Source organism: Capsicum annuum, chromosome 9 (assembly GCF_002878395.1).
Source record: "Capsicum annuum cultivar UCD-10X-F1 chromosome 9, UCD10Xv1.1, whole genome shotgun sequence".
NCBI classification, from domain to species: domain Eukaryota; kingdom Viridiplantae; phylum Streptophyta; class Magnoliopsida; order Solanales; family Solanaceae; genus Capsicum; species Capsicum annuum.
Genome location: NC_061119.1, coordinates 214,639,879 through 214,711,967, shown reverse-complemented (window position 1 = coordinate 214,711,967; position 72,089 = coordinate 214,639,879). Strand labels below are relative to the sequence as shown.

At 35.1% G+C, this 72,089-nt stretch overlaps 1 protein-coding gene, 2 long non-coding RNA genes and 1 other non-coding gene across 4 annotated transcripts; 2 read left to right on the top strand and 2 right to left on the bottom strand.

The window, feature by feature from the left end:
* Positions 1-17,567: 17,567 nt before the first annotated feature.
* On the bottom strand, positions 17,568-20,023 carry LOC124887250. Its single transcript, XM_047396560.1, has 2 exons — positions 18,571-20,023; positions 17,568-17,782 (listed from the first exon to the last, which is right to left on the bottom strand). Exon 1 carries the CDS (start codon positions 19,314-19,316, stop codon positions 18,807-18,809), a length of 510 nt encoding a protein of 169 aa, XP_047252516.1. The 5' UTR covers positions 19,317-20,023; the 3' UTR covers positions 17,568-17,782; positions 18,571-18,806.
* Positions 20,024-34,281: 14,258 nt separating this feature from the next.
* On the top strand, positions 34,282-36,338 carry LOC124887249. The gene is made up of 2 exons (XR_007044622.1): positions 34,282-34,542; positions 36,025-36,338. It is a non-coding gene; the product is annotated as an uncharacterized LOC124887249 (long non-coding RNA).
* An 11,574-nt stretch (positions 36,339-47,912) lies between these two features.
* On the top strand, positions 47,913-51,555 carry LOC107841001. Its single transcript, XR_007044620.1, has 3 exons — positions 47,913-49,799; positions 49,912-49,943; positions 50,024-51,555. It is a non-coding gene; the product is annotated as an uncharacterized LOC107841001 (transcript).
* Positions 49,967-51,769, bottom strand: LOC124887248. Its single transcript, XR_007044621.1, has 2 exons — positions 51,418-51,769; positions 49,967-50,760 (listed from the first exon to the last, which is right to left on the bottom strand). It is a non-coding gene; the product is annotated as an uncharacterized LOC124887248 (long non-coding RNA).
* Between the last annotated feature and the right edge of the window lie 20,320 nt (positions 51,770-72,089).

The window sequence follows — 72,089 nt, the reverse complement described above, 5'->3', positions numbered from 1 at the left end:
GCAAAAATAGAAAAAAAAATCAAAGCATCCCCCTTCTCTAATCCCTATGTGCGAGTATATATATTTCTATGAGTGGGGTGTGGGACATGCAAGTGGGGTAAGGGGGTATTGGTGTGGTTTATTTTGATTGGGTAGGTTTTTAGGATAAAATAAAATTAGCTAAGGGTTGTTATTTTTGTCATTTGTGCAGGTGTAATCACATGGGTGAGGGTGTATGATAATGTGAGGTAAAAATGGATGAATTGGGTTTTAGGAGGGAAAAAATTAGGTGTCTACATCGCCCCTACAATTCTAAAATTACACGGGCTGTGTGGAATCCGCCTTTGACTCTATGAGGAATCCCCCAACCCGAGTGTGTCGCAAGGGTTAGAGTTTCTATTTCTGATACACCACACGACACTAGGCCAGCATAATATAATATACCCGGATAGACAAATCATGGTTTTGGGCAACGAGTTGTCTGAACTCATGCCTCCTTCGGGGAACCACCTAACGTCTCTTTATGCCCAGTTTTAACCACTTCTAAACATACATCATTCTAAATCTTAAAATCTGAAAGTGTGATTTCAAACATGCATTCTATTCTGTTCTGAATTATCATGGAATAATCGGAATTGGTGTCATCACACCAAGACTTGCAAGTCATAATTCTGAGCCATAGTATAATAAGCATAATCTTTCATTAAAACATAGTTCAGACCACCCAAACATGTAAATAGTATAAGAGATTTCATGTTCTGAAGCATAAATCAAAACTATGCAAGAATCCTTTAAACATATGGTGGTCATATGCTTTTGGCAAAATCATGCACTCTTTAATTATATGAATATGTTCAACATTTATCAACACAACTACCCTCTCTTTTGAAATCCAAATCTTAATCCAATCATAACACAATTCAACTCATTTTAAACCATGTTTTTTCAAGGATGCATTCAAAACATCTATAGCATATGATAAGTAAAGGAAAATCAAAACAAGAGAGGGATTTTACATAAGTCATGCTCTCAATTAAATCATCAACCTTAAAAAACAAGCATACATATATATACAATTTCGAATCAATGTGGGGGAAGGTCAAAAGACCAAAACAATACTGTCAAGATTTCTAAAACATAAATGTATTCATAAATCTGAAAACCCCTTTCTTAAAATCATGATTTCTATGCCCATGAGATTTTAGGAAAACCCCGCATACCTCTATTTAAGAAATAAAAGGATGCTCCTTGATTCCTATGGCTTAGGGATTCCAAATCTCCACTTTGTTTTGAAATTCCACTATTAAATCTTGAGTTATTTGGGATTTTTGTTTGAAACCCTAGGGAGAGTTCTTGATGGATTTTGGTGGGAGTAGGTGTATTTTGGTGTAATAGGGATTAAATCCCGTGTTCAAGATGTTAAGAGGCTGGAAAAATACCCCAAATACCATTAATGAGATGGGTATTAAATATAACTGGGAGTTCGATTTCATGGACTACCGTGACACACCACGATCGCACTGGCTCACTGGAAATTGACGAATGGGAATTTGACCTATTCCACGATGCGTCACCATTGCGGAGTCTCACTGGAAATTTACCATCGTCATTTAAACCCTCTCCGCGATGCGCCAAGGTCAGGAATGATGGTGTTTTTCGACTAGGACTTAAATAAACCATAACTCCTTCACCGAGTGACCGTTTTGCATAAATCTTATGTCGACTGAAATTTATTCGATCATCTACATAATAAAAAGTTGAAATCAAAGAAATTCTATAGGCAAATAAGTAATAATATTCTAGAAGCCAAGGCTTGATACTTTAGGGACAAAAATTTAGCTAGGAAAAACTTCAGAGCGTCACACATCAGCAGTCTATAACAGTATCAAATTGTTAAATCTATAGTTTCCCTTCTCATTATAGGTTAATCATCATGTTCTACGACATCAACATCAAAATCTTCATCATTATCTTCTTTTACAACATCAACATCTAAATCTTCATCATCATCATCTTCTGCAATATAAACTGAATCAAAATATTCTTCATCATCATCACCACCACTACCACCACCACCATCATCATCATCATTGCCTGGATACTTCATTTTTTTAGTCCAACCATAAATTATTCCAATTGAAAATAGTAATATGAATCCCCTCAAAAATGGATCTAATTGCACTTCACGCTCCAAATTTTTGATGATTCAATTTATCATTTTATCGTTCTTGGGAAAAACAGCAGATATCTGGATCGGGAAAGAGAACGGGGAAATACCATATGACCCAATATATCTAACAAGTCGCACGTCATTAAGATGCGATCGTACCACTGTATGATGTGAGTTGTGGAAATGAGAAATTTTGTGTAACCTTGATAAATATATACTTACCTTGATATATTTAATACAAAGTATTTCCCTTCTTGATATTTCAATTATTTCATAAAAGATTGAATCCAAGCAAACCTTATTTTCCTAGAATTTATACAATCGATACCTTAAAATTCATTTTCAATGACAATAAAGAGAGCAAACATCTACTCTTCATTTTCCATTTTATTGTTATTGTAATTTAATGGCATGGTTTGACATTAGCTCATTTGTTTGTTCAACCCATCTTAACCTGCCCAACTTCAGCCCAAACAACCCATTTGCCACCCATATGAGTAAAAATTAGACCAAATGTGCTCACATTTAGCAAGCTTAAACTAAAGTACCAAAATTGCTCAAAGATATATTTAAGGGGCCATTTTGAACTAGCCTCAAATATAAGGGATATTCTTGTTATTTTATCTTATATTTTAACGTACTGACCCTTTAGCTCATTTTCATAGTTATGCTTATCTGCACCATTTGAGCTTCTCTATAGATTCCTCAAGTCATTTATGACTTGTTGGGACTGACGACTCGGTTACCGGGCAGTTTGTTTGATTTTTAGAGCCAATTCCCTGTTTAGAAGTCTTCACTAGTTCCAAATGGCCACCGAGTGAAAACTTTAGCAAAACGATCTCGGATGCAAATTTTGACTATGCTAGTAGATCCAAAATATCGATTTTAGTCTAGGTAGACCTTTGATTTGGGTCCCAATGCACACAAGCTCATTTCGACCTATTGGTCGGAAAGTTGAAAATTTGAAAGAATGGGTGTGGGACCCACATTTGGTCAAAACGATCTCGGATTAAAAATATGACTTCGTCATCACATCCGAAATGTCAATTTTTGTCTAAGAAGACCCTTGGTTCAGGTCCCAGTGCTCCCGAACTTATTTCGGGCTATTGAGCGGAATTTATGAAAAACAAAAATATAGGTGTGGGCTCCACTTTTTTCCTAAATGATCTCGGATTAAAAGTTTGATGTTTCCAATGAATTTGAAATATGGTTTACACCCAAATTTCACTATTTGATCATATATTTTGGATTCCGAATGAGTTTTGAGGGTCAAAAATAAGTTTTTGACTTTGCTGGTGGCCCAGATAGCGACTGCGGCATCTCCAAAGCTGGTAGGGGTATTTAAGCACCCTATAGGCCGCGTTTTTCACCATTTTTGACTCATTTTTGAGAGTCTAAAACCCTAAATGGTTATGATAACTCAAAATTGAGTCTTGTGGGTGTCTAGGGAGCTTGGTAAACATCTTTTATCATGATTATCGTCTAGATTAAGGTAAGATTTTATCACTTTATTGGTGAATTTCTTAGTTCTTGACCAAAAATCCCAATTTAGCTTAGGGCTTGATTTAGCCCTTAATTTGTTTGTTTTCACCCATTCATTGAGGGTTATGATTCCTTGGTGAAGTATGAGAATTGGGTTGACCTCGAAAATGCAATTTCTGTACGTGGGACCCACTAGGGGTTTCTGGTGTCAGTTTTGGATTCGAAGCACAATAGTGCAATATGGGTATGGTTAGACTCGTATTAATGAGTAGATTATATTTTTGATAGTATGATGGCAGTTTGGGGATTGTGAAGTGAAGATGAGCATGTGGTAGTTGAAGTGTGATTTTGCGGTTTAGCCTCGAGGTAGGCTTTTGTCCACTTTCCTTCATAGAAGATGCATGATATGTATTGCGTGTGGATGTGAATGTTAGAATTGATTATGAGTAAGATAGCTTAGCCTTGATTATTGATGTTTTGGGAGATTAGATAATGGTCTTGGACCCGTAAGATAGTATGTTTATAACATTGTGGACTCCTATTGCCTTCTTTCTAGTTTAGATTGAATTATAGCATGGATTTGATTCATTGCTAGATTATGGATGTGGTTTTAGTGTTGGAAGCATGATCAGTATATTTGATCTTATTAGTCTAGTGTGGTATTCTTGGAATCGTAATTTGGATAGAATTGACTTAAATGCCCTTATTTCTTGTTGAAGTTCCTATCTTAGGCTTGTATGTGGCTTACTTGACATCTAGAAGTTGAACTATATATATTATCTTGATTTGGGGCAGTGTACCTAATTAAGGAAATTTAGGTTTAGATGTAGGATTGTCCGCCCCACTTAGGTCTAGACTTGTGTTAGTCATTATGGAATTAGCTACAGATGTTAGACATAATTGAGACTAGTCAACTTTAGTATAAGATTACTTTGTGACTCGGTATATTCTAATGATGTTCCTCGAATTGTGACTTATAAGTTATAGCTATGTTGTTTCTTAAAGAAATGATGTGATAAAATGGACCCTTAGAGATGTTATTTACTCTTAGACTTGATGCTTGACCCATAGAGATGTTATTTCCTCTTATGCTTGATACTTGGCCCATAGAGATGTTATTTCCTCTTAGATTTGATACTTGGCCCATGGAGATGTCATTTCCTCTTAGACTTGATATTTGGCCAATAGAGATGTTGTTTCCTCTTAGACATGACGTTGGGTCCTTAGAGATGATTTTCCTCTTAGATGTGATGTTGGGCCTATAGAGATTCTACCTCTCTTTAGATATGATAGTTGGCCTAGAGCGGTGATATTCCTCATCGTCATGATGAATGACGTTTATATATGAAATAGCTTATAGTCGCGTCATGCTTATTTATATTATGCCTCCTATGTGAGAGAAGATTATATGCTGATTAATACTATATCTCATATATGCGAGATGCCTCCTAGATGTGAGATAATTAGATATATGCTATGACTTATAAATATGATTATAGAGATGAGTTTCGGATATGGATATGGGCCAAAGGCCGTGATGATGATATTGTGATTATTTCGGACATATTATTGAGCCGAGGGCCGATAGATGATATCGATTGGACATTCGAGAAGTGTTTATCCTTGCTGAGGATGCGGCTATAATTCATGAATATATATATATATGTGTGTGCGCGTATACACATCTCTCCGATATGGGACGAAGAAAGGCTTGGTATGACGTTTATGATTTGTAATGACCCTTCAGGTCATTTTCCATATTTATGCTTATCTTTACCATTTGAGCTTCTCCATAGCTTCCCCAAGTCATTTATGACTTGCTGGGACTGACGATTTGGTTTCTGGGCAGTTCGTTTGTTTGTTAGAGTCAATTCCCTGTTTAAAAGTCTTCGTTGGTTCCAAATGGCCACCGAGCAAAAATTTTAGCAAAATGATCTTGTATAAAAATTTTAACTGTGCCAGTAGATCCAAAATATCAATTTTAGTCTAGGTAGACCTTTTGTTTGGGTTCGAATGCATCTGAGCTCATTTCGACCTATTAGTCGAAAAGTCATAAAATCAGAACTATATGTGTGGGCCACACTTTTTTCCTAAACGACCTTGTATGGAAGTTTTGATAATTCCAATGGATTTTAATTGTGGTTTATACTCAAATTTTACTATTGGATCATATATTTTGTGTCTCGGATGAGTTTCGAGGGTCAAAAACAAGTTTTTTGACTTTGCTGTCACAGGGTACCGCGTTTGTTCGCCAAAGGGGTCTATAAATAGACCCAAGATGGCGAATTTGGGAATTCTTCATTCACCTTTGAGAGCCTAAAACCCTAAATAGGTATGATAACTCAAAATTGAGTCTTGTGGTTGTCTAGAGAGCTTGGTAAACATCTTTTATCATGATTATCATCCGGATTAAGCTAAGATTTTATAACTTTATTGGTGAATTTCTTAGTTCATGACTCAAAACCCCAATTTAGCTTAGGGATTGATTTAGCCCTAAATTTGGTTTGTTTTCACCAATTCATTGAGGGTTATGTTTCCTTGGTGATGTATGAGCATTGGGTTGACCTCAGAAATGCGATTTCCGTACGTGGGATCCACTTGAGGTTTTGGTGCCATTTTTGGACCCGAATCACAATAGTGCAATATGGGTATCATTAGGCTCGTATTGATGAGTAGATTATATTTTTGATAGTGTGATGGCATTTTGGGGATTGTTAAGTGAAGACGAGCATGTGGTGCTTGTAGTGTGATTTTGCGGTTTAGCCTTGAGGAAGGCTTCTGTCTACTCTTCTTCATGGATGATGTATGATATAAATTACGTGTGAATGTGAATTTTAAGACTGATATTGGATAGAATGACTTAGTATTGATTATACATATAAGTTTGGGGATTAGGTGGGGGGTTTTAACCCGTAGGTTGAATTACTTAATACCTTTGTAGAATCCTATTGCCTTCTCCCTATTTGGGTACATTTGTAGCATAGATATGATATAATGTTATGCTTGGAATATGGTTTTAGCATTTGAAGCATAATTTGTATAGTTAGCCTTATTGGGACAGTGTGATAGTTTTGGAACTGTAAGTTTGGTAGAGTTGACTTGAGTACCCTTATTTCTAGTCGAAGTTACTATCTTAGGTTTTAATATGGCTTGCTTGATATCTAGAAGATGAACTAGATACCTTAGCCTAGTTTGGGGCATAGTATACCTAATTATGGAAATTATGGATTAGAAGTGGGATCGTTCGACCCACTTAGGCCTAAGCTTATGTTAAGTCTTGTTAACTTAGTTGTGGATGTTAGACATAGATGAGGCTAGTAAACCTTAGAATAAGGTTACTTCATAACTTGGTAACTTGTATTGATTTTTCAAGATTGTGGCTATTTAGTCATGGTTATGATACTACATGTGGAAGTGATATTGGGCATTTCGAGGTGACATTCCTCCTAGATACATTATGTGGCCTATAGAGATGCTATTTCCTTTTAGACTTGATATTTGGCCTATAGAGATTCTATTTCCTCTTAGACTTGATATTTGGCCTATAGAGTTGCTATTTCCTTTAGTCATGATTATTGGACCTATAGAGATGATGGTCCTTTTGGATATGTAAATTGGCCTAAAGAAGTGAAATTCCTCATTGTCTAGATGTATGACCTATTGATATATGATATTCTATAGACAATTACACGTCTATCTATATTATGCCTCCTAGATGTGAGATGTCTCTAGTGTGAGAGATGATAACATATTTATTTATTATGCCTCCTATATGTGAGATGCCTTCTATATGTGAGATGATCAGAGGTATGCTACGGCTTATACATATGATTATTGATATGAGTTCCAGAAATGTACATGGCCTAAGGCCATGATTATTATGTTGTGATTATTCCGAACAAATTAATGGGCCAAGGGTTGTGTTATAGTACTAATTAAATATCCAAGAAGTGTTTATAGTTGTGAATGATGTGATTGGGATTTTTGAATATGAATATGTATATGTTTGTATACACATCTCTCCGGTATGGGATGGAGGAATATGCAGTATGATACTTATTATTCCACTGACTGAATACTGGTTATGGCATGCATAGGTTTGGTACGTTCATGATTATTTACCATTTTAAATGATGTGATTGTAGATGAAATGTAATCTTATGGTTGTTCTTCTTGTTAGACGGTTAAGCTATACGGTAACTAGTTGTCTATTAGCTGAATATTACACTTGATGGCTAGGAAGCTAATGTATTAGTAAATGAATCTTGCTTATTTGGAACATGGTATTTAACGATGACCAGTTAATGAATGATGTCATTTAATAAAAGATGGTTAGACGACAAGTAGTAATGTGTTGTCTAGTAATGATTAACAAAAATAGGATGAATAGTTGATAATAATGAATGGTGGATAAATTGCGGTTTTGGTCGAATGATGAACCTAGACTAGATGTTAGATGTTGACTATTAAATGAATAGTATTTAGTTGTTATCCCGTGAACAAGGATTACGTGAAGGATAATGTTTAGGCTAATAACTAAAGGTTATGTGATGACTAGCGAACTATCGGTTTAATAATAGTAAGTGTTGGTTAGCTAATAATGAGTAGTTAGGATGTATTGATAATATAGACATCTTTACGGTTATGAGTTATTGGCTTGTGTCTGTGCACCTATTATATGCCAATATTTATATGTCGAGAGTTCTGATGATACATTGGTACCCGACAAGGCCGGAGGATATTGTGATGACATATACTGACACCCAGCAAGGCCGAAAGATATTATAATGATATTGATACCCGGTTCGAGTCCGAAGGATAGTATTGAGAGGATATTGATTCCCGGTAAGGCCGGAGGATATTATAATGATATTGATTCCCGGTTCGAGTTCAGAGGATACTATTGAGATGATATTGATTCCCAGCAAGGCCGAAGGATATTATGATAGTATTGATACCCGGTTCGAGTCCGGAGGATACTATTGAGATGATATTGATTCCCGGCAAAGTTGGAGGATATTATGATGATATTGATACCCGGTTCGAGTCTAGAGGATACTATTGAGATGATATTGATTCTTGACAAGGTCGTAGGTTGATTATGATGATGATGGTCCTGATGAGGAAAGTTATTATGAGTTGTGATATTAATGGTATACTTTTTATTCATTCCTGCATGTGCATCAACTATCACCAGTATGCATCTATGTCTATCAGCCGGTATGGGACGATTGTATAGATATGGGTGAAGAATATGCCTTGTGTTGTAATATGTTGATTGAACCTTTCGAGTCTATGGCAGTGGGGGTACGCATAGGCTCAGCTAGGTATTTGGTTGTCCAGAGTAGTAGGTTATTTACAATGTTATTGATATTATTATTATCATTGTTATGATCATTATTATTGCTAGCCTATGATAGATTGGTCATGGATCCGGTATTGGGATTGAGGTATGTCTTCTACCTTTGCTATTTTATGATTACATTACTATGCACGATTATTCTATGTCTGGCCATATGGATTCAAAATCCTGAGTATGTTGGTATTGAATCCTGATAGTATTATAATGAGATCTTAAAATGAGAACATGACGATGTAGGTTATGTTTGAGATGACCTCCTATATATATATATATATATATATATCTAGATATATGAAGTCATGGTACTATCAGATATCCCTTTCTTCATTGTTCATATTGTATAGTCGGTCCTTTGCCTTATATATTACTATATATCTTTCTTTCACTCTTTATCTGAATATTGACCTGAGATATATGGTATAGCATTGGCATATATTGAATGTAGCTAGAATAGGATAGTTCACCTTGATACTTCCTTAGTCTTATTGTGTTAGACTCTTGGACATGAATAAGATAGTTGTACCTTGTTATTCTCATTGACTTATTACATGATTTATGGACTCTTGGTTGTAGTTTCCATTATGTTTATATGTTGTATATATCTACTTTATCTTTGGAGCTCAGTTGACAGTTGTCTAATGAGTACCATTTGTTTGGTACTCATATTACACCTCCGCAGCCTGCAGATCATAGTACGAGTTATCACTATGGATGTGTGCATCGTGTGGACTAGCCCTGATTCAGAGACTTAGAGTGAGCTCCTAACATTTGGAGTATTACTTATCTCTCTTCTATGTATTAGCCTAGCCTCTAAGTTGTATTCAGAGGTAAGTTGAATCAGTGTATTCCTCCTTGATATATCACTTTTGTACTCTTATTATGTTTAGATGCTCTTGTACTGATACCACTAGGTTTTGGGATTCGTCAATGTATTGATCTTTATCTCATATATTCCATATTCTTATCCTTCTCAAAACAATACTATATGAAGTCTGAGACAAGGCCTCCAGTAGACCAAAATTGTAGAATAATGAATATCTGTAAGACATTAGGCCTTCAAAAATATAGAAGGATCACCACTGCACAATCTCTTCTGCTATATGAATTATCTACTGCTTATCTTGAACCCTAGACTGTGTCTCAGAACCTAAGAGGTTAAAGGGGGAGGGGCTTAATACAGATGTACTGATATGCTGAGCTAATCCAAAATAGTCATTTATAATCAACACATATGAGAGCAATTTAAAATAGTTCATAAACATATCATATAGTAAGAAATCACATGGGCATTTTAAAGACTTTGAAACATTTCTTCGAAACCATGACTTACTCTTTGTCTTAGTTTTTAGCTAGATGGTACACTCTACAATTTGTAATTCCACAGGCTATATGTAATCCTCCCTTGACTTGGCGTCCAAGCCCCTAGTCCAAGTTTTCCGCAAGTATTGGAGTATCTATAAAGGGGACACGCAAGATCACACAGCAGGGTGCCAAAATCCCTAATCAAATCAACATGTCATGGTAGTGCACAAGATCACAAAGCAGGGCACCTAACCATAGTCCCAATTTTGGATGACATGAATCAAGTTACAAAAGATCACAACCATAATCCCGTGTCGGCAAATCACAGTTTCTAGCATAGAATTTTTCAACTCGTACTTTCTTCGGGTAACCATCTAACTCTCTTAAATCAAACTCTAACTCTGTAATGGCATACATTTGTATGGTATCATCATACCATTTACTTGCAAGTCACAGTACCTCATCAACTTTCCAACTTTTCATGATATTTACAACATGCATATATATAAAACTATCACACACATCAAACACATGCATCAAGGTTCTCAACATGTAATAGTTTCAAGAAACTTTATCATTTATGAGTAATATCATGTCAATTGCAAAAACTCATGCTCTCGATGATTTAACATAAGTATAGTGTGGGGTATAAAACATTATCACGGGGGATTTAAAGAATTCACAATTTATATACATCGCACCTTTTCGAAATTCAGATCACATGTTCACAATTCAACAATTGAAATATTTGCAAGCCAACAACCCCATGATAATTCAATATTTCTTTCAAAACCATATCTCAAATCATGTTATTGATATTAAAACAAAACCCCACTTGTTAAAACATATGTATACGTATAGATAGTAAGGTTTTGTGTAAATTCTTTTAAAAAATCATGCCCATGAAATTTGGGACAACCCCACGTACCTCTTTTTTAGAAAGTAAATGGCTGATTCTTGGAGCCTACGATGCGAGGATTCTAAATCTCTAATTATCTCCTAAAACCCATGGTTAAATCTGGAGCTATGAGGATTTTTAGTCTAAAACCCTAATGGAGTTTCTTGAGAGATTTTGATGAAAATAAACTTACTTTGGTATCCCTGGGATTAAACCCCGTGTGAGAGATGATAAGAGGTTGGAGAAGAATCATTTTTACCCTTAATGAGATGGAGTAAAAATATAATTGGTACCCGATTTTATGGGCCACCGCAACGCACCACAATTGCGATGCGCCACGATCGTGGAGTCTCACTGGAAATTGATGCATGCGAAATTGGGATCCTCCGCGACGCGCTAAACACCTAAATGGTGATGTTTTAAGACTAGCACATAAAATAGCCATAACTCCCTCACCGGGTGTCCGTTTTGGACGAATCTTATATCAACGGAAAGCTTATTCAGTCACCTACGTAATGAAAAGTTAAAATTTAAAGAATTCCATAGGGAGTAATGTATAATTCACTCTAGAATCCCATGCTTGATACTTTTAGGGATAAATTTTAGCATGGAAACTTTCGGGGCAATACAATTGTGTTCAAAGATTTATATAATATGGCACATACTCAATATCAATTATAGATTTGTGTTTGGTAATCTGACAATGCAATGGAATTTATGCAATCTACCGTTGATGAATAACTTCGGCAATGAGGTGTACCTCATTAGACATCTTGCACATACACACCACAACAAAATGGTCTAGCAGAAAGAAAGAACAGACAGATTATGGAGATTGTTCGTGCATCTCTCTTTGGCATGAATATGCCAAACATTTATTGGGGGGAAGCGGTTAAGCCTGCATATTATATTATCAATCGATTTCCATCTCGAGTCATTAATTTTGCGACTCCGCAGCAAAAGCTCCATTCTCTTTGTTCTCTTCTACATCTGCCAAACTTAGAGACAAGGGTGTTTGGTTGCACGATTTACACTCACATTCCTAAAGATCTGCGAGGAAAGTTAGATCCGTGTGCAAGGCAGTGTGTGTTTGTTGGCTATTGGATACAGGTGTTATAACCCACGAAATAAGAAATTATATGTTATTCTTGATGCATCTTTCCATGAGTCAGAACCTTATTATGAAGGCGCAATAACACCCTTATCTTTTCGGGGGAGAGTGACAGAGAAAATACTAGAATGAATATAGCTTTAGGGGGAGAAACAGAGTTCCTGGAAGTAGAAGCTCATGAGGAAAGATTAAATTCATGTACTGGTATCTTGGAACAAGATGTATTGGAACAAGATGTAGTCTCACATGAAGACAGCGAAGGAACCAGGGAAGAAGGAAATAAAATTCACGAAGCCACAAATGAAGAAAATGAAGAGATTATTCCAGAAAGAAGAACAACCACTCCATTAACCAATGAGTCCTCTCAGAATGTTCTACATGATAATATAACTCAGGTACCTCTATCTAATGACCCTTATCTTCCTCCTTCCCATTTTTCGTCAAGAAAAAATAAGGGTGTACCAAGAATAAAATCTGAACCCGATCTTAATGCCAATTCGAAGTATCCCATTAGTAATTATACCTCCACCAAAATATTATCAACATCATATGCTCTAACTGTTAATCAACTATCCAAAGTGTCTATTCCCAATGGTGTGCAGGAAGAATTAGTAGAATCACAATGGAGGAAGGCAATGAACGAAGAAATGGAGGCCTTGCAGAAAAATCAAACTTGGGATCTAGTCTTACAACCTGAAGGAAAGAGGACCGTCGGGTGTAAATGGGTGTATTCTGTAAAGCTTAAAGTAGATGGAAGTATTGATTGGTATAAGGAGAGGTTGGTAGCAAAAGTATATACATAGAAGTATGGAGTGGACTATCAGGAAACATTTGCACTAGTGGCTAAACTCAATACTATTTGTATCCTCATATCAGTTGCAGCAAATAGAGATTGGCCGTTGCGACAATTTAACGTAAAAAATGCATTCTTAAATGGTGACTTAGAGGGAGAAGTTTATATGGAGGTACCACCCGGAACTATGTAGGAGCATACTTATAGAGAAAAGGTATGTAGATTAAGAAAGGCATTATATGGCTTAAAACAATCACCACGGGCATGGTTTGGACATCTCACGTCTGCAATGACATCAGTTGGTTATAAATAGAGTAACTCTGATTACACTCTCTTTATAAAACACAACAAAGGGAAGGCAACTGCATTGATTGTGTATGTAGATGATATGGTCCTGACAGGAAATGATTCTGATGAAATGGATCAACTTTTGAAGTTCTTGGCATCAAAATTTGAAATGAAAGACCTAGGACAATCGCGATATTTCCTAGGCATTGAAGTATCAAGATGGAGACAGAGAATTTCCCTTTCTCAAAGAAAATATATACTAGACTTGTTGATGGAGATAGGGATGCTAGAGTGCAAACCAATTGAAACACCTATGGAGACAAACCACGCACTCGAGGAGAAAATAAAAGATGTAGGAAGATATAAACGTCTAGTAGGGAAGTTAATCTATCTGACTCATACAAGGCTAGACATTGCATATGCTGTAAGTATTGTGATTCAGTTCATGCAGAATCCAACAGAAGATCATATGGAAACTATCTATAGAATTTTGCGATACTTGAAAAGAGCTCCAGGAAAAGGGCTTTTGTTCTTGAAGAATGAGAAAACTATCATTGAAGGCTACATATATGCAGATTGGGTAGGAGATCAATTGACTAGAAGATCAACAGTGGGATATCTCACTTTTGTAGAAGGCAATCTTGTCACGAGGAGAAGTAAAAAGCAAAAGGTTGTCGCAAGGTCTAGTGCGGAAGCAGAATTTTGAGGGATGGCCAATGGCCTGTGTGAGCTATTATGGATTAAATATGTTCTGAAGAATCTTGGAATTGATTACACAAGGCCTATGAACTTGTTCTGTGATAACAAGGCCGCAATTCAAATAGCACAAAACCTCGTTCAACATGATCGCACTAAGCATGTTGACATTGATCGGCACTTCATTAAGGAGAAGTTAGATCAAAAGATTATACATTTTCCATTTGTCAATTCTGAAAGTCAGCTAGCAGATGTACTCACCAAGGCTGTATCAGGGAAGTTCTTCCACGCGATGATTGGCAAGTTGGGCATGATAGACATCTATGCACCACCTTGAGGGGGAGTGTTGACATTAGGACTATTATGTAATTATGTATTTCTAGTAGGGGTGACAAAGAACTATTTGTGTCTATATATACCCATTTTAAGAGATGAATAAAAAATCACCGTACATAACCTAAATTTCTACACTTACTAGTATGAGAAACACACCTAAACTATCATTTATTAATTTGAGAAACACAAATTTTCTTATCACTGTTACATGTCATAATACCAAAACTCGTTCTAAAAGAATATTTTTTGTAAAATGTATTATACAGGCATGGACAAACGGTCTGCTATTGTTAATGCACGTGCAGTGTTTTTTCAAAACTCGTTCCTTTTTTCTTCATTTTGCTAATGCACGTGCAGTGTTTTTTCATTTATCTATCAAAAACAGTCTCTCTACCCAAAAAAGGTTGGGCTAACATCTGCGTGCATTCAATTCTCTGGTTTTGTAATTGTACTAGCTAGGCATGTTATTACTGTTCTCTTTGTGGTTTCATATATGTGGTAACATTACATTCAGGTATTTTGAATTACTCCCTCCGTTTCTAAAAGAATGACCTACTTTGACTTGGCACAAAGTTTAAGAAAATAAAGATGGTGTTTGACTCTTGTGACCTTAAATTAAAGTAGTATTAAATGTACCAAAATGCCCTTTAATCTTGTGGTCATAAACATGCCATGTGTAAAGTTGAAATTAAAGTATTGCTAAAAAGACAAGGGGTCATTCTTTTTTAAACGGACTAAAAATGAAAGTAGGTCATTCTTTTTTAAACAGAGGGAGTAACTGTTATGACTTATAGTACTAGCAATTATGTATTATTGTGCACACTAAAGAAATATCAGAATAATTCACACAAAAATAAATTAGTTTTAACCTTCCATATAAAAATAGTCACTAAGGCAGTTCAGTGCTCTAAAATTTTCATTATGCATGGTATATTGATGTACACAGCCTTACCTTGCATTTTGTTTTCTTTTTATTACAATCAGGTGATAAATAATGGCGTGCCAAAGAAGGTAATAGAGGGAATGCTAGGGGTAGCTCATGAGTTTCTCAAGCTTCCAGTGGAAGAAAAGATGAAATTAAACTCAGATGATCCATCAAAGACTATGAGATTATCAACTAGTTTTAATGTGAAAAAGGAAACTGTTCATAATTGGAGAGATTATCTTAGACTGCACTGTTATCCTTTGGACAAATACATTTTGCACTACATTCTCCTATTCATAGGGTAACAATGGCTGGGGACAGTGATAGATTCTCCATTCAATTATCATCACCACCAAATGGAAATTACACCATAAAATCCCCAAAAGAACTTGTTGATGATGAACATCCTTTACTCTTTAAGCAGGAACTGGTGTTTTCAAGGCTTATTATGGTGTTTGAACGAGGTTTGTCGGAAACTAGTCTCTCTATTTATCACAAGGCGAGGGTAGATCTGCATACTGTTAGCACGATAGACAACTCAAAGATCATGAATTAATACTGAATATTGTATATATTAATGTAATTATATATTGTAGTATATATATTTGTAATTATAAAGATTTTATGTTGTAATTAAAGAGATAGAATTGTAGATTACAAGGGATACAATAGCAGATTCAAAGGGATAGAACATTTGATCTTTAGGGATAGGAAAGGCGGATTTTGGGTATGTAATCTATGAATACTTTCTATTTAATGGACAGGTATTGACAGGTATTGGACATTTGTATAAACAAGTATAGAACTTCTCATTCTATATATGATCTGCAAATTTCTCTTGCTACTATACAAAAACTTTGAAATAGGTACCAACTTTGTCTTCATAACCACTTGACGTCAGAGGTGGATCCAAGATATGAACTGTGTGTCTTCAACTTTTAAAGTTCTTAGCACTGAACCTATTAAAAATCTAAAATTTTTGGTTCAGACCTACAACTTTTTGCAATCTTAGTGAATTTTTATGACATAAATTTGCACTTGATTAAATATAAAAATTCACAAATGAAATAAATCTAAAATTTAATACACACTAATAGAATACTATAACAACCTTCAATAAAAAATAAAAGATCACCAGAGAGCTGAACTTCTTTGATGATTTAAAAATCATTTCTTTATTGAAAGTTGTTAGTATTAACACTTTTATTTTGTATGAGTAAATATTTTATTAGCATTTTTGGTTAGTGGAAATTTTAGATGATCACAAATATTTCTCCCTTTCCCTGTGAGCCATCCATCTTTTTGACAAATTTAACAGAAGAAAAAGACCTTTGGTCTTTGTCTTTGTATTTGTTTATTTGAGAGATTGGCAAAGTGGGATAAGTGGACACTTTTAGGATGTGATAATGATCACTAATCCTTTTATTTTATCTATGAACAACCTGTCCTTTTGTAAAGTGGAAACTTTAATTTATTCTTTGTGTTTATTATCAAATGTCTCTTTTTGTATAGTGTGAAACTATGTTGCTTGGACTCTTCAAAAATATCGAGGGGTGCCTGTCTGATCCTCCAAAAACAGTGTATTTTTGAAGGATCTGACACAGGTGCGACGGCGACATTTTTGGAGAGTTCGAGCAACTTAGAGGTGAAATTATCCTTTTGATGCAAATCTTGCAGAAACAAGTGAAACTATACTTGTATAACAGCTGGACTAGCCTGTTTACGGCCTAGCCAGGACCAGCACGTTAGACCGGTAAGGGAGTCATGCTATAGGGAAGGTTGTCTCTCTATTCTACAGAAAATGTTTTACTCCATACCGAACACACCCTAAAGCTTGATCCTGTTAGTTACACTATTAGGATTGATTAGTAACTTGTAAAAGGGTTACAAGGGACAAATCAAGAAGATTTTTGATATGTTCCCCATATTTGCCTTACACTAATCTAATCCCAATGATAGTATGTCATTGTAAAAAGCAAAGAAAATCATAACTAAAGGTAATTGAGTCAAAACCCCTTTTAATTTTAAGGAGTTAAGTATATGTCTTAATCCATATGCATTCTGAATGGGAGGAAATGCCGATTAATATGGGCGTAATATTTATCATGGAGATTTAGTTGTGTACATATTCATATATATTGGACATTTGTATAAACAAGTAAAGGAGATTGAGAACTTATCATTCTATATATGATGTGCAAATTTCTTTTGCTATTATACAAAAACTTTGAAATACCACTAAACAGGACAGTACTGATGGTCATGTGTTCATACATATCTCATAAATAGGACGCGTGAATACATATTACAACAATCAAGTGAAAAAATGCCTTCAGAGTCCTATTGAAGCGGCTTTCCAGAAATTTCACAACTTATTCTGAGATAACAATTTATGACTATTTATAACATTGTTTGCTTTACTTGGAGTCTTCAATATACCCTGTGAAGGATGAAAGAATAATTCCAGTGTCACTAGAGAAATTGCACCAACTTACTAAACACTTCACACAGGAAGTAACAGATGGGAAAGTTTCGCATAAGGTGTAATATCTAAGTCATTACTCATTTCATGATAGGTAATTGGAGTACAAATTCGCGATATTATTTACCAGAGCCATTGTTAACATAATGGACAGCTCACAGATCATGAACTAATAGTGAATATTGTATAAATCAATGTAACTATGTATTGCTGTATATAAGTGTAATTATAGATATTTGATTTAGTAACCAAAGAGAATAAATATTGTGATAGAATCGCTGCGGATTTAGAGGGATAGAATAGTTGATCTTTAGGGATAGGAAAGACGGATCTTTAGGATGTAATCTTTGAATACTTTATATTTAACGACAACACTCAATATTGAGAGGCATTCAATCTTTGCAGAAAACTGACATAATATGTCTTGTTTCATAGAGTCTATCTGTGGTTCCTTTCAACATTTTCCTTTCAGCAGAAGATTAGATCAAATCTGCTCACATTTAGCAAGCTTAATATAAAGTACCAAAATTGCTCAAAAATATATTTAAAGGGGACATTTTGAACTACCCTCAAATGTAAGAGATATTCTTGTTAATTTCTCTTACATTTTGAGTAGAGTTTTATCCAAATTTTTTCAAGGTTATTTTTGTGAAAGAATATGGGGCAAAGCTAAATAATTTTGGTGTACGACTTGATTTGTGGAAATGAGAAACATAGTTTGACCCTGATAAATACTATATACTTACATGGATCAGAGATACGAACGTCCACGGGGTTGTTTCCGACCTCTTCTTGTTATTGTTGAATTCTTGCAGCAGATTCCCCAAGTTCGGAAAGACACCTTGTTAACTCAATCAGTTGTAGTGTGTGGATTTCTGCAAATTCAATGGGTATCTCTTTCAACTTATGGCATTTGTTAAGCACAAGGTGCTCAAGGACAGGAAAAATGTCATTTGTGGCTTTCCAGTACGCGAGAAGAGCCTCATCTGAGCTCTTCAAGCACCCTTTTCTTTTCCTTGCCGCGTCCCACCATATTGTTCGAAACTTCCAGATTAGGTAATTTTTCTGAACTTGGATCTCGTGCCAAGGACCATGTCGATGCTTGTCTACCTTTATGATCTTGAATCTTTTTCGACTCTTCTTGGACACGGTCAATGTCCTTCGCTACTTGTTGCAAGCTCTCACAAAGTTCCTCATGTGCTTTTCTTCTCTGCATTTCATCTTCTGCTATTATAGCTTCTCCTAGTCCAAATTCAATTTTGTCTTCAGCAGCATTCGCAAAACCTTTTATCTGCGCTTCCAAATCTGTCATTGCCCCATAACTACCGATTTGTTTCTCGGAGTTCTTGAGAAATGCTTCTACAGAACTCACTTTCTTATGAAGAGCTGCAATTTCTTCTCTGTGACAAAAAGCAAGGGACAGTATTGGCAAATCAGACATCAGCAGCAGTTCCATTTTTCTTCTAAGACATGCTATACTCGCGTATGCCATCTATTCTCCTGCTTCCAAAAAGCAACTACAACTTGAAAGCTGGAAGTTGTACGAGCCTGATAGTGTTAAAATAACACGATTCACAAAGTTGCAAAAACAGTGAGGTAAGAAATTAAGAAATCAGGCAACTTCAGCCTGCACTCTTCACTATTGTATCTGTTACAGACTTTATGTCTACTTCATATTCATGTCAGTTTCACCTACTTTACTACACTTGATTCGACACTTCAGAAATATGAAGAATCAACTTCATCGGTCCAAGATAACGTTGCACAGATAGTGGAAGAGGAGTTGTATGATGTTCATAGGTTTCTATTAGTTAGTTGTGAGCACCAATACGACAAGGACTTGGTTGGACGATAGCTGGATAAAAAGGAGGCACAGAAGTGGACAAAGCCGAGGGGAACTCCTGGAATTCTATGCGTGGATAGATCGCATAAGCTGGATTTTTGTACCTATTCATATGCTTTGACATCCCTAGTGACATACACCTCAACTAGTTCCACCAAGTACCTGCAACCTCCCACCGACACAGGTACCCGATAACTCTGTCCCCAAAGGCTTTGACATATAGGAAGAAATCGCCTAGTGTTTTTTGCCTTTCACTGGGATTTAAAACTAGATCTCATGGTTCTCGACTCACTTCATTGACCACTGTACCACACCCTCGAGTGGGTGCCAATGTTACTTCGATGGACTTAGACTGATGTCAGAGACCAGGATGTTATATTTGGAGCTGTTGACATTAATAGGTACTTCATATTTTTATAGGATCCGAGCAACAAAAAAGCAGCCCAGTGCACTAAAGATCCCGCTATGCGTAGGTTCTGGGGAAGGGCCCCACCACAAAAGAAATTGAGTTTCCTGTGTGGAAGTGGGAAGTAATCAATACGGATTTTATTACATGTCTTCCTCAATCTCGTAATCGGTTTTATTCGGTTTGGGTGTATTGTATGCAGCCTTACCTTGCATTTCTGTCCGAGACGGTATCCAAGGCTTTGAACCCATGACCTCCTACTCCTAGCAACATAGGTTATAAAAGAAGTGAATCGATAAATACCAACCGGTACTACAATAAGTACTTTAAAGGAGAAAAATATACTAAAGACACATGAATATGAGTTTCAAACAAAAAATTGATGAAGCATAAAAGAAAACTGCATTACCTCTAATGGATATTGAAAAGTGAAATTGTGTCTACTATCAAGTTGCACAAAATAAGTTGTATATATGAGAAAAAGAGTTGACTTTTAAATAAATGGGATGACAACTCCAATAAATTGACCTTGGTATTTGTGTCTATCAAGGAAAATATAATCTTATAGCACATCTATTTAACCCCACCCCTTTTAATTATTTTTCATGTCTAGATACATTGATTAGTTTGTGTGTTTATAACGTACTCATATTTTGAACCCCTTAGTATAATCCTGGCTCTGTGACTGCATTTCCGTTATTCTAAGAAATAATTTTACCAACTAAAGTAAGTGTGCAATCTTGTTAACCATCGTAATCTATAATTGAGGGTCATATACTATGTGTAATAATTAAGCTTTTCTACTATCCCATGGATATGTATGTTCATGCATATTAGTAATGCCCAAATGAGTAATATTATTAGCAATTCTATTAACTAAAAAATATGTTACAATACAAATCCAGCCACATTATTACAATTTAGAGAAATAACAGGTAAAGCTATTGTTGTGTGACCTGGAGTTCACTAGTTCAAGACGTGGAAATAGCCTCTTGCAGGAATGCAGGGTAGGACTACGTCCAATAGATCCTTTGGTCTGAGCCTTCCATGGACACAGAGGAAGCTTTAGTGGACGAGGCTTCCTTGAAAATGAAGAAAAACAAATCTAGTTACATATTATTTACTAATGTCCTTCTGAATCAAAATCACTCCCCCCTTGAAAGATGCATAAAGGGTCAGTAGAAGTTCGACGAGTCACAATAGTAAGAAGCAGATTTAGAGCGTATTCAACCGAACTCACTTCTTTCAACAGTTAACTTCATGTGAACAGATACAGACATATGAAAATCATATGAAAGTGTGACAAACATTCTGAATCCACTGATTCTAAATTATTGATGGTCTCTACTAAAGCATCTTGAGAGAATCATACATGGATATATGTGATATAAACATACACAACAAATATTAAACCAATTAAACTAAATTATCATCCAGTTCCCGCAAGATAAATTGTTCCATGAAGGAGGAAAAGTACAGCACAATAACAATTAACAAGCCAAAAGACAATACAACATAAATTTATCGAATCAAACTCCTCATATTAAGTAGAAGCCAATTGAATGTTCTTGTTGCTCGTCCTCTCCTTGTCTTCATTTTTCCAAAAGCTGCTCGAAGAATCCACGATACTTAGTCGAGCTCACGCCTTCTTACCCTTAGCATTAAATACGATTCATTGTGTTTTCCAAAGAATTAGATTTATTACATTCAAAGGTTAATATGGTAAAACTAGCCCTATCATTTACTATTTCTTAACTTATGTGTCAAGTTAATAGTGGACAACTATTGATAGATGGAGGTAGTAACAATTAGACCAAATGTTCTCACATTTAGCAAGCTTAAACTAAAGTACCAAAATTGCTCAAAAATATATTAAAGGGGACATTTTGAACTACCCTCAAATATTAGGAATATTCTTGTTAATTGCTCTTACATTTTAAGTAGAGTTTTAGCCAAATTTTGTCAAAGTTGTTTTTTTTGAAAGAATATGGGGCAAAGCTAAATAACTTTTGTGTATGACTTGACTTGTGGAAATGAGAAACAGAGTGTGACCTTGATAAATATTATATACTTACATGGATCGGAGATACGAACAACCACGGGGTTGTTTCCGAGGTCTTGTTGTTCTTGTTGAATTCTTGCAGCAGATTCCCCAAGTTCGGAAAGACACCTTGTCAACTCAATCAGTTGTAGTGTGTGGATTTCTGCAAACTCAATGGGTATCTCTTTCATATTGTGGCATTCGTTAAGCACAAGGCGCCCAGGGAAAGGAAAATTGTCATTTGTGGCTTTCCAGTACTTGAGAAATTATCTTCAATTAACAAAAGTTTCAATCGAGTAAATCCCCTAACATTTGGATACTATTTATTGCCATCTCAAGCATCAACCATCAGCTTCGGCACCTCAAGGTTAGGCAATTCAGCTAAGATGTCCAAGTATGACCAACTTAATGAAGTAAGTCTTTGTTAGAGTTCGTGCCCTACTGATTTTAATATTACACTCTACTAGTTGCCTATTTGTGGAACAAGTAAGCTAACGTGGTTCACAAAATTAAAAACTGAACACAGTATTTTTACATGGAAAACAACTGGCTGAAGGAAGATGTAAAAAACCACGACTTGTACCTCTAAAGGATCTAACCCCAACTTCACTATTTCTCTTGAGCCTCAACTATCAACAAATTACAAGACTTCTTGTAAACTAGGAATTAAAACTTCTAACTCGTAGTTCTACAAAAACACAAATCTTCCCAAGATAAGTGTTCCAAAGTCTTCGAGTTCCCTAACTTGAAGACACAACTCCTAATTCAGTTTATACTTCATTGAGACTAGAACAAAAATTCATTACAACTTAAAGAACCTACCTATTACAAATTCTAAGACTTACTAAGTATGGGACCAGGTTTTTCTTCAAGTAAGTGAACTATTTTACTGATTGTTGACTATTTTCCCAGTGCATGAGCGAAACTTGGAATCTCGTATGTTATATTTAAGCCAACTCCTTGCTGAGTCCATTAGTTGATGTGCTCTTATATTTTCAATAGGACTCCCAAGTAGTTTCACTCTTTGTTGCTGCCATCTCTCTCCTTCACTGAATAGAACTCTTTATTTTATCTCCTCTTATAGCTGGACTCCTTGATCAACTCAACCTCTAAGTTTAGCATTTTTCTTTTCCTCAATCTTGTTGTTGTATGTGATAAGCATTAGTAACAATTTTGAGCTTTCTTGCTTATCCACTCTTGTCTTAACACCTTCTCAGCATTGTATCAACTTCAATAAGCAGTATATGTGAGAACCAGTAGCTTCTCCTTATTTACTTGTGTGGAACATCTTGCACAACATGTTTCATTCATATGTCCATCATCAAAACCTCACATTCCCTAACAAATTCCCTAACAAATTCCTCCTTTTTGATGATGACAAACTTAGCAGCATAGCATCCATCATAAAATCCTAACATTCACAAAAAAGAAATTTAAATAAAAGAACACAAAATGAAACAGGTTAGTCAATTGAGTTATAAGCATTGTACAATCTATTCTTCCCCTTTTGACATCATCAAAAAGCTAGCCCAACAAGTTAAAAATGTCTAATAATTCATGGCCACTGGGGCTATCACTAAAACAATCAAAACTCAGAGCAAGAGAACACTTCGGCAGTATGAAAAAGCAGAAGCAGATCACAATAAGCAATATGGTTCATTTCATTCAAAAGGAAATATACAATTATCATTACCCAAGAATAGCAAAAAGAGACAACAGGGACCTAAGAAAAAAAAGAAGCAAGGAAGACAGTCTTAAGGCACTAAGAGGGGGTCTAAGTAGATGAAGAAGAGGGGATAAGGAAGGTCAGCTTCCTAACAATATCAGTATTTTCAGATCTTTCACGCTCCAAAAAGGCTATAAGTGAGGCAATATAAGCTTGGAGAGCCCTCTTCTCATTATTATAGGCAGCTTGAACAGCCTCCAGTGCAACCTGAGAAACCTCCAACTCACCATTTTTTGCTTCAAGTGCATTTCTTAACCTTTTCATAGGATTATCAACACTCCTCATGGAAAAAGGTAGTTGTACATGGTCCACACTCCCTATAATATCTTTTGTAGTCTGCAGGGACCACACTTGAACAATCACACCATATTCTTCAAACATGGGGTAAGCCAGAATTCATAAGGAAGAGCATGGCCATTCACTTCCTTGAGGAGAACCCTTTGCATATGCTTCAGAATAAGCCTAGGCAAATCAATCTTGACCTCAGTGTCCATCAACTCCATAAGAGTAAGTGCCATGACCCAAACCGAGGCCCTGGCCATTACAGACATACCGAACCATGAAGGCCCGGGCGTCCTTAGTTGTCTGGTAATCATACATAATATACATATAATAGAGGGAAAATATAGAATTTTATAACAGAACAAAATCATGGTCATAAGTCTGATATAAATTCAACAATGGAAAATGGAATCCAAAAATCACCTAGCAACACTTGAAAACTGTCTGCAAAATCTCTACTACATGACTAATAACATCTATTTGAGGGCTAGGACAAGGCCCCCAGTAGACCAAAACCATAACTAATAATAAATTTCTGAAAATAAATAGGCCTTCTAAAATATAGAAGGCTTACCAACTGGACTCTGCACTTCTGTCTGAAGAAATCTACTATTTATCAGGACCCCTAGACTGTTCCTCAGAACCTAGGACACAGACTAATCCAAAATAAATCTTTTCATATAAATAAAATAGTTGAGAGCTAATCATAAAACATCACATAGGATATAAATTCCAAAACACGTGGACATTTTTTATGATCATAAAACCTTTCTGTCAATGCAATTTCTGATCTTTGTATTACTTCTGAGTTAGGTGGCACTTCCCTACAAGTCTGATATTCCACGGGCTATATGGAATTCGCCATTTACTCGGTGGGGAAGCCCCCAACCCAAGTGTACCGCAAGGGTTGGAGTGTCTAAGTCTGATACGCCAGGGCACTAGGCCAGCGTGTAATAATATACCCAGATTGGTAAATCACGATTTTGGGCAATGAGTTGTCTGAACTTGTGCCTTCTTTGGGGAATCACCTAAGCTCTCTTTATGCCCAATTTTAGTCTGTTCTCAGACATGCATCATTTTCATTTCAAAATCTAAAAATATGATTGCAAACATGCATTCTATTTTGTTCTTAATTAACATGGCATTATCTGAGTTGGTGTCGTCACACCAAAACTTGCAAGTCCTATTTTTGAGCCATAATGCATCATGTAAGATTGTTTGATCAAAAACTTAATTTAGACCACCCAAACATACAGAGAGTATAAGAGATTTTATGTTTAGAAACATAAGTCAAAACTATGAAAAAATTCTTCAAACATATGGTGGTCACGTGCTTTTGGCAAAATCATGCACTCTTTAATTATATGCATATTCAACATTTTATCAACATGTACAACCCTCTCTTTTGAAATCAAAATCACAACCCAATTATAACATTACTCAAGACATTTCATATCATGCTTTTCAAGATGCATTCAAAACAATTCATAGCATATCATAAGTAAAGAAAAATCATAACAAGAGAGGGATTTTTCATGAGTCATTTTCTCAATTCAATCATCAACCTTAAAACACATGCTTACACACACACACACACACACACACACACATATATATATATATATATATAATTTCAAATCAATTTGGGGGAAGGCCTAAAGGCCAAAACAATATCATCAATACTTCTAAAACATGAATGTATTCACAAATCCGAAACCCCTTTCTTAAAAATCATGATTTCTAGGCCCATGAGATTTTAGGAAAACCCCGCGTACCTCAAATTAATTAGTTTAAAGAGAATAACTCGAATCTCAATTCTTTCTTTAGAAATCTTGAACGTAACGCTTGATTTTTTTGAATTTCTTGTTCTTGGAGAAAACCCTAGTTTGATCTTATTTTGATAGTGAAGAGGAAGTTTTTGATATTGTAAATTTAATACAACAACAACAACAAATCCAGTGAATTCCTACCAAGTGGGGTCTGGGGAGGGTAAAATATACGTAGTCCATACCGCTACTTTAAAAAAAGTAGAGAGGTTGTTTCCGATAGACCCCCGACTCATTGTAAAACTAATAGTGATTGATTAGTAATGCTTTAGGCGTGATTTAATTTGTGTGGAAGGTTTCTGAAGTAAGGGAAAGACCAAATACCCCTAAGGAACCCAAAAAAATTGCATATTTGCATCAGTTGACGACCAGGGTTGATGGGCTATCACTCAGGTGATAATTCATCACCCAGGTGTCACGACCAGACCCGAGGCCCTGGACGCGATGGGCATCCCAAACCATATAGGCTCGAGATACCCCTGCCACTCCCCAACCCACTAGTGATATTGTTCGCTCTGGGCCCAGGCCAGCATGACTTTAAAATACATCACTAGGGAATAAGGCTTTCTCACTTATATACCCAGCATCCCTCCTGTGTTTTACCGATATAGGACTCCTTCCTATGTTGGGGTGTTACATACAACCCCTTAAGGACTCAGTGTCCTCGCAGAGGTTTGCCCCACTGAATAGGATTTGCCTAAACACAGGACTGAGGTTTGCCCCGCCTTATTGGGATTTGCCTACACTTAGTTTGAACTCTTGCTCACATCGACTGGGATGACATAGGAGCGACCCTGATACCATTCTGTCATAAACCAAGCCGAGGCCCTGGCTGCAACAGGCATCCTAAACCACACAGACTCGAGAGATCCCTACCACTCCCCAACCCACTAGTGATATTATCTGCTCTGGGCCTAGGTCCGTACGACTTTAAAATGCGTCACTAGGGAGTAAGGCTTTCTCACTTATATACCCAGCTCCATCCTGTGTTTTGCCGATATGGAACTCCTTCTTAAGTTGGGGTGTTACAGATAGTTTATGAGTAGAGAAGGATTTTGGAGATTTGCCAATGATTGTCTTCTTCTAATGTACTGAGCAAAGAAGAATGTCAGGAGAGGAAGCATGAGGAGGTGGGGAGAAGAAGTGGCTGCATATTTTATTTTACTTGATTTGAGTTCTTCTACCAAGGAAGCATCTTTCCATTGCTTTTTACCTCGAGTATGAGGAGTTCGAGAAATAGGGACAATAGGGAAAGGCTTCACTGGAGCATTCTTATCAACATCAATGGAGATATAAGAGGGTTTTCATTTTGGTTTAGATCTGTACCTTCGAGGTATTAGGTCTGCAATAGGAATATCATCTTAATCAATAAACTGAAGAGGGAATGGAGGTGGTAGTAAGGATTGAAAGGACGGTGAAGGGTTGGAAGAAAATTGGCCAAAAGGGTTTTGAAAATTCTTGAACACTGCAAAATATGATAATTTGATTAAAATTGGGAGAGAAATAAGTAGTGGAGTCAGTGGATGGCTTAGAGGAAGAAGATGCCATGGCGAATGAAAAGGAAAACAATGATTTGATTTTAGTTGTGTAAGTGGTGAATGATGTTGAGAGAAAGAAGTGTATTTAAGGTGGAGAGAGAGAAGATAAATCATGGGTGAAGTGTATTTGGTGAAGGAAACGTAATGATGAAGAAGTTCAGTTCTGATGGGAAAGGATTGCTAGCTTTTTGAAGGAGAAAGGACTTTTGCATTTTTGACGGTTTAAGTGTAACGAAAGGGACCAAATAAACAACCTGTTTCTCTTTATACTACTATAGGAAAGCAATAATCATACCTTAATTTTGAGGATAAAATGAAAAAAATTGCCTCTGTGTTCCGTCTTTCTGCAAAATCAACATATAATTGAGTCAATTTACTCTAAAATCTTGGAATTATGATACACAACTAAATGTGTAAGACTGAATTAATCAACAATCACTTAAGAGCAGCTTATTTTAGTCAATCATTGAGGGAGATTTATACAATATTAATCATCTCCAAGGCTAACCTATTTTTTTCAAAGTGTTCTCTACTCAAAGCCTTAGTTAATATGTCAACAATTTCTTCCTCAGTAGAACAAAACATAATTGATATATGACCTTTTTCAATATTATCTCTAAGAAAGTGATGTCTAATATCAATATGCTTAGTTCTTTTGTGTTGAACAGGATTTTTGGCTATATTAATGGCACATGTATTATCACAAAAAATAGAAACACATCCAAAATCTAAACAAAAATTAATAAGTTGCTGCTTAATACATAACAATTGAGTACAACAAGATCCTATAGCAACATATTCAGCTTCAGCATTAGACAAGCCTACTGAATTTTGCTTCTTAGTCGGCAAGGTAATCAAACATGATCTAAGAAAGTGTTCATGCCTGTAGTACTTTTCCTGTCAACCAAATATCTTGCATAGTCAGCATCAGAATATCCAACCAAGTTGAAATTACTACCTTTTGGGTATCATAAACCAAGATCGCTGGTTCCTTTGAGATATCTAAAGATTTTTTTTACAGATTTTAGATGGTACTTTTTAGGATTTGCTTGAAATCTAGAAGATAATCCTACACTGAACATAATATCAGGCCTGTTTTCTATTAGACATAGCAATGATCCTATCACCCCTTTGTACACCTTTTGCTTCACATTAGGACCTATTTCATCCAAATCAAGCTTTGTAGCAGTGGCTATTGGAGTGCTGATCTCTTTTGCCACTTCAATGGAGAATTTTTTGAGGAGTTCTTTTACATAATACTATTGATGGATCATTGTTCTAGATGTTGTTTGTTTGATTTGCAATCCCAAGAAGTAATTTAGCTCCCTCATCATGCTCATCTCAAATTCACAACATATGAGTTTGGCAAAATCATTAGTTATGTTCATGATTGTAGAGCCAAAAATGATGTCATCTATATATACTTGCACAACTAATTGATCTTTTCCATTAATTTTCAAGGAGAGAGTGTTATTAATTTTACATCTAGTATGGCCATGCTCGAGTAAAAATTTTGACAATCTCTTATACCAAGCACTTGGAGCTTGTTTCAACCCATACAAAGCCTTATCCAGTTTATAGACATGATCAGGAAACTCCTTGCTTTCGAATCCTAGAGGTTATTTAACATATACCTTCTCTTTGAGAATTCTATTCAAGATTGTACTCTTAACATTCATTTGATATAGAATGAACTCCATATAGGAAGCAAAGGCAATAAGTAATCTAATAGATTCATTCCTGGCTATAGGAGCAAAGGTCTCATCAAAATCTATACGTTCTTCTTAAATGTATCCTTGGACTACTGCCTTGTTCCTTGTAACTGTTCCATGCTCATCAGCTTCATTTCTATACACCCACTTAGTACCAATTATTGTTCTATCTTTTGGGAGAGGAGCTAAGTGTCATACATTGCTTCTCCCAAACTGATTTAACTTTTCCTGTATGGCTATGATCCAATCAGAATCTAGCAATGTTTTAGCTACCTTCTTTGGCTCAATTTCTGATAGGAATGCCTTGAAAGCACACATACTTTTTAATCTAGACCTTGCAGTGATCCCAAAAGTGAGATCAGTGTGAACATTCTCAATAGGATGTGATCCTTGATACTTGTAACCTTATGGGACCAAGCCTAGTAAGCTACTAGGATCACTTCTGATGTTCTGAGGTGGGGTAGTTGGGGGCTTAGTTCCCCCTATCACTGTGCCTCTAGGTTCAGTTTCCCCTGTTGAGGTGCCTCCATATTTGGTAGCTCCAGTCGATGAACCAGGTTGTGTAACCTGTTCCTCAGAGTCGCTTCCTTCCTGCAGTTAGTCTTAACACAAGATTCATCAAAAACTACATGCATACTTTCTTCAATAGTTATTTCTATTATTTACAACCCTATAAGCCTTACTATGAAGTGAGTATCCTAGGAAGATTCCCTCATCACTTTTAGCATCAAATTTTCCCATATTATGCTTTGCATTATTATGTATAAAACATTCACAACCAAGGATTCTAAAATAAGAAATGTTTGGCTTTCTTCCTTTTAGTAATTCATAGGGATTCTCCTCTAAAATAGATCTGATCATGCATCTATTTATGATATATGCTGCAGTATTTATTGCCTCATCCCAAATATTTTTGGCAATATTTGTTGCAAGCATCATTGTTCTAGCCATATCTTCCAAAGTTCTACTCTTCTTTTCCACCACTCTATTTTGTCGTGCTGTTCTGGGAGCAGAGAAGTTATGATCTATACTATTTTCTTAATAGAATTCTAATAACTTGACATTCTCAAATTTTGTACCATGGTAAGATCTTTTGGAAACTAATGAAGAGCCCAGTTTCTTTTTCAATTTTCTTGATGAAAATTGTGAAGACATCAAAGGCACCTTCTTTAGAGGCTAGAAACAAAGTCCAGGTGAACCTGGAATAATTATCAATAATAACTATAACATACCTTTTCCCACCTCTACTTTGAAGTTACATTGGGCCACATAAGTCCATATGAACCAGGTCAAGACACTTGGTAGTGCTGATGTAACGCCTCCAAACTTTTCTTAGCTAAATTTTGTCCCTAAAGTGTCAAACTTTGGCTTCAAGAAGGATTTACACTTATTTTCCTATTGAATTCCATAGATTTCAACTTTCGTTTCGTAGATGACTGAATAATCTTTCCGTTGATATAAGATTCGTCCAAAATATACACTCGGTGAAGAAGTTATGGCTATTTTATGTGCTAGTGGTAAAACATCATCATTTTGGTGTTTAGCACATTGCGGAGACAGTTTAATTAGCAATTGTCAAATTTCAATGGGACCTCGTGATAGTGGCATATCGTGGAGGATCCCAATTTCATATTCATCAATTTCCAGTGAGCCACCGCGATAGTGGCGCATCGCGGTGGCCCATAAAATTAGGCATCAGTTATATTTTTACTCCATCTCATTAAGGGTAAAATAGTACTTCTCCAACCCCTTATTATCTCTGACATGGGATTTAATCCAAAGAACACCAAAGTAAGATTATTTTCATCAAAATCTCTTAAGAAACTCCATTAGGGTTTCAAACTAAAAATCCTCGTAACTCAAGATTCAACTGGAGTTTTTAAAGATAATTAGAGATTTGGAATCCCAATCTGTAAGCTTCAAGAATCATTCATTATTCTTCGAAATCGAAGTACGTGGGGTTTATCGTAAATACCTACATGGGCTTGAAATTTTTAAAGCATGATTTAAAGGTTTGATACATGAATTTTACGGGGGTTTTGAAAACTATATTATTGATTATGCTTTTCGGAAGTTTCAATGCCACTATTTCTTTGGCCTTGTGGTATTTTCCCCTAAATTGATTTGCATATATATATATATATATATATATATATATATATATGTATATATATGAATTTGAGATTTAAGATTGTTGAGAGCATAAATTATGAACTCCCTCTCTTGTATTGATTTAAAGAATTATGGTTTTGTGATTTGAAAGATTTTTTTGCTATATCCTAGCATTTAAACATGATTTGAAATTTTTGAGAGGGTGTTTATTGATATCAATATGTTCTTGTGCGTATGAGAAAGAATTGCATGTGTTTACATGAGGATTGAGAAGGAAAAGATTCATTGAATTGAATTATTAAAATGCTCGTGTCAAAAATTGTGTTTTGAATACAGAGATTTATGATAGACTAATAATGACTCAGAGATGTGACTTGCAAGTCAATGGTATGACGATACCATACGTATTTATGCCATAATAGATTATGTTTTCAGAGCATGTTTTCAAAGTATGTTTTCAGAGACTGCATATTTTGATAGAGTTTTAAGAAGGGGCTTAGAGAGGGTTAGGTGGGTTACCCGAAGATGGCGCGAGTTCAAGTAACCTTTAGCCTGAAACCTTATTTTCCGATACAGGTAGATTATTATTATACGCTGGCGACAGCCATGTGGCCTAGTAGATTCAGAGACTCCGACCCTTGCGGCACACTTGGATTGGGGGCTTCGTTGCCGAGTTAATGGCAGTTTCCATATAGCCCATGAATTTTTTCAGAGTTGTATACCACCTAGCGTAGAAGTAACATAGATTTCTTAGAGTTGTAATGATATTTACAGAGTCTTTAAAATGTCTATGTGAATTCTTACTATATGATATACTCATGAACTATTTTAAATTTCTCTCATATATGTTGGATAATAAATAATTATTTTGGATATGCTCTGCGTACCAGTATATCTATATTGACCCCCTCCCCATCCAACCTCTCAGGTTCTGAGGCACAGTCTAGGGTCTAGATAAGCAGTAGATAATTCAGACAGCTGATCAAATTATGCAATGGTAAGCCTTCACTATTCAAGAAGACCTGTCTTTTTAGATTATGTCACTTATTTCAGATTTGGTCTACTGGGGCCTTGTCCCAGTTTTAGACAGTTTCATATAGTATAGGTTTCGTAGACCGAGTCAGATGTTATTTAGATATTGTTGAATTGCAGTTTCTATAATTATGTTGAAGTTAGAATTGACCATGTTTTCATAGAAGATTATGTTTCCATATCTTCTTTTATTATATGAATGTTGTGCATGATTACTAGATAGAGAAGGGTGTTCCGGGCCTTCATGGTTTGGGATGTCCGTCACAGCCAGACCCTAGTTCGGGTCGTGACAGCTGACATAGTTCTTTGACTTAAAAGAAGATCTTGTCTGCGCCCCCCATACATAGGCACTACATAACTTTTCTTTCTTAAACTTGGTCTTGGCCAATCCCAATACCATATCTTTGGAAGAAAGCATGTTTAGTTCTTTCAAACTTGCATGTCCAAGTCTCCTGTGCCAAAGGAGGGGATCATTTTTTGTTACAATTGACAAGTCAACTCTGGTCCTGGTATTGCCATTATGCCAGCTTTGTATATATTTTTGTATCTCTTTGCAGTGAGTACAATATCTTTGGTGTCCATCCTCTTGACTTTGACTCCTGCAAAAGTAAAAATAACTTTATTACCTTTATCACACAGTTGTGAAATGCTCAGCAAGTTGTGCTTCAATCCTTCTATTAGATAGACATCATCCAATGCTCTTGAAATAGATCAGCCAATTTTTCCAACTTCAGTAATGATTCCTTTTTTTCCATCACCAAAAGAAACTTCTCCTCTATTTATTTTGGAAAGTGAAAGAAACTTTTTCTTATCACCAGTCATATGTCTTGAGCAAGCACTGTCCAAGTACTAATGCCTTTTGCTTCCTTTCACCTTCTCCTGCAAGAAATTAATGATTAGACTTAGGAACCCAGACAAGCTTGGGTATTGATTTATGAGTAAATGGATGAATTAAATTTCTTCTAGTCCATTTTGACAACATGTAGTGCAACTTGTTTCTCTGACCTGAACCAGTTCTTTTCTTTTTGGTCTGAGAATATCTATTTGCCAGGTTTTGACTGTTTGATCTGCTTTTAGCAGCCACTGGACATTCAGCGGTTAGATGTCCAAGATTTCCATAGATATAACATAAATTTTTAAGATTATCAAAACCTTTGTGGAATCCCAAACCTACCTTTTCATTGTTATTTCTTTCACTCAACTTATGAACAATTCTTGAGGAATTTGTCCACCTATTAGCTCTTTCAAGTTCAAGTTTTAGTTTAGAGACTTCTTGACTCAATTTCTTTCGGCTGCATTACTACACTCTTGTTTGTACTTTTCTAATTCAAGTTCAGTACTTTCTTGTTCTTTACTCATGGGCTTTTTCCAATTCTCAGAGAGTGTCAATTTTAGAATTTCAGACATAAGATCATTGTTTGAAGAATCAAGTTCCGCAACCTGTTTCTTGAGAGTGTAGTTTTCCTTGTCAACTATATTTTGCAAGCTTTTAAATCAATGAGATCAAATTTAAGGCTTGCAAGACTGTTGAACAACTCATCCCAATCAGAAGTTAATTCTTGGAAATCATCAATTAGTGCACTCATCAAAGAAACAAGTTTTGTTTTAGAAAACAATTGCAGTTTTCTTTTAAGTTCAAGTATACTTACCTCAGAAGCATCATCCTCTTCCTCTAAATCTGAATCTCTAAGTTCCATTGTAACACCCCGAAAGTTCGAGCTAAAGATAAAACAAATATGACTGCTCTTCTTATGTACTTGGACCTGAATCTAGGAATTTTATTGGATCTAGGTGTAAAGGTCATGTCTTAAGTGTCGTAGGGACATTGAATATGAATTAAGGGCAATTTTGTCTTTTCCTTTTTACCTCATCCTAAGCGATTAAATTTCTTTTAATTCTTCAGCTTCAGACATTATTTTTATCAAAAGAACACTTTATTTCAACAGTTTAAATTTCCAATTTATTTCAACAGTTTCACATACTCTTTCCATCAGTTTCTGCATTAAAAAAAAAAGACCCTCTCTTTTCCTCTCTTTTTCACGTTAAAGGTTCCCCTTTCTCCAACTGTTTCACACACTATTTCATCTTCCAAAAATCCCAATTCTCCTCTCAAACACAACTCTCAAGAATATGAGAAGATTCATTCAAGAAAACAAGTTTAATCCCTTCTCGAGATCTCAATTTTTTCAAATGTTTTGAGGTATGTAAAACCGTACCTTCTCATATGCTTTAAGTTTTATTATTTCTCCCAATTTAAATTAATCTCAATTTATGTTTAGAGTTGAATGAATCTTCATCTTTATCAATTAATCTAGTCAGTCAATACGTTTATGAAACAAAAATCTGAAAAAAAAAACAAGCAAATTTCTGCCAAAATCTGGAAAAATCACCCTAATCCATGAATACTCTTCATTCCTTTTTTGTGAAACCTATTAAATCATATGAATTATTTCCATATTTGTAAATTCTGAGTATTTGAAACTAGTGGAATCCATGAACTTTGTAGTTACTGGTTTATGATTTGGAATTCGCAACACAGAAAGGTGAAAACAGAGATAGGAACTTGTTAACGGATGGATTGTTTGTTTTGTAACCCTTAAGATAAACTCCACTGATTTCTTGTAACCATATAATACAACCTTCCTATTGTTTTTTCCAAGATATAAACTGGAACTCCAATTGTTAAGATGCAACATATGAATCTCAACTAGAACACTCATAACCATACCTTAATTCATTGAGTACCGTAAAAGCCAAGATTTGAGAGCTTAATGGAATGCTTTCAGTAAGCTTTAATATGCTATTTATTGATTTTGTTTCCTCACCAGTAAAGGTACAAATCCATAAGTTAATTGTTCCATTTAAAGAAGAAAAAAAAAGCGGGAGCTATCTTCAACTTTAAATAGGAATTATAACTTCTTGCAATAAGGTTTCAAAGTGCTCTATAATGCTTGTAAATGCAATGAAAAATCTTTGATATGAACCCCTTAACAGAATTCATCCTCATTCGCTTAGAAAGCTATGAAATGGTACCAAATCAAAATCTTATGAACCCAATGTGGTTAAATTCCCAACATGAGCCTAAGAGACTAAATTATGTACATGAGCCTAAAAAGGCTAAACCACGAGCATGGGCCTAATATGGCTAACACTTTGAACATGAATACATAGGATAACATCATGAGCATAAGGGAGTTAGTTATTTGACCATGAAGGCATAGGTTGAAATGACAAATGCCTGAAACTATGTTTGCCGACATAGGATAGAGATTATTCCACAAGTGGGATGACTTTTTTTTTTTCATGTATCCTGAAAAGGGACTAACCATGGATACTTGCTAGAAAATTATGTCATGCCATGTCCTATTTCCGGTAAGGTATAGGATGGCTTAGTTGATCGGGCCGAGATCAGACTCCATACGCTCACATGGTGGTTTATGACGGTTCACTACTTTCTCCCACATATAATCAAAGGAATTAAATCTATCAGGAATTAAATCTATCATACTTCATCAATTATAAACTTAGTTTATCTTATTGTTCCTTTCTAGTGGTTTTCACTTCTATTTGAATTTTATTGCCATTTCTAATTTCTTAATGTACTACCCTCCTGAAATAGTTTTGCATACCAATACATTCCACTTATTGACCGCCTTTGGCACTACATCATTTCATGATGTAGGTTCTGGATCTCAAGTCCACGGTCAGGTGCATCATTAGGATTATCATCTTCTACTATTGGTGCGCCTCCTTTCTACCTGAGGCAAATTTAGATATGACAATTTCTTTATGTTCCTTTCAGTATCAGGATATGCCGGGGCCTTTTCCTGACAGTTATAGTTAGTCTTTTGAGGCTTCACAGACTGGTTTAGTTGTCAGAAAGATCTTGTAATTTTTAGGCTTATTTGTCATGACTATTGTGTGTAAGACATTATGTGATATTAAATAACATTGATGAAAGACTTTCTCCTTTAATAAATCTTATTTTATATTGCTTTCTCGCTATTCATTAAGTTAGGTGTATGCTCATGTGATATGCCAGAACGTTCGCTCAAACTAGCAATAGTATTGGGTGCGTGTCACGTTTAGGGCTTTGGCTCGGGGCGTGAAAAACTTGGTATTAGAGTCCAGAGTTCAAGTGTCCTAGGGTGTTTGTGAAGCCGTGTCTGGTAGTGTCCTAATTATAGGTGTGAAGCACACCACACTTATGATTTGGAGACTGCAGGGCATTTAAGAAATATTTCTATTCTTTTATACTCTAGATCGCGCAATAGATCTACCGTAAGAAACTTATGTAAACTCGTTCATTGTTCCAATTGTTATTTCTATGCTTCACCTTTGAGGTGGTAGAGGCAGTAAAGGTCAGATTTCTATCGATGTAGTTCCCATAGATAGAGCCAAACAAAAAGTTAAGAGACTGGACAAGAGATTATGAAGAGACCATTAGTGTGTTTGAGTTCTTCATTTCGAAAGGATGCCCCCTTGTTTATTTGAATCATACTCTCAGGCCTTTTGAACATTATTACTGATGACATCTTAAATCGAAAAAGGTTGTATGCCATTGCCTGGGTAGTATTTTCACTTGAGAGATAGTATAGTTCGGCGTGTTGTAAGTCATAAGCACTAGAATGAAATCTACATCCAGAAATATGAATTCAGAAGTTTAGTGGCCTAAAAGTGGAGATGGTAAACTGATTGAAGTATGTAACTAAAGTCATTTATCCATTAACTGAGTGATGAGATGAAATGTCCTTACGTATTGGTCAAGGTGTAAATTTTATGGTTGCTAGTAGAGCAAGGATTTTTAGATACGAGTACTTAGAAGTATACTTGAACTAGGATGCAAGTTAGGATGACATGCGATGGTGTTAGTAAAGATTAAGTCTATGTTGTGAACAGGAGGATAGAGTGGTCAAGAATTGACAAATTTAGGCTACCCCTTGTGTTTTAAAGAGAATACCCCCCACTTGTTTTAGAGCTATGAATGTAGTTTAGGCAGGTCATTGAATAAGTAGTAGGTGTGTGTGAAAAAAATACACGGATAGATTGCAACTAAATAGGTTGTGAGACGAGATTAAAAATTTACTATTCCGTCATGAGCCCTCAATAACCAAGTGTTAATTGATTATCTTTGGTAGCAATAATTCTAAGTAGTATAAGTGGGTGAGTGTTGCTATCTATGTTTAGTACTAGACCGTAAAGCTTGACCTTAGATGATTGTCGTGGTAAGAAGAAGGGTAGCATGAGGGTGATAATGTTAGTTAGGATTTGATACAGTGGGCTTGACATAACGTATGCTAGAAATTAATATGTCAACTTGTGAAAAGTGTGAAAAAGTAAGTGTGATATATGCGGGATCTACATGAATAAGTGAATGAAGGCAAAAACATTGGATGATGAGGAAATCTTAAGAATTATAAGGGAAGATGTGTGCTCCAGAAGAGATATATATCTTAGATGAGATTCTAAGCTCCTAAGTGTGGTGCATTCCTAGTTTATTATTCATGATATTGTGTAAGGTGGAGAGATTCCAGGTATGAATTATATGGTAATCCTACGGTCTGAATCAGGGGATTATAAATAAGATAGTATAATGTTGAGTCTCTTAATATAAGTTTTAACTAGTATAGTACCCGTGTGATGCTCGGATAATGTGCGTATTTGTTATAAAACTTTCAGAATGTTGTTACTTGGAAAATAAAAATTCAAAATGTATAATATAAATGATTTACTTTTAAAATTTGATATTATATTTAAGTATATATATATATAACTCTAGGTACAAAGAGATAGTTAGAGACGAAACTATATATATATATATATATATAAAGCCCCGTGTTTTGGGCTAGAAGGAAAACCATCATTTCAATGCGTAGATGATTCAAAATCCATAAATCCTATGAAAATTTTTCATGTTAATCAAGTATGTAGTGTGGTAACCTATTTGAGCATGAATTGAGATCATAAAGGTCCCCTAACTCAAGGTCAAGTTGAAAGCTTTCCTATCGTTCGATTTTTAGTGAGCGTCGAAACTTGAGTCAACTTCAATTGACCATAGCTCCTTGTATATAATGAACTGGGTGGCCTACTATATATCAAATTAAATGTCTTCGAATTAGCTTTCCATCGTTGCCAAATTCGCCTAAAACGGACACTTAGTGAAGAAGTTACAGCATTTTTAGTGTTGTCATTCCCGATTGACTGGCCACCACGTCGCGTTAAATCGACATTTGTCAATTCCAGTAGCTCACTGCGATTTCCAGCTCATTGCGGTGAAGCCTTTTATGGTGTTCCATTCCTAGATTTTAAATTCCAAGGTCAAACTAGACATTTTCCATGGCCCCAAACCCATCCAAACACGGGATTTAATCCCAAATACATCTAAATACATACACTTTCACCAAAATTCATCAAGAATGCTCTCTAGGGTTTCAAACAAGAATCCAAAATAATTCAAGATTCAACCGTGACTTTTGAAGATAATTAGAGATTTGGAATCCCCAATCCATAATCCATAATCTTCAAGAATCATTAATTATTCTCCGAAATAGAGGTACGCAGGGTTTTCCTAACATCTCATAGGCATAGAAATCATGATTTTAAGAAAGAGGTTTTCAGATTTATGAATACATTCATGTTTTAGAAATCTTGACGGTATTGTTTTGGTCTTTTGATCTTCCCCCGCATTGATTCAAAATTGTATATATACGTATGCTTGTGATTTAAGGTTGATGATTTAATTGAGAGCATGACTTATGTAAAATCCTTCTCTTGTTTTGATTTTCCTTTACTTATCATATGCTATATATGTTTTGAATGCATCCTTGAAAAGCATGATTTAAAATGTCTTGAATTGTATTATGATTGGATTAAGATTTGGATTTTAAAAGAAAGGGTAGTTGTGTTGATAAATGTTGAAAATACTCATATAAGGAAAGAGTGCATGATTTTTCCAAAAGCAAATGACCACCATATGTTTAAAGGATTTTTGCATAGTTTTAATTTATGCGTCAGAACATAAAATCTCTTGTACTATTTGCTTGTTTGGGTGGTCTGAACTATGATTCAATGAAAGATCATGCTTATTATAATATTGATACGCCCAAATTACACCTCTCTTACGAGAGAGTAAGCGGTCGCTGTCAAATGTAGAACCCTGCCAGGTTGGGTGTCGAATCCCACAGGGAATACTGTGATACTAAATATTGCAGTTGTTACTGGACTATGGTCAGAGGTTCCTGAATGGGGGGTTTTAGTTTAAATTTGAAATGATAGTTACAATATAACAATGAATCAATATGTGTATTAATATTTGATCACAAAGAATGACAAGTTAGGGTTATGTCCACCTTGTAGCTTTTACTTCTCTATTAACTATGAGTAATAAGGATTTATACATGCATGCACTTATAGAGAGATGTATTCTAATTCTAAATCCAAGTGTTTCTCAACCATCACGGATTTATTCACCTTAGTTCTCTCGAATCCAAAGTGTACAACCAATCATAAGAACTCTCCAAGTAGTTAATTTTGCTAAGGCTTTAACGTGTAAAATAGAGGTTGAAAACCCTATTTTCTTGTCACTACTCTCTTTTTCAAACAGTAACTTTTCTATCGAACAAGTTATTGCTATAATGACACATTCCCTATGTTTGCAACCACGAGAATTCAATCATAACGAAGAGAGTAATGATATAAGTGGATTAACACATCATAAATTCAAAAATCCATAGCAATAGAGAATATACTACAAGGTTTCCATAACCTTAACAAATAAACTTAGCTACTCATGAATAAAACGAAAATCATAATAGAAATATTCATCATACCAAAACTTAGAACGATCTTGGTGGAGAAGATGAATAGCGAAAATAAGAGAGAAAAACATTTCTCTCTCTCCTCAAGCTAAGCTGCTTTCTCTTGTTTTCAAAATAATACAGAATGTGAACCTCAATAAAAATTCAGCAACATGTCTTTTAATAACCTTCTATCTCATAATTTCCTTCTAAGTTCTCAACTTATTATAAATGGCAAATTTGTCCGGGAGAAAGTTTCCATGCATCACATTTGGTTCAGATTGTAGTTTCTAGGTGCCACATTTGGTCCAGGTTGCTACTCTCTCTTGTGTCATATTCCATCCGCATTCCATAGTCCCATAATGTCTTCATCTACCTTATTAATACCTGAAATCATGCTAATCACATCGGTTAGCTCAATTACATAGAAGTAGAGTAAAAACATAATAAACTAGGCACTTTGTTCTCTAAACATAGCTAAAATATGGATAAATTATGGCGCTTAGGCGTATAAATACACCAAAGATCACCACCCCACAGTTAAAGCTTTGTTCGTCCTCGAACAACATATCTATTTATACATATTACACAAGCCTTAGCACCATAAAGAAAGACAAGATGCTCAAATAGGCTCACACAACAATTATGAACATGAAGTAGATTCAGGAATTATTACTAGAGAAAACCTACCCTCAAGAATAGATGCATTAAGTTGACGATTTCTTGCATATCATTTAAGCATAGAAATCATATAAATTACCTAACCTTCATCAACCATGTGTCCTCACAACAAGAAAGTTACCCATAATCACTCACAATTATGCAATTTCTAAAAAAATGGGTACAAGAGTCAAGTTGCTCTCACTCTCACAAAGAATTCTCAAATTACATCTGATGACCATATGCTTGCCCTAAGTGTAATACTCCACTAATATTAGAATGATAAGATTAGGATCATATAGGTATTTTACGGGTTGTAATGCAGGCTAAAGGATGGGTAGGAACTATTTTTGCCATAAATAGTGACTATCTTCCCTAAGCACTTTAATACACTACATTATGCAATTAAGACCAATCTACAACAACCTATTTCCACTTCTGCTATTTTCATAAATTTGCTTTTCACCCCAACTTGTTAAGCTTAATTACTAACACCATGGTAGAAGTATGCAACCCTTTCAAATATTTTTTTGTATTGCACCCTTTTCACGTTACACACCCCTATAATAGCCACCCTCAACTTAAGCAATTTGCCTTAGTTGAGGTGCACAATATCCAAGAAGGACCAGGGCCAAAACAGGTTCATTATAACATGTCTGGGATAAAATTTTGAACTTTTTCAACAATTTTAGCTACTCCCAACCACATCAATTGCTCACGCCAATAACTAGACTTTGGGGGATCAATTTCACCTTTTTCCCCTTATTGTCAAACTCCTAACTCACATTGATTTTACATTAAAGCGCTTAGGAGCTTTGGGATCAAATTACGGTCTATTAAAGAACGGATAGGCTACATATGAGGCTAACAAAAGAACAAGCTAAAGGCTCAATGGGGCTAGCTAAGATAATGTACAAAGGTAGGTCAAAAGAAGGTATGAACAATGGCTATCAAAGAAATGCCTAAATCATCTCCTAAACTCACAATCTTTATTTCGCTTTACACACACACCAAGCAAGTTCTAGCATCAGTTTCAATAAGGAATATACAACAGTCTTACACACTCATGGCACATGACCAACTTAATTAGGAGCATTATAGATTCTCGATCCAACAATTACATGAATTCAACTAAAACCAACAATTACAACAAGAGTCACAACTAGAGCCTAGGTGTTTCAAATGTAATGATCCATCACATACTTATGTTATAATGTCATGTGACCCACAAAAACATTTACATGCAATTAAATGACTAATTTTCTATTGAGACGGTCGTCATCCATCCATCATTGAGAAAAGCACCTAATTATGAATAAATAACTACCAAAATGAAGTAAACAAAATAACTAGAATGTCTTAGATTATGAACCACCATTGCATAGAGTATCGAATAATATTTCCAACGATATGTGGATCATCCAAAACGGACACCCGAGCGACGAGTTATGAATATGTCGATTGAACCGTGAATAGTAGTGAACATTAAAACGTGCAGGAAAAAGTACTGAGGCCTGGCATATTTTTTTTCCAACTTTAAATAATCATAACTCCTTGTACATAATGATCTGGTTGATCTACTATATATCATCGAAAAGATCTATGAGTCCTCTTTCCAATGAAATTAGTTTCATCCAATTTTTCTATCGAAGCAAAAAGTTATGGTTGATCTGCTTCAGCCTATCAAAAGCAAATTTTTGGTACTTCAAACGATCAAAACTCCTCGTACACAATGATGTGGGTGAGATACTATATATTAATGAAAATATATGAGAGTCCTCTTTCTAATGAAATTAGTTTCATCCAATTTGGATATCGGAGTAAAACGTTATGGTTGATCTACTTCAGACTATCAAAATAGTCCATCAAAGGACAGATTCGAGAATTCTTTGATTTTTACGGGCATTTTGGTCATTCCCCCTCACCCAAAATCCGTCCAAACCCTATATTAAAGCCTATTAGAAGCATTATATGTTATATTTCATCAAATTCCCTCAAAAATAAAACCCTAAGCTCTTACATCCAACTTCAAGAACCTCCAAAGTTCACCATTAATTCTGCAAATTTATTCAACATTCCAAGTTCCTAGTTCAAGAACTTCAAGAACCTCTAAAGTTCACCATTAATTCTGCAAATTTATTCAAGATTCCAAGTTCCTAGTTCAAGAACTCCAAGAACCATCATTCAAAGGCACGATTAACATCTCAAAAACGAGTATCGATCTAAAGTTCATCATTCAAGGTATGTGGGGTTTCTCAACAAGAACTCTCTTTCATTCTTGTGCCCAAAAGTAATTTTCTTTACAAAGACATGATTTTTATTTGATTTTTATGAATTTGAAGCATGAACCCATATCTTATGATGATTATTATGAAATCTTGATGTTTATGATTTTGAAAGATGAATTTACATGTGTGGAGATATAAAGCATGAATCTTGAACGATAATTATCATGATTTTGATATTTGGGTCATGAATCCCCATCGAAAATTGTGTTTTTTTAAGAAAGTGTGTGTTATAAGCACGTTGATGTTGAATATTTGAGATATTTTGAATGATTTGATATTTTGGTCTTAATGGAGTTATTTTGAACTCGAGCGTGAAAAAAATCCACAATGTGGTTGATTTTGATAGATGGGAAGCATGATGGCTCCTGATGTATATTTATATATTATTGAAATTGTTTTGTTGTGCATTGTCTTTGAAATGATCTGAGCTAAGTTCGGGAGAAATCTTTAGCACCGAGTGGAAGGTATAAAGAGACCTTACTTTTCTAGAACTACGTGCCCCCGTAGGAGTGAGCATGAGGCTAATTTATATAGTGATCACTAGTTTGTGTGGATTTGATATCGATAGATCACTAGTTTGTGTGGATTTGATATCGATAGTCCTACTCCGATGGCAAGGATAGGATGGATCTCCCCAACGTGGGTTGTACGTTGGATCCATGTAGCTCATATGGTTTATGTCGGTTATAGGATCTCCAGTGTGTGTGTGTTTCCTTGTGTCTATGGTGAATGGTGAAGTGATTTGGAAGTAGAATTGTGAAAGTTAGTCTTTCGAAAGATTTAAATGATATTTACATTATGAGAATTGATATTCTTGATGAATTGAAAGTGATTGACAAATTATATGATGACTCATGTGTTATTGTACTTATTTCGTCCTCTCATGATTATGATGATTTTCTTCGGGCTATGTGAGTCTTTCATACATCCTGCATATTTCTTATAAATATTTATGATGATGATGTTTATACAACTGCATACACCCCTATATACTCGGTTCCTTTCCATGGTACTGACCCACATCTTCGAATGTGGGCTGCATTTTCTCGGAATGTAGGTTCAGGTGCTCAGTTCCAGGTTCGACAGTGATTCTTCGGGCACGCTGTTCTACATCCTCTGTTATGGTGAGTCCTCATGTTTCGAGGACGTGATGTCTGATGTTGGTTTCACAAAATTATTTACATTTGATAACTTAGTATGAGTCAGTTGGGGCATGTCTCAATAGATCGCTGGTTTTATTGATTTTCTTAGAGGCTTGTCAGACTAGTATAGATGTTGGGAGTTGACTAATAAGTCATATTTTGTTATCTTTTTGAAATTCTTTTATTCTTGGATGATGATTACTCTGTTGATATTTGAGGGTTATTTATGAAAACCCCATTGATTTGTGTTGAACTGAATAAAAATGGGTCAAAGGGTTAGTAGCCCCAAGCACCGTGTGACACTCCGGGACCTATTTTCTAAGGCGTTACAATTCCTTAGATAGATGTCTGGTGTAACTAGTGTCCAAGATTCTTTTCTCCCTAACGCTACTATGACTTCTTTAGAAAGAGTGTTGATTGATATACTTCAGCTAAGTATGAGGGTCCAGCATAATTCAGTTTGTATAGCTAGTAATTCATTTTAACAGTCAGATAGACAAGTTACTATGGTTTTCCACCTTTTCACCCAGTTCTACTATCTGAAGTCTTAAGTGTATGACCATCCCAAGAGATAATCTATTTCATCCATGTAAGTTGTGAATTCAGTTCAGTCAAAGCATCATGTTTCCGATTCAGCTACTTAGTCATGACTCGATTCATAAGAGTGTAGAGCATAATTTCAAATGCTTCCAAGTATTTTAGCTCTGGCAGTACAGTAACCTAGTGCTATCTAAGACATGTTGCCTCATGATTTGTACTTGCATAAGTTATCAATTCTCAATTCAATATGTATGATTTGATCATGAACACTTTAAGGGAATCTTAAACTCTCAGCATAAATCAGCTCCTTGAAGTAAGTGAAGTCAAGTCAGCTAAGAATTCAGTTTCATGATATAAGTTTAAATGTTTCAGATCGGTTATATCCTTTCTTACAAGACAAATCAGGTCCGCGTTATTCCATAACTTTAATATTCAGCGTTCCTACCCATCATTCGGGGACAAATGATCCCAAAGGAGAGATATTGTAATGCCCCATGATTTGGGCCAGAAGGAAAACCATCATTTCTATGCGTAGATTATCCAAAAGCCATAAATCCTATGTAAATTTTTCATGTTAATCAATTATGTAGTGTGGTAACCTATTTGAGCATGAATTGAGATCATAAAGGTCCCCTAACTCAAGGTCAAGTTGAAAGCTTTCCTATCGTTCAAGTTTTAGTGAGCGTCGAAACTTGAGTCAACTTTAATTAACTATAGATCCTTGTATATAACGAACTGGGTGGCTTACTATATATCAAATGAAATATGTTCGAATTAGCTTTCTATCTATACCAAATTCTCCTAAAACGGACACTTGGTAAAGAAGTTAGAGCATTTTTAGTGTTAGCGTTCTCGATTGACTGGCCACCGCGTCGCGATGAGCCTTAAATTGACATTTGTCAATTCCAGTAGCTCACTGCATTTTCTAGCACATTGCGGTGAAGCCTTTTACGGTGTTCTAGTCCCGAATTTTAAATTTGAAGGTCAAACTAGACATTTTCCATGGCCCCAAACCCATCCAAAAACGGGATTTAATCCCAAATACACCTAAATACATACACTTTCATCAAAATTCATCAAGAACGCTCTCTAGGATTTCAAACAAGAATCCCAAATAATTCAAAATTCAACCGTGAGTTTTCGAAGATAATTAGAGATTTGGAATCCCCAATCCGTAAGCTTCAAGAATCATTTATTATTCTCTGAAATAGAGGTACGCGGAGTTTTCCTAACATCTCATGGGCATAGAAATCATGATTTTAAGAAAAGGGTTTTCAGATTTATGAATCATTCATGTTTTAGAAATATTGAAGGTATTGTTTTGGTCTTTTGACCTTCCCCACATTGATTCGAAATTGTATATATATGTATTCTTGTGTTTTAAGGTTGATATTTAATTGAGAGCATGCCTTATGTAAAATCCCTCTCTTGTTTTGAATTTCCTTTACTTATCATATGCTATAGATATTTTGAATGCATCCTTGAAAAGCATGGTTCAAAATGTCTTGAATTGTGTTATGGTTGGATTAAGATTTGGAATTCAAAAGAGAGGGTAGTTGTGTTAATAAATGTTGAAAATATTCATATAAGGAAAGAGTGCATGATTTTGCCAAAAGCACATGACCACCATATGTTTAAAGGATTTTTGCATAGTTTTGATTTATGCTTCAGAACATGAAATCTCTTGTACTATCTGCATGTTTGGGTGGTCTGAACTATGTTTTAATGAAACATCAAGCTTATTATAATATGGCTCAGAAATAGGACTTGCAAGTCTTGGCGTAACGACACCAATTCAGATTATGCCATGATAATTTAGAACAGAATAGAATGCATGCTTGAAATCAGACTTTCAGATTTTAAGATTTAGAATGATGTATGTTTAGAAGTGGTTAAAACTGAAAAAAAAAAAGACGTTAGGTGGTTCCCCGAAGGAGGAATGAGTTCAGACAACTCATTGCCCGAAATCGTGATTTGTCGATCGGGTATATTATATTATGCTGGCCTAGTGTCGTGTGGTGTATCAAAAATAGAAACTCCAACCCTTGCGGCACACTTTAGTTGGGGGCTTCTCCGCCGAGTCAATGGCGTATTCCATACAGCCCGTGGGATTTTAGAATTGTAGGAGCGTACCACAAAACTCAGAAATAATACAAAGAACAGACAGTGCATTGACAAGAATGACTTATGATTTTCAGAAAGTGCCCATATGTTTTGAGAATTGTTTATGCATGATGTTTTAAAAAATTGCTCTCCACTATTACACTTATATAAAAGTTTTATTTTGGATTACTTTGCGTACTAGTACATCTGTATTGAGCCCCCTTTTCCCTCCAGGTTCTGAGGCTCAGTTTAGGGGTCCAGAAAAGCAATAGATTTTATCAGACAGAGTTGTAGTGCCCAGTTGGTGAGCCTTCTTTATTCCAGAAGGCCTGTTTACTTTCAAACAACTATTATTAGATATGGTTTTGGTCTACTGGGGGCTTTGTCCCAGTTTCAGACAGTTGTCAGATTTTCATGTAGTAGAAATTTCGCAGATTGAGTCAGATGTAGTTGATTTACAGTTTCCATACTTATAATGACTTCAGAATTGATCATGTTTCTTCAGCAGATTATGTTTCCGCATCTTCTTTTATTATATGAATGTTGTGCATGATTACCAGATAGAGAAGGGCGTTTCGGGCCTTCATGGTTCGGGATGTCCGTCACGGCCAAGTCCTAGTTCGGGTCGTGACAATATATAATTTGTATAAATTATTCAATTTATTATCAATGTTTTCACGTTTTTAGATATTTGAAATGGCAATTCATTATCTATGATTTTGGTTGAAATATAATTCGATATATAGATAATTTAATATTATATTATTTATGAATATTATATTATAAATTAAATGACAACCAAATCGTTAAGAATTAATAAATAGATAAAATAAATTATTAAATTATTAATATGATTATTGGTTTACCATACTAAAAATTTAAAATGATTAAACTTACCAAAAATTCATAAAATCAAGATAAATCAACTTATGCAAATGTTTAGGCGCATGTAGTTTCAAGCAATATACTACCATTAATATTAAGTACTAATAAATTTAATACAAATACATTTTATATTTGCTTAATCAACTGACTTTATTAAATAAAAATATGGTCCAAACTATTAATAAACATTCAACCCATAAATATCAGCCCAAAAGTAAATTAAAATAATGATCTGACCCATTACATGACATTCCATGTTAAAAAAATAAAATAAAATAAAATATACATGGATGGATCTAGAATAGGAAACATTTTGTTATTTGTTTTTCTTTGTCTGAACAATTACCTGCATCTTTAGTTTTTTTCAATGTTGATTAAAAAATGGCAGATTCTTGTTCCTATTAATTTCCTTTTCCATTTTTAAAGTAAAATTTCTTCTTCTTTAATTATATAGAGTTAGCATCCTCTTCCAAATTTTCTCATTTGGTGATTTAACTTGATTTTATGGATTTAATTTGTAACATCCTTATTCATATCTGCTGATTGTATCAAAATCTCATTACTGTCTTCATTCACAACTCGGTAATATTTTAATTTTTAAGGTAAAAAACTAAGCTCAAATATGTTTTTTCATTATGAAATCGAAATGGGTCCCTGTAATTTGTCATTTTTGCAATATTTTCAATTAACATTTTCTACCTTATTATTTGTTTTCGTTTCTGATTTGAACATGCAAATGAGATCTGAGCTTGATGCAGCTGATAATAATCATTATAAGCCGGGACGACATGGTTAAGTTACCAAAATTTGTTGTTTATACTTATTCTTCAGGCATGTGTTATACTTTTCTATTGATGTAAGGATGAATCTATGGTAGATATTATGTATTTTATGTCCAAATTGGTCTAATCTGCTATAAAACTGGGGTTTGATTTGTTGGTAGTTTGTGACTTTCAGTGTCTTGATTAGATTGGTAAGCATCCATGTTGATTTGTTTTTGCATGTGGTGGTGTATCTACTGAAAATAGTAGAATTGATCTGCAAAACTTTCTAAAATTGTGTTTTTATCTCGAACAAAACAGTAGTATTATATTTTATATTTTTATATCAATTATACTCTGATTTTGGAAATGGTTTTGAATGACAATTCATAGTATCATTTATAGTGCTGTTATACTCGAGTTTTGCAATTAACCTTGAGATTTATTCAAGATTTATTAATGTAAAATTTTTGTTTCTTGTCAATCGGATTCTGTTACTATCTCTACTTTCTTTTACCTAAATTATGTACTATTGTGTTGTAATTTCTTTTCTATTAATATCAGCTGCTTTGCATACTTATCTGATGTTTTTTGTACTCCTTACACTTTCTCAAAATTGCTTATGGATGTTTTGCTTGAGCTGAGGGTCTACTACTGGAAAAAAACTCACAACCTCTGTGATAGGGGTAAAGATTGCATACACTCTACCTTATTGAGACTCCATTTTGTAGGACTAATCTATGTATGAAGTTGTTGTCGTAGATGCTTGTTGCCGCTGTATTCCCATTTTTGATGATTATTATGTGTGATTCAAATCGGAGTGCTTATTTGTTCTAAGTTGTTGGAAAAACAAATGAGATTGAAAGTGGATGTGGACATAATATTATGTCTCATGGCTTATTAGTTTCAATATTTCACATGCATTAATGGCTTATATTACTGCTGCTTGTATATATATAGATATAGTTGTTGATATCATCACTTCATTTCATCGATTTGTTAAGAATGATATGATGACTGGTCTGAAATATCCCATGAAAGATAAAACAGTCACAGCGTCGTCCATTCATGCGAGTATTCCTTTTCTACAATACGATTGCCTGAGACAATGAATTAGGAGTGTGAATGGGGTGTTGATTATACGGTGCTTGCACTTTTCAAAGATGTGGTGTATCACTGGTGTGTTTTTCTTAATCATTGGCACTGTAATTTGGATTTTGGAACAAAGATTAAATGATGATTTTCGTGGACCTCCAAGTAAACAGCTTGTCTCTGTTTTATGGTGAGTTGGAAAAACATTATCTACTTAATTAGCATATATTTACTTGATGAAAGAGGCTGTCATGTATTCTCCACAGATTTTTGATCATTTCTTGTGTAAAACTCTTTTGCAGGTTCAACTTTTCAACTCTCTTTACTGCCCAGAGTAAGTAACTTATGCTGGTCAAGTTGCTTCTATGCTACACTTGAATGAGCTTCTATAACAAAGAACAATTTTGTATACAGGAGAAAACACTGTCAGCACCCTTGGCCGCATTGTCCTACTTATATGGCTATTTTGTGTTTTTGACAGTAAATTCAAGCTACACTGCCAGTCTCACATCAATTCTTACCGTGCAGAAACTTTCTTCACCAATTACAGGAATTGAAGTTTCGTAAATACAAAGGAACCTAACGGTTATCAGTTGGGTTCATTTTCTCATAATTATCTGATTCAAGAACTGCTCATTGATGAATCTAGACTTGTTCCTCTTAATCTGCCTGGAGATTATGCTAGAGCTTTAAAAGATGGTCCTGGCCATGGTGGTGTTGCAGCAATAGTAGATGACCGTGCATATGTGGAGTTTTTCCTTTCAACGCGTTGCCAATTCAGTATTCTGGGTCAAGAATTCAAAAAAAATGGAAGGGGGTTTGTAAGTAGCTCTCTGTCAACTTCACCTTTCTGCTTTTACATGTCTCGACTTTCCCTTTATTATACATGTGAACCTGCCTTTGTGAATTTATCTCACTCTGTGATGAATTGACCATATTATTAGCTATCAATATTAACAACATAAAGAGATGATGAAATCGTGAATCCTGTGAATTCAAGTTTAGAAAAATTGATAATGCATGAGAAGTCTGTGCATCTAACACTTGCAAATCTGACAAGAAAAGTCTTTTTTCTACTGATGCATGGTTTTCTCCTTTGCTCCTTGTGATAAGGAATGATTCTGCTTGGAAAATGCTGACTAAACATGCTCCTGAAGGTGAATCATACTACTATTAGCTCAATATATAAAAAGAGACTGAAAATTTGGAAGTATAATTATTAAAATAATTGAATAAAATGTACAAAGAGAATAATCAAATAGGATAAACAGTCATAAAGAACTTACGTAAAATCTAACTTTATCCTATGTTGGATTACGGGTATGGGTCACCCATGTGGACCGACTCGACCTGACCCGACCAACCCGACCTGTTTCTTATCAGGAAAATAAGATTATTACATAATCTTAATTCAAAAGAAAAAGAGGGGAGCAGTTGTAACCGTTCCCGCTCCAAAAGATCTCATATATGATCTTAATTCTTCTTCTCTTTTCTGATAAGTGCAAGAGAGAAAATACAGAGAGAAAAATTGGGTCTTGAAAAAATAGAATCAAAATTGACACAACACCAAACAAAAGCATTTAGTTCGTGAAATATCATTCCGTTTCCACAAGAAACGTAATCGACTTAGAGCAAAATCTTTTCGGAAGCAAAAACTACGATCCGCTGCAAATTTTAAGGTACACAACTTATTGTTTTGCTCCAAAATTACTTTCAATGGTATCAGAGTCAGGTTAAATTGCTCCGATTTACATGATTTTGATGTTGAGTTTAAGTTTAACTCTTCTTATAATTGAAAATGGACATACCTATAAGAGATCAATGTAGTCCAGAACGTAATCACAATTTTGAACCACGGATTTTGGTGCTGATCTTTTTCCTTCGTTTGATGACATAACTCTGTTAATTCTGTGAAATAAAAAAAAAAAATAAAGGAGAAGGAGTAGCATAACAAGATCTATAATAGATCTGTGCAAAAAGGAATTTCTATATCCTTCAATTTTTTTTGAGAAATAATTAAAAGTTCTGTTTGTTTGTGAATGATAAAGAATTGTCAAGGATGAGGCGATTTATATTTTTTTGCAAAAGAGGGTGTAAAACTATTCCTTCTTTCCTTGAAATAACGAATGTTAAATGAAATTGCGAAGTGATGTACAACTTGTAAAAGTACACTATGTAGTGCTCTTAAATAATTTTTTAAAATAATAATGAAGGCGTAATATCCGTGTAAAGAAATTGGATTGTTCTTTGCCTTACTTTTGACTTTGTCAAATTGGTGATAAAAACAGTAAATGCTTTTTTCTAGAAAAGGGTGCATAATAGAAAAAAAAAAAGTGCTATTAAATTAGCACTGTATTTTAAATTTTCACTGATATTTTCTCTACTGTTTCATTTTAATTATTTAAGAACTGATGCTTATAATTATTAAATGAACTTGTTATAATATTAGTGAAAATATTTTTTGTTTGTCATCTTAGATCATTATTCATTAATGTGAATTAAATAATAAGTGGTTGAATTAGACTTGATATTATTCTTGTCCTAATTAGTCCATAATTTTATTCTATAATAGATTTTGCCTTCTACGATAAATTGTAGCATAAGAGGTTACATTGAGTGGTTCAACCATTCTTAATGTTTCTTGGTTCCTATTTCAGAAATGGATGAACGGGGACAAACTCGAATCACTCCAAGTTGGAGTTAACGATATCGAGCAAAGAGACAAGGTAGAAGAGAACGTCGTCGAAGGGCATGTTTTTGAGGTCGAGAGATCATACGAAATGGTGTCCCCATAGCGACACAAAATCTGTTACGAAATGAAAGGGCTATACGAAGGGAAAGAGAGAAGAAGATGAAAGAGTTCAAGTCAATTAAGATGTCACCTAATGGCTCAATTGCTAGTTTTATTCAGTTTGAATTAAAACGTGTAGAACTAGAAAATCATGTAGAAATCTCAGATTTGGAAGCATTGGCTATTTTAGTAAATTCTCTTCGTGATTCATGGGGTGAGAGATTAATTAATGTTTACCACGAGATTTGGTCTAGCGAACCTTTTTGGGTGTATATAAGTCGTCTCGAATTTTTATGGGATGACTTTTATCTTTAGATTGACTTGTAACATGAAGTTATTATAAATTTTATTTTATATATATATATATATATTAAGTTGTTTATCTCCTTTTATATGAATTTCATTCATTTGTTTGAGTTTTAAACGACTTAATTGTAAGCTATCATTATAATGCACATTAAGAAATCAATTTCTAATTTTGGTTAAGTGTTTAGTTAGTATATGATGATTGGATTTTAAAGTATCTTTTCGATTATACACTAAACATGAAACCTTTATGTGAAATGATTTGCTTGAATGTGTAATTGCATAAATAATTGATAATATACTTGCGTAATTGTCTTTTAATAACAGACATGGCATCTGAAAGCATAATTATTCACTTGAACAAAGGAGAAAAACTTAATGGAGACAATTTCGACATTTGGAATCGTAAGATGTGGTGTGTACTTGAAGAGTAAAATGCTCTCGAAGGTATTAACCATGTCTTAAGTCTACCAGAACAGGGCAATACTGCACAATACAGGAGAGACCTTGAAGTTTATAAGGCTTGGAAAAAGGTTGATTCCATTGCACGTGGAATCATAGTAAGTTCTATGGTTGATGACCTCATACACGAGTGTGAGGAATTTCCTACTGCCAATGCCATATGGGCATACTTGCGAGGAACATATTGGGTACTTCTATTACCCGCTCGAGACAACTGACTATCAAATTTGACACTTACAAGAAGCGTCATGATCGAAGCATCAAACAACACCTTAGGGTGATGTCTAATATGATCACTCAACTCAAAAGTGCTGGTCATGTTCTCTCGGATGAGCAGCAGGTTCAGACAGTGATCCGATCTCTTCCCAATATTTGGGAACACCTGACGGTCAACTTAACCCACTATGACAATATCAAAACTTTTTCTGATGTTGCACGTCATGTTGAACTTGAAGATGAGCGGCTTGGTGCTGCTAAAGATGTTTCTAATGCCTTTATGGCTTGAATCAAGTGGTAAGGACTCTTCAGGATTCAAGCATAAGAAGAAGTGGAAAAAGAACGGGAAAGGTAAAGAGACCAAAGAAGGACCCTCTAAGAAAAAGAACAAGCCAAACTTCAAGAAGAAGAAAATTTTTTTTAAGAAGAAAGACAAGAGCAAGATGAAGTGCTACAATTGCCAAAATCTAGGGCATTTTGCTTGTGAAGGTCCTGAAGGGAAAAAGGTAGCATTTCTAAACGCATCTCTAAGTGCTACATATGTTTCTAGCACTGTTTTATTAACTGAATCTTATCCTATGTGGATTGTAGACTCAGGAGCCACCGACCATGTGAGTCGAAAGCGAGAAACGTTTCGTGTTTCACCTGGATCAAGGTGGATATATGTAGAAAATAATGCAAGACTTGAAGTCAAAGGGATTGACACTTGCAAAGTAGATTTGCATGAAGGCCGGTCTTTAATGTTGCATGACGTCCTATATGCTCCAAAAATTCGACGAAACTTAGTGTCTGTGTTTGTTCTCTTAGATGTTGGTTTTAATTTGTTCTTTAGTCGTAATTATGTAAGAATTACTCTAGATAATGTTTTTTTTTATGGTTTTGGACATCACCATGACCGCTTTATTGTTTTAGATTGTAATCCTTCAACTTATGACTATTATGTTGACCGTTGTGTAATGTCATGTTATTCTAGTAATAATGATGTTGATATAATTACATGACATGCTAGATTGGGTCACATAGGGCAAGACCAAATGAATATATTGGCAAAGGAAGGACATCTAGGTTCTTTCTCCAAAATTGAAATGCCAACTTGTCAAAATTGTCTTGCTGAAAAGATTACACGTAAACCATTTGGGAAGGCTAAAAGAGCCAAATTCCCATTGCAATTATTCCATTCTGATATCTATGGTCCAATGAATGTGAGAGCAAGGACTGGTGCTTCATATTTCATTACATTCCTTGATGATTTTACGCATTTTGGTTATGTTTATTTGATATCTCATAAATCAGAAGCACTTGAATGCTTCAAAAGATATATGAATGAAGTTGACAATCAATTAGACAAAAGTATAAAGACATTAAGAACCGATAGAGGACGTGAATATCTGTCAAAATAGTTTGAAGAACTGTGTATTGAAAAAGGCATTGTCAGATAGTTGACTACTCCTTATACACCTCAACAAAATGGTGTAGCTGAAAGGAGGAATAAAACATTGTTGGATATGACAAGGTCCATGATGGCACATGCAAATTTACCCATCTCCTTCTAGGGAGATACGTTATTAACTATGGCATACATATTGAATAAAGTGCCTTCTAAATCAGTATCTTCTACTCCTTATGAACTATGGACTGGTAATAAATCAAACGTTAATGATCTACGACCTTGGGGTTGTGCTTCTTATATTAAAGATCGTTTTGGTAAGTTTGAAAAACTAAGTCCAAAAGGAAAGAAATGTATCTTTATAGGATACTCTGAACAATCCAAAGGATATGTGTTCATTGGTGAATTGGAAGATGGAAGTACTACTAAAATTGAATCACGAGATGTCACATTCCTGGAAAATTATTTTTTCAAAAAGGAATGAAAGTAAGGAAAATGAGCCTTTTTACGAAATGTTGAATTCAGATAACCAAAATAATGTCGCAGGACATGCTTGATAATTCAATTGATCAAGAAATGATTCCTGGTCTATGTGGGAGTTCTGCATCCCAAAATCCTATTGAGGAATCTGAACTTCAATTACGTAAGAGTACAAGAAAAGGTGTGCCTAAACGATCTTATGAGATTGAGGATTACGTATTTCTGGTATCTCCCACAGAATTAGATAAATCTAATTATATGACTGAGGCTTTATCGAGTCCTGAAAAAGATGAATGGATAAAAGCGATGAAAGCAGAATTAGAGTCCATGAAAACCAATAAAGTCTGGGATCTAGTTGACCTTCCTTCTGGAGGTAAAGCTATTGGGAACAAATGGATTCTCAAAGTCAAACGCAAATTAGATGGGTCAATAGAAAGGCATAAAACACGATTGGTGGCAAAAGGTTTTACTCAAGAAGCTGGAATAGATTATGAGGAAACTTTTTCACCATTTGTGAAGTTTACCTCAATTCGATTGTTTTTAGCTGTAGTTGCACGTTTAGATTTAGAATTACATCAAATGGACGTGAATACCACTTTTCTAAATAGAGAACTAAAAGAGGAAATCTACATGGAACAACCTGTAGGTTTTCTTGTTAAAGGCCAAGAAAAGAAGGTTTGTAAATTAAACAGATCTATATATGGCCTTAAGCAGTCTTCAAAGCAGTGGTACCTGAGATTTCATAAGGAAGTGATTTCATTTGATTTCACTATGATCAATGAAGACCATTGCATCGATGTGAAAAAGTCCAATGAAATGTTTGTGATTCTTTCACTTTACGTGGATGATATTTTATTAGCTGAAAATAATTTGGAGTATGTAAAAACTGTTAAGTCATATCTTTTAAAGTCATTTGACATGAAAGATATGGGTGAAGCAGACTATATATTGGGTGTTAAAATCCAAAGAGACTGTTCCAATTTTTTTTTAAGTTTATCTCAAAAGACATACATAATGAAAATTTTGGAACGTTTTCAAATGAATAATTGCAAATCCATGGATACTCCTATAGCAAAAGGTGAAATTTTAAGCCTTGAAATGTGTCGAAAGACTGAAAAAGAAAAATAAGACATGTATCGACTACTATATTCCAGTGCAGTTGGGAGTTTAATGTACGCTATGATGTGTACCCACCCAGATATTTGTTATACCGTAGGTCTAATTAGCAGGTATCAATCTAATCCAGGAAGAGATCATTGGAAAGCAATAAAGAGAATCTTTCGATACTTGAAGGGAACTGCTGATTATTTACTATGCAATAGTGGATCCGATTTATCCATAAGAGGTTATACAGATGTTGATTGGGCTGGTGACCAGTATGATAGAAAATCAACTTCCGGTTATGCCTTCTTGCTAATAGGTGGTGCAATTTCGTGGAAAAGTAAGAAAAAAACTTGCACAGCCCTATCAACTATGGAATCAAAATTTGTGGCTTGTACATCTGAAGTACAAGAAGCAGTTTGGTTGAAGAGATTCTTTGAGCATTTGAACTTCGCAAAGAATTCTAAGGGTCCCATGATTTTATATTGTGACAGTCAAGCGGCTATTGCATATATGAAGAATCCTAAATATCACAGCAAGACCTAACACATTGATATTAAGTATAACTTTATAAAAGACATAGTAGCGAGTGGAGAAATAATTTTACAATACATTCCTACACGAGAAATAATAGCTGATCCATTTACTAAGGTTATATCTAGAGACTTGTTTGAGAAACATGTTATGTCTCTAGGATTACGTAGGATATGATTATGTTTATGTATTGTAGATGACTTGATTATAATTATTATGAATATAAGAGTCTTTGCAAAAAGTGTTTTATTAATATAGTGTGTTGAACAAGTTGCGAGATTGGCTCTCACACGAGCAATCACCTCTTATGTCGAGGAACGTGAAGAGAAAAGTTCCACCATAGGATAATGACTTGTTTTGTAAAGCTATATTTGAGTTTCTGTAATAATATGGATTTGAGGATTATTAAAGAAAGAAACTCAGGTTAGACATTTAGAGGTATCTAGACCTAGATTTGTACGATGTTGAATAACTAAAAGAATGTGACACACATACCAATAAAAGGTGATAACATTGTAGCATGTTTTTCATACCACGTGTGCTTAGTGACCAATGGGCTAATGATAGAATGAATCCCTGCTTCTTCATTGTGTGAGGCCCTAAAAGTTATTTTAAACTTTTCATTGAAATACCCTTAGATCTTTAACAGTTTCTTGAAGTTTCAGTCAGTGTTGCTACTTTAGCATGTTATTAATAGCCATGAGAGATTCGGCAATGCGGTGCATGTCTAAGAAAGCAGTTGATTTGTAACAGATAAATTAGAGTAGAAAGGGAAGATGATTAAAATGAGTATTTTAACTTATTTACACAAGCCGGCTATTACACTGACCATATAATATTCAAGTGTAATTGTGTATATAAAGTTAATTATGAACTCGAGTTCACCTCTTTAAGAGGATGAGGGATCAGATAAGTAACTACTGAAATAGTGAATGATGTCTCTGGTATTGTGAGTATTAGTATTCTTATATTAGTAGAGAATTCTTTCCACATATGATTGGATTACTAAGTATAGCTTGTAAAACCTTATAGGTAAAGCTCGTAATACTCACAGGTCGCACAAACCATTTGCCATATGAATTGGTGATTTGTTGATGTTGTACTGGTTCAAGTCGTGCCCACCATGTGTGAAGTGGGAGATGTTGGATTACGGGAATGGGTCACCCGTGTGGACCGACCCGACCCGACTCAACTGACCCGACCCAACCCGTTTCTTATCAGGAAAAATGAGATTATTACATAATCTTAATTCAAAAGAAAAGGGGGAAAAGTGTAACCATTCCCGCTCCAAAAGTTCTCATATATGATTTTAATTTGTAATACCCCGAAAAATCCAAACCAATATAAGAGCAATGTACCAAGCTCATGCATAGTATATCATAGTTCTTTTATAGTTTTATGATTAAGTTAGATGTATATTAAGGCTTCAAATAACTCCCATCTATCAGGCGAATCAAAACATTCCTTACCAATTGAATTCTTGAGAAGGATATTGGTATAGTCAACTTAAAATGAGTATATCTCTCATTATACTTATAATTTTTTATATCATCACCTATGAACAGATAGTTAATTGAATTAGTTTTCCAACGATACCAATTTCACCTAAATTTGATATCAGAGCAAAGAGTTATTCCTATTTTACTCCAGCATATCAGGCTAGAAACAGTGTGATGACATTCATGGTAGCTTACCATATTTTTGATGCCCTATCACGAAGGTCGTCAGTGTTAGGAAGAAACTAGCTCCTAAGGGACGACATTCGTGGTAGCTTACCACATTTGTGACACCCTATCACGAAGGTCGTCAGCTTTTAGCAGAAATCAGCTCCTAAGTGACGACATTCGTGGTAGCTTACCACATTTGTGACGCTCTATCATGAAGGTTGTCAGGAAGAATCCAGCTTTTGTGTGACGGGATTTTTGATGGTCTATCACATTTTTGACGCCTTGTCATAAATGTCATCAGGCTTAGGCAGAAACCATCAATTTCAGCTCTTGTGTGGTGACATTTTTGATGCCTTGTCACAAATATCGTCAGGTATGATTTTGAGCAACTGGGAATTTATTTCATAAGGGTATTTTGGTCATTTAATTCACCTTCCACGACTTATAACCCTAAAGAGGTGTAATTTTTTCCATTTTTCATCTGTTAAGCTTCTCAAAAACTTTCTCTTACGTCTCAACCACAAGATTAGGGTTTCCATCAAACTCATCTCTCAAAAGCAAGATTCAAGTATTTTTCTAAGATAATTGAGAATTTAGTTTCCCAAATCCAAGAAATCTCCAGCAAATCATCAAGGTTTCCTTTCTAATGTATGCGTAGTGTTCATCTATGGATCCAATCCGTTCACAGAGCTTAAGAACCAAGTTTTAAATATTATTTTGTAAACTTTTTGTGGTGATATAAGTATGTACATGTTGACGATTGTTGTTTAAGTTTCACTGTGATGTCCAAAGGCGTTTTCATGAAATATATATGTTTGTTAATTGAAAACCATGAACTTTAGGTGGTTTAATATGGTACAAGTATGAAACTCACCTATGCCTTAAAGAATGCATGCAAGGTGTTTGATAAAATGCTTAGGATGCTAGAAATTCATGTTTGTATGGTTCTATGATGTCTAAATGACAAGTCCATGTTAGCTATATACTTCAATATGAATCCCATACTTTTCATGTGTTGCTATTGTGGTGGTATGAAGCTTGTAAGATAATGGAGATATACAATATGTACACGAAATATACCTATGCATTCCCTACAATGTTTAAGATGTTGAATAACTATATGAAATATGATATCCCCTACTTATGATATTATGAATTGTGGACTCAAATCTTATGATCAAGTCTGTCATGTGTGTCAGTTTCCTTCTACCGAGTCCTGGGGGTATTCGTACCCAAAAAAAAAATAGTTGTGTGCTTAGAGCCATGTCATGTTATGATGATACTCTCAGTTAAGACATGATCTATAGAATTCAATCAGTCATGTGACTCAGAAAAACTCATAAATCTCAGTAGTCTTAGTAGTTCTGTAATCTCAGTACTCAGTTTGTAACTTCAGTATTCACAGTCAATCTCAGTAACTTTAGTACTCTCAATCAGTCCTCAGAACTCAGTACATTTTATTAGTCATCAAAATTTAGTAAACTTAGTTTAGCTCCGCTAAACAATACCACTAGTATCAGTCTAGTTAATTAGTATCAGTTCAGAAAATCAATTCAGTTAAGTTATTCAGTTCAGCCCAATTATTTAGTTCAGTGTATTTCAGATGGGAGTAGAATTCAGCACCGAGTGAGCTTAGGGATGGGGACTCAGCCGCTAGATTAGGTCTGATATCTGTAGAAGCAATCCCTAAGTTTCAGAACTACGTAGCCAACGTAGGTACGAGATGTCACCTGTTAGATAGGAGTAAAATTCTTAGGGGTCACCCGTTAGCACATTTATATGTATAGGACTGATCCCAGGAGTCATTCGCTAGATTAGGACTGACTCCACAACAAATGTCATTACTGGTGGCGCGGTACTGACACCCTTCCAGTCAGGGCAGATATTGGACCCTAGTCAGCTTAGCTTGGGGCATGTCTGTTAAATGAACACATCCCATAGTTTTAGTTACATAATCAGGGCTTTCAGAAATAGTCAACTCAGCTTAGTAGTACAGATTCAGTACTGTTAGATACAGTCAATGTTTATCATTGTAAATAGACTTCAAGATCACCCGTTAGCTAGGACTGATCTCAACTATGATTAATCAGTATCAGAATCATTAGGTTTAAAGATCAGCCGCTAGATAGGACTGATCTCAGACTAAGTCAAATCATCCTCATTATTAGTATACTCATGATCACTCGCTAGATAGGACTGATCTCAGATATAGTTACTCCGAGTAGAATGAAACTTAGATAGTTCAATCAGAACTTAGACTGTCAGATACAATCGCTCAGTATCAGTTACATCGGTTAGGCCGATCATCACAGTTATATCAGTTATATCAGTTTTTTGAACTCATGTATCGATCATATTAGTTATCAGAATTCATGATATCAGTATTCAGCTTCACGACTGTCAGACACTATCAACCAGACTAGTTCTTCATAATTCAAACTGTCAGAAATAGTCGTTCATCTATTCAGTATCTTAGTATTAGTACACTTATGTTGTCAGTGTTTAGAATCAGTAGTCAGTATCTCCATGAGTTCAGTTACAGTTATGTATGCATATATGTATTCTCACGTTCATATCAGTCAGTATTGTTTATGCATATAACCCTTTGCATTTAGCCTACCTCACTCGTATACTCATTACATTCAGATGTACTGACACATTTGCGCTATGGTGCTTTCTCTTATATTACACCAAAGGTTCAGAGGCACGAGCTCCAGATCAGTAGTAGTATTCCAGTGTTCAGATTTTGCAGAGAGTTCTTCTCATTCAAGGATGATATGATTATTGCTAAATTTACGATTCAATTTCTAGATGGATTTAGTTGGAGACATGTTCCTTCAACTCCTTATTAGTTCAGTTAGAGGCTTTCAGACTAGATGTCAGATTAGATATTCAGATCTTTTTATTTTCAGTATTTATGACTTATTTTTGTATTGTTATACCTTTTTTCAGACATTTTGTTATCAGACGTTTATTCAGTTTGAACCTTATGGCCTTTCATGTTCATATTTCCATATTTTAGGATATATTATGCAGTATACAGGTACAAATATCAGTCATGGGTTAACTTGTTTTCCTTCGTGGTCATGAGCACCATGTAGCATTCTAGTTCAAAAAATCGGGGTGTTACAAACTTGGTATGAGAGCCTAAGGTTCAATAGTGTCCTAGGAAGTCTAAAAGCTGCATCTAGTAGAGTCTTATACATGCGTGTATTGTGCACCGCACTTATGTGCAGGAGGCTATAAGATATTTTAGGAATAGTTTTCCTTTTTTCATGTTTCAGATCGTGCTATATAAAGGTTTCTTAAGAAACTCATGTAGATTCTCATCATTCTTCACTCATGTTAACTCCACCTTACTTTCAAGGTAACAGAAACAGTGAAGCTTAAAATCCTAAAGATAGGGCTTTCTCAGACAGTCCATGCAGACAACTATGGCATTTCCCATATGCTCAATAGTATCGCATCAGTTTAGTTATGTTCCAAAGTTGTCCCGATTTCATCCATGATCATGACAATTTCTTCTCAAACCCAAATTTAGGTATGTCATCAAATCCCTTCTCAAAATCCTATAATAGCATATGACCCAGAGTTAGAAGCATAAACCCAGGAGTTTAGCAGTAGACAAGATGGGATACGATATCCAGATTGAATAGATTATGTATTCATGGGGATAGTTGTGCTATAATGAATCAGTAGGCTTGAACTATGTGAGTTAGAAAATTTAAGTTTAACGACTTGAAATTAAGCATAATGGTGTGGATGTGATATTAGTATTATGTGAGGAAACAGAGGCAAATAATGTGTTTAGTAAGGCGAGCATGTGTTGATCAGAGTGTAAGTATATAATGATGATTACAGTTCAGTTCTGAGATTAGTTTAGTGTTCACAGACTAATGATGATGGCTTAAAGCCAAGGGGAGATGGTAGATCAAGTACCTAAGTTAGACTCTCAAATTCCAGTAGTAGTGCTAGTATGTATAGAAAAGCAGTTAGGGAAGACGATTTCTGACCCATCCTTTAGCTTCGTACTTCAGTCAGCATAATGCTTATGTATGCTTCATGTCTCAGATTCCATTCCAATTCCTTGGATATAGCTTATGTTCACATGTATTACATAGAATTATGCGTGCTTTCAGTTCCCAGTATAGGAAGTTCAGTCTGTGTTACAAATCATGTTCCATGAAATCAGAAGTTCCAGACTCAGGTCATGCAGCTCATGACTCATGTACGCATATCATGTTTTACAATATACTTAGCTTCCATGACTCATGCTACATCCCTACTGATCAGTTAAATTCAGACTATGTCATGCATACCCTCAGTTTAGAGCTTTTGGTTTACACATGGTATTTATATTCTATCCCTCAGACTTCAGTCAAGTGCAAAGTTTAGTTATGTGTCTATTCATGTTTCAGATTCTCCTGACTTAACCCCTTTAGTGAGCTCTCTTTGTGAAAATAGTGTAGTGTAGTGATGAGTAGTTGTTTAAATAAGAGAGTGAATGATTCATGTTAAGAGAAGGTTGTTGCATTCTTTCTTTAGACAAGGGTGCAGTTAGAAAGATAGGCTTGAATATCCTGTTAGTATGTAAGCAAGGAGATAGCAATAGGCAGTACTTAGAAATTGGAAAAAAAAATTCTGAGTGTGAATGTATATTCAGATCCTTGACTTATGTCAGTCTTCATGGTGCTACTATCATAACTAGGTTGCCATCTCAATTGTAGATCAGTACTCAACACTCAGTAATTAGTGCTTAGTCTTAGAATTAAGCACTTCAGTATCAGTCAAAACCTCAGTTTTAGTATTCAGTTATAGGGACCCAGCATTTAGTTCCAGTATGGATCCAGTAACAGTCTTAAATTAAAGTGTTAGCTTCAGATCTTTATTCAGCTCAAAAATTTAGTTTAATTTTAGACTTACTTGACCATAGCATACAATTATCAGCTACGCAGTTATAGGTATTCCAATACCTCAGTCTATGGAATGTTTCCAAATAATGTAATACGCTTGGTCCTGCATTTTCAGACAATATAGCTTTCATGAAATCCATGATTAGTTACCTTATGTTACTCAGTCAATCTCTTGTCATATGTATAATACTTTATAGCCTCAGCCCAGCTACTCAGATTAAGTACAATTCTGGCTTGCATACCTAACATTCAGTTACTAGTTACTCAGTTAATCAAATAAGTTAGTATGTCTATTCATTCGTGCATTACGCTTCTATTTTAGATCTCAGATAATCAGTCACAATTTTGTACCTAGGTGCCTTGTGCATCGCCTCAGCTTTCTCAATATCTCAGCAAGGTCAGTCCAGCATCCTTCAAGGGACATAGTGTCCCAAGGGGAAGATAAACTATAGCCCCCAAAATTCCTTGATTTAGACATGTCATTTTCTTTGATGAATCTATCTTGGAGGAAGTATTACTTATGAGCCGACCCTCTAGCTTCAAAACTCAGCAGTAAGCCATGTATTCAATGTCTCAGTGTAACCATGATACGATACTCTATCCATGCACATATTAGAGACTCAGTTCAGTTTATGTATCATGTTTCAGAATCAGTTATGTTCTTATGTGTCCGCTCATGTATATTGAGTAATCAATCTTAGACTCATCGGTATTTTTAGTTCAAGGTAACAGCCTTCCTTGAAGTTACTCATTCTGATGTTCATATTTCAGTAACAAACATGGTATTCAATTCCATGCTTAGTTTTCAGTTCAAACTTGGTATTTTTACCATTACATGTTCATAAGTCAGTTCAGTCATGTATTCATGCATCAAATATGCGTGTCAGCTTATCAGTATTTTTAGTCATGCATTCACATATCATGTCAGTCATATAATCATGCATCAGGTATGCATGGATTCAACTTATTAGTTAAGTATCAAATAAGAATTCTCAGTTTGAGAAACTCAGTTTATCAGAACACTCAGTCCTACATTCATAAATCAGCTACCCATGCATCAGATATGCATGTACAATATGATATGCTCAGTTTTTAGTCATGTCAGCCATGAAATCATGATCAGTCATTTATGCTATATATGCGCCATTTTATCTTTTCTCCCCCCTCAAGTAGTCATCATTCGAGGATGAATGTTTCCAAGGGGGATATTGTAATACCCCGAAAAATCTAAACCAATATTAGAGCCATATACCAAGCTCATGTGTAGTACATCATGGTTCTTTCATAGCTTTATGATTAATTTAGATGTATATTACAGATTCAAATAACTCCCAGCTATCAGATAAATCAAAACATTCCTTACCGATTCAATTCTTAAGAAGGATATTGGTATAGTCAACTTCAAATGAGAATATATCTCATCATACTTGTAAATTTTTAGCTCATGACCTATCAAAAGATAGATAATTGAATTATCTTTTCAGTGATACTAATTTCACCTAAATCTGATATCGGAGCAAAGAGTTATTCCTATTTTACTCCAGCATGTCAGGCTGGAAACAGTGTGATGACATTCGTGGTAGCTTACCACATTTGTGACGTCCTATCACGAAAGTCGTCAGCCTTAGGCAAAAAATAGCTCCTAAGTGATGAAATTCATTGTAGCTTAACACATTTGTGACACCCTATCACGAAGGTCATCAGCCTTAGGCAGAATCCAGCTTCTGTGTGACGACATTTTTGATGGCCTATCACATTTTTGAAGCCTTTTCATAAATGTCGTTAGGCATAGGCAGAAAACATCAATTCCAGCTCCCGTGTGATGACATTTTTGATGCCTTGTCACAAATGTCGTCAGCTATGATTTTCAGCAGCAGGGAATTTATTTCATAAGGGTATTTTGATCATTTCCTTCACCTTCCACGACTTATAACCATAAACAGGCATAATTTTTTCCATTTTTCTTTAGTTAAGCATCTCAAAAACCCTTTCTTACGCTCTCAACCACAATATTAGAGTTTCCATCAAAGTCATCTCTCAAAAGAAAAATTCAAGCCTTTTTCCAAGATAATTGAGAATTAAGTTTCCCAAATCCAAGAACTCTCCAACAAATCATCAAGGTTTCCCTTCTAAGGTATGCGTAGTGTTCATCTATGGATCCAATCCACTCATAGAGCTCAAGAACCATGTTTTAAATGTTATTTTGTAAACTTTTTGAGGTGATATGAGTATGTACATGTTGACGATTATTTTTTAAGTTTCACTGTGATGTCTAAAGGTGTTTTCATGGAATATATATGTTAGTTAATTGAAAACCATGAACTTTAGGTGGTTTAATAAGGTGCAAGTATGAAACTCACCTATGCCTTAAAGAATGCATGCAAGGTGTTTGATAAAATGCTTAGGATGCTAGAAATTCATGTTTGTATAGTTCTATAATGTATAAATGACAAGTACATGTTAGCTATATACTTCAATATGAATCACATGCTTTTCATGTGTTGCTATTGTGGTGGTATGAAGCATGTAAGATAATGGAGATATACATTATGTATACAAAATATATCCATGCATTCCCTAAAATATTTAAGATGTGAATAACTATATGAAATATGATATCCCCTACTTATGATATTATGAATTGTGGACTTAAATCTTGAGATCACGTCATGTCATGTGTGTCAGTTTCCTTCTATCGAGTCATGGGGGTATTCGTACCAAAAAAAAAATAGTTATATGCCTAGATCCATGTCATGTTATCACGATACTCTCAGTTAAGCCATGATCTCTGGAATTCAGTCAGTCATGTGACTCAGGAAAAGTAATAAATCTCAGTAGTCTCAGTAGTTCAATAATCTCAGTGATCTTAGTACTCAGTCTGTAACTTCAGTATTCATAGTCAATCTCAGTAACTTCAGTACTTTCAATCACTCCTTAGAAGTCAGTACATTTTGTTAGTTATCAAAGTTTAGTAAACTTAGTTTAGCTCTACTAAACAATACCACTAGTATCAGTCTAGTTAATCAGTATCAGTTCAGCAAATAAATTCAGTTAAGTTATTCAGTTTAGCCCAATTATTTAGTTTAGTGTCTTTCAGATGGGAGTAGGATTCAACACCGAGTGACCCTAGGGATGGGGACTCACCCGCTCGATTATGACTGAGATCCTTAGAAGTAATCCCTCAGTTCTAGAACTACATAGCCAGCGTAGGTACGAGATGTTACCCGTTAGATAGGATTGACATACTCAGGGGTCACCCGTTAGCACATTTATATGTATAGGACTAATCCCAGGAGTCACCCACTAGATTAGGACTGACTCCATAATAGATGTCTTTACTGGTGGCGTGGTACTGACACCCTTCAAGTTAGGGCAGTGATTGGACCCCAGTCAACTTAGCTTAGGGCATGTCGGTTAGATGAACACATCTCATAGTTTCAGTTACAGAATCAGGGCTTTCAGACACAATCAACTCAGCTTAGTAGTACAAATTTAGTACTTTTAGATACAGTCAATGCTTATCATTGTAAATAGACTTCAAGATCACCCATTAGCTAGGACTGATCTGAACTATGATTAATCAGTATCAGAATCATTAGATTTAAAGATCACCCGCTAGATAGGACTGATCTCAAACTAAGTCAAATCATCATGATCACCCGCTAGATATGACTGATATCATATTTATTTACTCCAAGTAGAATGGAACTCAGATAGTTCTATCAGAACTTAGACTATTAGATACAGTCGCTCAGTATCAGTTACATCAGTTAGGCCGATCATCACAGTTATATCAGTTATATCAGTTTTCTGAACTCATGTATCAGTCATATCAGTTATCAGAACTAATGATATCAGTATTCAGCTTTAGAACTGTCAGTCACAGTCAACCAGACCAGTTCTTTATAATTCAAACTATCAAAAATAGTCGTTCATCTATTCAGTATCTCAGTACACTCATGTTGTCAGTATTCAAACTTAGTAGCTAGTATCTCCACGAGTTCAGTTACAGTTATGTATGCATGTATGTATTCTCATATTCATATCAGTTTGTATTGTTCATGCATATAACCCTTTGTAATTAGCCTACCTCACTCGTATACTTAGTACATTCAGACGTACTGAAGCATTTGCGCTATGGTGCTTTCTCTTATGTTACACCATAGGTTCAGAGGCATGAGCTCCAGATCAACAGTAGCATTCTAGTGTTTAGACTTTTCAGTGAGTCCTTCTCATTTGAGGATGATAATATTATTGCTACATTTACTATTCAGTTGCTAGATGAAGTTTGTTGGAGAAATGTTCCTTCAACTCCTTATTCAGATCAGTTAGAGGCTTTCAGACTAGATGTCAGATTAGATATTCAGATCTCATTATTTTTTTAATATTTATGACTTGTTTTGGTATTGTTATACCTTTTTCAGACATTTTGTTATCAGGCGTTTATTCAGTTCGAACCTTATGGCCTTTCATGTTCATGTTTCTGCATTTTATGATATATTATGCAGTATACAGGTACAGATATCAGTCATGAGTTAGCTTGTGGTCCTTCGGAGTCTTGAGCACCGTGTAGCATTCCGGTTAAGAAAATCGGAGTGTTACATAATAATTCTTCTCTTTTCTGAGAAGTGCACGAGAGAAAATATAGGGAGAAAAATTGGGTCTTGAAAAAGTAGAATCAAAATTGATAACACCAAACAAAAGCATTTGGTTCATGAAATATCATTCCGTCTCCACAAGAACGTAATCGACTTAGAGCAAGATCTTTTCTGAAGCAAAAACTATAATCCGCTGCAAATTTTAAGGTACACAACTTATTGTTTTGCTCCAAAATTGCCTTCATCCTATATACTTACTGAATCAACAAAGAACTATTATTATCTAGTTTATAGAAAAAAAAGCTAAGTCTAACCCTCAAAAAATTGATGATAGTTTTGACCCTGTTATGACCTTTGGATCAGATTAGCTTTAGTCTACACTCAAATTATGATAAACTTCTTTAAACACTGCATTAGTTGCTTCATTTGAAATTTCTCCTTCATCATCATATGTCAAAATCTTTAATCCCTGTCTTCTTGTAACCCGTGAAAGTGCAACATAGAGCTGGCCATGTGTAAACACAGGTTTCTTCAAATATAGCCCAACATAACATAAAGATTATCCTTGGTTCTTATTGATAGTCATGGGAAAAAAAAGCAACTAATGGAAACTGTCTTCGTTGGAACATAAAAGGTATTCTAACATCTGATGGAGTGAATGTCATTCTCGATATGAACACTTTCTGTCTAGTCAAATTTCCTGATAAAACTTTTGCTTCAATAACCCAATTTCCTACTCGAGTGATAATTAATCTTGTTCAATTACACAGCCCCAAAGATTGATCTATATTTCTCAATAACATCAATGGTACACCAACTTTCAAAGTAATTGTACGATTTGGTATTTCAGAGCACTTAATAGTGCTTAGAAACTCAGGTGTATGTACCTGATCTAAGCCTGTAATTGTGTCTTCTAACATACAGATTTTATTGGAAGTTAAAAATATGGTTCCTTCACTATGATTTAGAGAAATCATGTGTTCATTGATTGATTCTACCATATAAAGAGTAGGAACAAGAATTCCGCTATGTTGTCGGTATGTCATATCACTGCAGTGAGATAAATAACCTGGATATGTATTTTCCACAATGACTGAAATTGGGTTGTTTGAATTATGAATAAGAAGATCATCAGGGATTTGGACTTTTTCTATTCCATCAACTGAATTACCAATTCTACCATCCCCAATTTCTAAAATCCAATCAGCAAATTCTCTTGGATCATTAAAGTGTGATCTCATGTGAGTACCTTGTAGCCTCATATTTTGTGTTAACTTAAGTAATTGACAGTTAGCCCACAAATAAGAAAAATCCAGGGTAGCACTAACTATATCTTGTCTATTACTTTTTGGAATTACCAGGAGAGTTTACCTAGAGTCCCCAACTAGAACAACTGTTTTTTCTCCAAGTGGTCTGTCCAAATTAGATGCATCTTCAAATCTAAGAATATCACTTAGAGTCCTGTCAAGTTCTTCAAAATAATATCTATGCATCATAGGTGCCTCATCCCAAATAATTAACTTAGTCTTCACGATTAAACTTGCAAGATGACTGCCCTATATTATATTGCATGTTGAATCTTCAGTAGCATTTAGTGGAATCACAAATCTTGAATGAGTTGTTCAACCTCCAGGTAGTTAAAGTGATGCAATGCCACTTCATGCAACTGTTAAAACAATTTGTCCTTTAGATCTTAACGCCGAAGATAAGGTTTTCCAAATAAAAGTCTTTCCGGTTCTTCCATGATCATACAAAAAAAAAAAAAAAACCTCCATTATTTTGTTGAACTGTTGTTAATATTCTTTCAAAAACAACTTTTTGTTCCACTGTTAATTTATTCTACAATTCTGAATGTTCCTTAGTCAAAGAGCCTTTATAATAACACAATTAATCTAGGATGAGTCTATTGGTAATGTCTACTGGTTCTACATTATAAATTGGTGTGGGCATTGTTGGAAAATCATGAAAGGTTCTCCCACAATCTTTTAACAAATTTTCCAATATTTGCAAACACTGATTTTTTAGTTCATCATTTGTTAGCTCTGCTCCTGTAAAATGAACAATTATAAAAATAAATTATTTAATATATAATAACCTATAAATACAGAAGCTAATTATAGAATAAACATATAGGTAACATATAAATATATTACTGATATAGTTAAGTTTAAGGTATGTGTTATTAGTTAAGTCTTATGATTGTTTGAAAATCTTAGTATTCTGTCATAAAGGATTTTGTCTTATAAATCAAAAAATAATTAAAAGTTTTTATAGTATAAAATAAAGATACTATAGAAATATACAGAAATGTTTGATTTATGTACCTGGATTTGCCATATTTCTTCTTACTGCATACTGGATGTCATCTCATAGTAAAACCAGTGTTGTTTCCCAAACAAATTCAGGCCTAGACATTGAATTTGATAATAATAATAATAATATAACATATAACTACCTTAGATAAGATGACATTCCCCAGTTACTTGCCTTAATTATGGCATCCACATATTTTTTGTCATCATCTAATAAACCAAATGCATAACATGTAAGAGTAGGTAAAAGTCCCACATTGGTTGGAGAATGGACTAGTGGTTTGCTTATATTGACTTGGATAATCCTCCCCTCTTGAGCTAGCTTCTGAGGTTGATTTAGGCCCAAGAGTTCATTTGTGGTTTCTTTCAAAATTTATTTTGAAAATTTTGGTTTTTGTTGATTGTTCCTCGATAATTAACACCTAGGACTTTGATCTTGGTCATTTTGGTTGTTCTTTTTGAGTTAGTGTTTCTAGTTTTCATAATTATGAGTTCATATCAGTTTGAATCATTCAGTATTCGTTTCACTAGAAAGAATTTTTCGTCATGGGAGTTTCAGTTTCAGTTATTTGTCACCGGAAAAGAACTATAGGGTCATATAGATGGAGGCGAACCTGCTACTACTGATCCTACAAAGTTAGGTGGATGGAAGATTTTAGATGACTGGGTGATGAAAAGGCTTTTAGGGTCAATTGACCCTCTTATTTTTCTAATCTCAGGCCTTACAAGACCATTAAGGCCATGTGGGATTATTTACAAAAGGTTTACAACCAAGATAATACTGCTCGACGTATGAAATTGCTAATTACTCTCAAGGAGGTCTTTCTATTCAGGATTATTATTTTGGATTTCATAACTTATGGGCTGAATTTACAGATATTTTTATGCCAAAATACCTTTCGAATCTCTCTCTGTAATTCAGCAAGGTCATGAGCAAAGTAAGAGAGATCAATTTTTGATGAAGTTACGCTCTAAGTTTGAAAGTGTTTGCTCTAAATTGATGAATTGTGCCCCGTCTCCCTCCCTGGATGTTTGTTTTATGAAATTTCGTCATGAAGAGTAGCATTATGTCACACAAAAAGCTTTTAGAAGAGGAAATGATGTCGCTTTGCATTTTCTGCTCAAGGTAAAGGTATGAGTAGGGATATGAATAGAAATCAATGCTACAATTGGAAGGAATATGGCCATATTTCTAGAAACTGTGGCAAGAAGTTCTGTAATTATTGTAAAAAACAAGGACATATTATCAAAGAGTGTCCCACACGCCCTCAGAATCGTAAGGTAAATAATGTTCATGCAGCAATAAATGGTTCCACTCTTGAGAACTCATCTTCAGGACCTTCAGGACAAGTTTTTACTCCTAAAATGGTACAACAAATGATCGTATCAACCTTTTCAGTATTGGGATTACAAGGTATTGATGTTAAATCTAATATTGGATTGTTGATTCTGGTACTTCCAATTATATGACCAACTCAACAAGCATGCTAAAAAATGTTTGTAAGTATCAAGGTTCATCAAAAATACAGGTTGCTAATGGTAGTAATTTACCCATTACCAAGGTTGGGGATATTACTCCAACTTTCAAGAACGTTTTTGTTTCACCGAAGATCTCAACTAATCTTATTTTAGTTGGACAATTTGTTGATGACAATTGTGATGTAAATTTTTCTCATAATGGTTGTCTTGTGTAGGATCAGGTGTCGGGGACGA

Bases quoted from the DNA above. Each gene is read 5' to 3' on its own strand.
- LOC124887250 (XM_047396560.1), bottom strand. From the start codon at position 19,316: ATGGCATACGCGAGTATAGCATGTCTTAGAAGAAAAATGGAACTGCTG.